Source organism: Pristiophorus japonicus, chromosome 20 (genome assembly GCF_044704955.1).
Source record: "Pristiophorus japonicus isolate sPriJap1 chromosome 20, sPriJap1.hap1, whole genome shotgun sequence".
NCBI classification, from domain to species: Eukaryota; Metazoa; Chordata; class Chondrichthyes; family Pristiophoridae; genus Pristiophorus; species Pristiophorus japonicus.
In genome coordinates this window covers 44,972,875-45,044,963 of record NC_091996.1, presented here as the reverse complement: position 1 = coordinate 45,044,963, position 72,089 = coordinate 44,972,875, and the positions used below count along the sequence as shown (strand labels likewise).

Genomic DNA, 72,089 nt, shown 5'->3' with positions numbered 1-72,089 from the left:
TTCTCCCGGGGGAGAAATTGGCCTCATTTGCGTCTCTTGTTAGCGCCTGCAGGGGTTGTGATGGGGCGCTAAGGGGTTACCGACCGGGCACGGCGAAATCACCAATTTCCATGAAATCCTCTGACGGTTTTGCTCTGGTGCTAACACTTAATGCCTCGCTCTCTTGTGCCCCATAGTTCATGACATCATCTGGTGCGCAGCACCCCATTATTGCCCCGGATGTAATATTCGCTCCAGCCCCCTGCAGCATCGCCGGGCATCAACAACAGCAGCTGCAGGAGGCGTTGTCACCTCGGCTGGCCGCTTGGGGAGTGATATTTAAAGGCAGTGGTGGTAGGGCAAAATTTATTTATCTCCCCATTCTGCTGCCCCCTGATTTCTTTTGCTCCCATGATTGCTTAGCCCTGCGCACTCTCAGAGTGCTTGGGGCTGCTATGCACGTAGCTCAGGTGCCGAGGCCCAACACAGACAACATGAAGATTCATTCAATCCATCTCTATAAGCGAGGGGAAAAGCCTGTAGATATGGTAGTGCTGCACTGAACATTGCTCAGCACTCTGCTGATACCGCCCCTCTCACTTCCTTTAACGCTCTGAGGGAAGTGGTTAGCGTTTGATTTAGTGCTCCACTTCCCTCTTGGAGCGCTAAAGCAGAAGTTCCCAGCAGCAGCAAATCTTTCTCGCCTGACAATACTTTCTCTCTGCCTGAAAAGTTACCGCCCCAAACGGGATGTTACGAAATTTCTAGCCCCTTATCTCCAGACCAAGTAAGAGAATCTTTAGCTGTCATTGCAAGAAAAAAGAATGGAAATGGACAACACAGATTGTCGTTAATGTAACTGTCATGTATGTAATCTTTGTGTAACAATACTGTATATACGTAAGAAATGCACACCTTGACCACAGGGGGTGAACTTGTGGGAGACACTCCTCACCTGGTCACCAAGGTATATAAAGGGAGGTCCCATGCAGGGTCATCACTTCTGGGTCCTGTGAATAAAGGTTCAGGTCATGGAGTGACCTTATCCATAGAATGTGCCTCATATGGATTTGTGGTATTATGTAAGGAATTTACATTGGCGACGAGAAACGGGAATCAACGACCCACGAGAATGGCCACCGGCAGCACAGATGAACGGATGTACTGTGTTGGTGAGAACTGGGACGATTTCATTGAGAGACTCCAGCAGAGTTTTGTCATGAAGGACTGGCTGGGAGACAGCCGACAAGCGAAGGACTCATCTGCTGACCAGCTGTGGAGCTCAGACTTATGCACTCATGAAAGACCTGTTAGCATCCGAGAAGCCGGCGGACAAAACCTTCGAAGAGCTCAGCAAACTAATCGGTGAGCACCTCAAACCGGCGAGCAGCGTACACATGGCCCAACACAGATTCTATACACACTGACATCGGGAAGGACAGAGCATACCGGATTTCGTTGCGGACCTCCCTCGCTTGGCCAGTCTCTAAGTTCACAGATGCCTACAGGGGGGAGATGCAAAGAGATTTCTTTATTGAAGACATCGGTCATGTTGGGACTTTCAGAAAGCTAATTGAAACCAAGGACTTGACCTTGGAAATGGCGGCGTTGATGGCTCAGACTTTTATGGCAGGGGAGGAGGAAACCAAGATAATATACGGCGCAATTCTGCCTCCAACGTGGCGATGGATCAGGGAGTCAATATCATAAATGCGACACAGAGCCCCGCAGGCAGGCAAGGGCAGTTCGAGACACCCCAGGCAGCAATAGACCCAAGAGTAAGTCTCCAACAGACATTTACGCCCCCCCACTGGACAATGTGGCCTGGGATGGAGCCATTGACACCCACTAACAAGGTGCTCAAGAGCAGTCAAAGGGACAATCAGCGAGGAATACCTTGCAACAGCTCTTTTGTTCACAACAATGGGAATCTCAGTTCATGCTGGAGGTGTGGGGGCAGACATGTTGCCAGGACTTGCAGGTTTCAACAGTTCGTCTGCAGAAATTGTAACCTCAGTGGCCATTTAGCTAGAATGTGCAGAAAGCCTGTAACCAGGCTAATATACGAGGCGGATGAACCAAATGAGGGGTCTGCGAGGAAGGATGACGCTTGGGGCAAATCAATGGACGCTGAAGTTCAGCGGGTTCATGTGGCAAACATTCACAGCTCATATACCAAAACACCACCTATGATGATGAAAGTCCTATTAAACGGCATCCCTGTACACATGGAGCTGAACATGGGGGCCAGCCAGTCACTCATGAGTGTTCAACAATTCGAAAAGCTGTGGCCACTCAAAGCCAGCAGAGCCAAACTAGAACGCATTGAGACGCAATTACAGACTTACACTAAAGAAATCATTCCAGTGCTAGGCAGTGCAATGTTAGCAGTCACACACAATGGATCGGTGAACTGGCTGCCGCTCTGGATTGTCCCGGGCAATGGTCCCGCACTGTTGGGGAGGAGCTGGTTAGCTGAGATGAACTGGAAATGGGGGGATGTGCACGCCATGTCACCTGTGGAGCCAAGTTCATGCTCACAGGTCCTACAGCAATTTGAGTCACTATTTCAACCTGGCATCGGGACGTTTAAAGGTACCAAAGTAGTGATACGCATCACCCCGGACGCCAGACCAGTGCACCACAAAGCGAGAGCTGTGCCGCATATGATGCGGGAGAAAATTGAGAGCGAGTTGGACCGGTTGCTGAGAGAGGGCACCATCTTGCCCATTGAATTCAGCGACTGGGCAAGCCCCATCGTTCCCATCCTAAAAGCGGATGGCTCGGTCAGGATCTGTGGCAACGACAAGGCCACTATCAACCGGGTGTCCCTACAAGACCAATACCCATTCCCGAAAGCAGAGGATCTTTTTGCCACGCTGGCAGGCGGCAAGCAGTTCACCAAGTTGGACCTCTCTTCAGCCTACATGACCCAAGAACTGGCCGACGAATCTAAACTACTGACCACCAGCCCCACACACAAGGGATTGTTTGTCTACAACAGGTGTCCGTTTGGCATTCGATCAGCGGCCGCGATTTTTCAAAGAAACATGGAAAGCCTGCTCAAATCTATTCCTGGAACAATCATATTTCAGGACGACATCCTCATCACGAGTCATGACACCGAGGAACACCTCCACAACCTGGAGGAGGTGCTACGCCGACTGGACCGGGTAGGCCTGCGACTCAAGAAGTCTAAGTGTGTGCTTTTAGCTCCCGAGGTTGAGTTTCTGGGCAGGAGGGTTGCTGCAGATGGGATTCGGCCCACCGAATCCAAAACGGAGGCAATTCGACGAGCGCCCAGGCCCTGCAACACATCGGAGTTGCATTCATTTCTGGGACTCTTGAACTATTTCGGGAACTTTCTGCCAAACATAAGCACATTGTTAGAGCTGCTACACGTGCTCCTGCATAAGGGTTGTGATTGGTTTTGGGGGGACTGTCAGGAACAGGCTTTCAATCGGGCGCAGAACCTACTTCGTTCAAATAAGTTGTTGACCTTGTACAACCCCTGTAAGAAATTGGTTCTGACATGTGATGCATCGTCCTATGGGGTTGGGTGCGTGTTGCAGCAGTGTAACACAGGGCCAACTACAACCTGTGGCTTATGCCTCCAGGTCGCTCTCTCAAGCTGAACGGGGATATGGAATGGTTGAGAAGGAAGCACTCGCATGTGTTTATGAGGTGAAAAAGATACATCAGTACCTTTTTGGCAAGAGCTTCGAATTAGAAATGGACCACAAGCCATTAACATCCCTGCTGTCAGACAGCAAGGCTGTCAATGCCAATGCGTCAGCTCGCATACAGCGATGGGCTCTCACGCTCGCTGCGTATGACTACACCATCCGGCACCGGCCCGGCACCGGCCCGGCACCGGCCCAGCACCGAAAATTGCGCTAACGCACTCAGCAGGCTACCACCGAGCGGGCAGCGGAGCAAAGCGCTGAGATGGTCATGGCTGTCGATGCCTTTGACAGCGGAGGCTCCCCCATCACAGCCCGCCAGATCAAAATCTGGACCATTATAGAGATCCCCTCCTACCCTTGATTAAGAAATGTGTCCTGACTAGGGATTGGGCGCCCGCACACGGAGCATGCCCTGAGGAGGTCAGACCATTTCACAGACAGATGGATGAGCTCTCCATCCAAGCCGACTGCCTACTATGGGGCAGCCGGGTAGTCATGCCCCAGAGGGGCAGGGAAGCATTCATCAGGGAACTCCACAACGAACACCCAGGCATTATGCTGATGAAGGCCATTGCCCGGTCATATGTGTGGTGGCCGGGAATTGATTCACACCTGGAACACTGTGTTCGCAGGTGCACGACGTGTGCCCAGCTAGGTAATGCCCCCAGGGAGGCCCCGCTCAGCCCGTGGCCCTGGCCCACCAGGCCATGGTCACGTATTCACGTAGACTACGCAGGACCGTTCATGGGAAAAATGTTTCTCATTATGGTTGATGCGTAATCGAAATGGATCGAGTGCATCATTTTAAATTCGTGCACGACATCCACCACCGTGGAGAGTCTGCACGCAGTCTTTGCGACCCACGGCTTGCCGGACATCCTTGTTAGCGATAATGGCCCATGTTTCACAAGCTACGAATTCCGGGAGCTCATATCGGGTTAAGGCATTAACCATGTTAGGACAGCACCGTTCAAGCCGGTCTCCAATGGCCAGGCGGAACGTGCGGTCCAAATAATAAAGCAAGGCATGCTCCGGATTCAAGGACCCTCCCATCAATGCTGCCTATTGCGCCTCCTGCTGGCCTATAGGTCCCGACCGCACTCGCTCACGGGGGTCCCGCCTGTGGAGCTACTCATGAAACGAACACTCAAAACTCGGCTGTCCCTCATTCATCCAGTCCTGTCCGACATTGTTGAGGGCAAGCTTCAGTCTCAAAACGAGTGCCATGACCGAAATTCAAGGGGGAGATGTATAGAAATTGATGACCCCATATTTGTTCTCAATCATGCTTTGGGGCCCAAATGGCTTGAGGGTATTGTAATCGACAAAGTGGGGAATAGGGTCATAGTGGTTAAACTTAACAATGGGCAGATATGCCGCAAGCATCTGGACCAAGTAAAAATAAGATTCAGCATAGACACTGAGGAACCTGAAGAAGATCATGAGATGATATTCACACCACCGCCAGTGAACGAGCAACAAGAACATTCAGCAGCAATGCACAGTCCCTGCGGTCAGGCCGGAATCACCACAGGTAACAGACAAGCAAAGCAAGGCTCAACAACCAGAGCCCCAACTGCGGCGCTCCACGAGAGAGCGCAGACCACCCGAGAGACTTAACCTATGATCCCAATAAGATGTTGAGGGGAGGTAATGTCATGTATGTAACCTTTATGTAACAACACTGCAATACTGTATATACGTAAGAAATGCACACCTTGACCACAGGGGGTGAACTTGTGGGAGACACTCCTCACCTGGTCATCCAGGTATATAAAGGGAGGTCCCATGCAGAGTCATCACTTTTGAGTCCTGTGAGTAAAGGTTCAGGTCATGGAGTGACCTTGTCCATCGAATGTGCCTCATGTGGATTTGTGGTATTGTGTAAGGACTTTACAGTAACAAAATGACACAAAGCGCTGGACAAGAGATGAATAAATATTGGGCAGTGGTAAAAGAACTTGGGTAAAGTGATTCAGAGAGTTAGATTTTGAGGCCTCTTTAGAAGAACAGGGCAGGTGTAGCAAGGGTGAGACAGTTAGGGAGAATTTTCTCAGTGCGTGGGGCTTAGATAGCTTATGATTTAGCAGTTGTAGGTACAATAGAGAGAGGCGATGGAAAGAAGATCAGAAAACATGCTGGCATTTGGAGTTTGAACAGATTGTAGAGATGGCGAGGGGCAAGATAGGGATTAAATTAGTGGACAAGGATTAATTGAGTTAGGGGATGGGGAGCCCACAGAGATTGGTGAGGATCGGTGTGGTGAAAAGCGTATGGGTTACGATGTAAGTAACAAAGTTGCAGTTTATGGCGAGGTGGAGCTTGAGAAATCAGTGATGAACAAAGCGGAGGTGACAAAAGGGTGGATGAGGGTTTCAGCAGCAGTGAAATAGGCAGGCGAGTTGGAGAGATGGAAATAGGCAGTCATGATCATGCTTAGAATGTGGGGTTGGAGCTCAGCTCGGGGCATACAGGAAATGAAGGTTCTGCACTGTTGATTTCAAGCTGCATGAACAGTTGACGATCAAGACCGAATCTGGTTTAAAAAAAACAGAAAAGGTCAAAGTGAAAAGAGTAAGCTATACAAAATAGGAACAAGAGAAAGAGATAGGAAGCATAATATTTATTCTGTAAAACTTGCTTTTTCTTGTCTCCAAACCTATGTAACAACAAGGAGGAAACCACAATTCATTTTTAAACATAGATTTTAAACTGTCTAACTTTGTGCCTTCGTCAAATGATCATCCGAGTGTTAGCTTGTTGGGCTAATGTAATTCCATGTGTCGAGTGCAGAAACATCTGCCATGAATTAGCCCCACAGTGTCCTGGGGTGTTACAGAGGCTGTGAAAAGTGGCAGTGAAAGCAAGTGTTTATATGATAATGCTTCCCAGGTGATGTCACGCATAGTCAACGTGAAAGGAAATTCTGTCACATAGTGATGCCGCGCTTTGTAACTTTAAGGACAGTCAAACAATCTTCTGTCCAGGCAAGAGACCGTTTCTTTAAGATTGTAACTGTCCTAAAGGTGACCTTTCACATTCCTCATTTTAGAAAAAGAAACTAGGATGGCTACCAATAAAAAATGTGTATCCTGTGTTTTTTACCCAGTCTTCTACCGCAGATAGAGAAGAAAGTACTTCTCTTGGACAGATAAGTCACTGTAATTATCTATGCATAACTGTAATTATGTGCATTATATGCATATGAATAAAATACAGGTTGTCTAGCCTGAAAAAACTCTTGTTCAGTTGCCAAGGCCCGTCACTCTGGAATTTCATCTCTAATCACCTCTGCCTCTCCACCTATTACTTCTCCTTTAAGACCTTCCTTAAAACCTACCTCATTGACCAAACTTTTGATCATTCCTCCTAATAACTCCTTCTTTGGCTCAGCGTCATTTTTTTTGGATTACACCTCTGTGAAGCACCTTGGGACACTTTTCTACATTAAAGGCACTGTGTAAATGCCAGTGTTGTGGTGTTAAGATTGCTCCATTTGTGCTACAATGGAAGGTTGTTGACCGAAAACCTTTTTTACAGATGCTGGAAAGCAGCAATACCTTGTTGAGCAACCACAATTTGCACAATGTGCATTAATTCTTGCAAGCATATGCAAGTTATTATCGTTATAGTAATACAGGGCAATGATTATGATCAATTATTGAATTTTCATCCATCCCACACAATGGTATAACATGTTATGATTTAGTATAGCATTGGAGATATATTTTTGTCCTGATTTTTCTCCTCTTATCCCTTTTCATCTGAAAGTGGTGACTTGTGCTGGGGTAGTATGATTCCATGGGACCAAATGATTCTTCAGTACCTTACCAAAGTAACTGATCTACATGTATAATTCTAGAGAATGAGTTTACATAGGATTACATAGGATATACTGCACAGTAACAGGCCACTTGGCACAACCAGTCCATGCCGGCATTTATACTCCACTCGAGCCTCCGCCTCATCTAAATCTATCTGCATTATCCCTCTATTCCCGTCTCCCTCACATGCTTGTCTAGCCTCCCCTTAAATGCATCTATACTATTCACCTCAACCACTCCCTGTGGTAGCGAGTTCGACATTCTCACCACTCTCTGGGTAAAGAAGTTTCTTTGGAATTCCCTCGTGGATTTCTTGATGACTATCCTATATTGATGGCCTCTAGTTATGCTCTTCCCCACAAGTGGAAACATTCTCTCTGTATCCACTCTATCAAAACCTTTGATAATTTTAAATACCTCTATCAAGTCACCCCTCAGCCTTCTTTTTTCGAGAGAAAAGAGACCCAGCCTGTTTATCCTTTCCTGATATGTACACCCTCGCATTTCTAGTATCATCCCTGTAAATCTTCTCCAGTGCCTCTATATAATGTTTATAATCTGGTGACCAGAACAGTGCACAGTACTCTAAATGTGGTCTAATCAAGGTTCAATACAGGTTTAGCATAACTTCTCTACTTTTCAGTTTAGTTTAAGTGAGTTATTGGACTGAAGGAAGAGACTGGATCAGAATCTTGTCCTCATCTGATATCTATTTAAATTAGATGATCATTGGGAGGTGGAGCACAGACCTTTTTGAAGTTCGAAAAATCAACAACAAATGCTTGCATCTACATAGGATCTTGAACACAGTAAAATGCCTCTGGGTGCTTCATAGAGGCTGGAACAGATACGAAGCAATCGAAGCTTTAAGTGGAGGTGACTTGAGTCGAAGAGGTAGGCTTTGGGGAGGGTGAAAAATGAATAGGATGTGGAAGATTTGAGTGAGTGAGTTTCAGAGTGTGGGCCCAAAAGAGCTCAGTCAAATTTTGAGCAGATGGAGGGGAAATTCAAAAGTGGCCATAATTGAAAGAGCTAAAGAAATAGGCTGGAGTTTATAACTGAACGAGATTTGAGAGGTACTGGAGTGTAAATGAAAGTATTCTTTTGAATTCGATCTATTGGGACAGGGAGCTAATGGACCTTGGATCACACATGGGGCATTCTTGGTCTGTATAGCTCAGTATGGCACCAAATTGGAGCTTTTACCCAGTAAGCCATTGGAGGAACTTCACTGGCAGAATTTTATTTCCAAGTGGATACAGCTGTGAGTCTCGTCCAATGATTCTGTAACTTTATCCACTGAGTAATTAAACCCCACAGTTCAGAGATTCAGTCCCAGACGTATGCCTCAATTGTGGCTGTCTGTGTCCCTCAGAGCGACAACCAGTACTGGATGAGCAGAAATTTTCTCCAATTAAATATTGGGAAGATCGAAGCCATTATCTTTGGTCCATGCCACAAAGTGCGTTCCCTAACGGCTGACTCCATCCCTCTCCCTAGCATCAATCTGAGGGTGAACAAGACTGTTCACAACCTAGGTGTCATAATAATAATGATCTCAGCCCGGAAGGCGGTAGGGTACTAGAATTGACTTTCACATCTCTGGATACGACAAGGACAAATTGGCCATGGTTTCTGCTCTAGACCCCTGCTGGAAGTGTGCCAATGTGGAATCTGTCTGAGAATGGGATTGGGCTCAGGTTTGATGGTTTCGACCAATAGCTTGTCAATGCACCCAGTCAAGGTCCATGAATGAATATGGCCACTTTGAGGTAACAGTGGGCCCAAGGCTCGGGTGGAGTTGCTCCTATTTTTTTGGAACAACTAGTTTAGTTTGGAGTATCTTAGAAATCGCAATTCTCGGCATTTAGTTTGCTCCAGTTCTAGTGAGTTTGTTTAGTTTTGTTTTAGTTCAGTTTTTTTTCCAAAAGGGGGCGTTACCAGCCATTTATGCCTGTTTTGCAAGTTTAGGCACCGAAATGTTACTCCAAACGAACTTAGAATGGAGTAAGTGTCGACTTTCGTACGCTCATAAAAACCTTGCGTACACTTTAGAATTAGGCGCAGGTAGCCAGAGATGGGGGGGTGCAGGGGGAGGTGAAGGGAAGTTAGGGGATTTTCCAAAGCATTAAATGCTTCACTTTTAAAAATAAAGAACCATCATCAATAATAAATGATAAATAAATCGATAAATAAAAAATAAAAAATAAAAAAAATAAAAAATAAAAAAAATCATTCAATAAATCAATAAATAAAAAAATAGTTCCTACCTCACCTATCCATTCGGGAGCCCAGCCTGGGCTAGGGGCTGTGTGCTGCAGGCTGGAAATCGGCACTCTGCCCGCTTCAGGAGCCCATTCGGCCAGGGCTAGAGGCTGCGTGCTGCAGGTTGGAAATCGGCACTCTGGCCACGATGAGGGAGTCCATTCGGCCAATGACTTCCTCCTCCACTGTGAAACCCCTCCAATATTTCTTGCCTTGGGGAGATATCCAGTCAGCCTTACTTGCAGCGGGGAGCCCATTCAGCCAGGGCTCGGGTCAGCATGCTTCGGGCCCCTCCCACACAGCCAGCAGAACACTCACACAGAATCTGAGGGCCAGGAGCTATTGCGCACGTGCGCAGACTCCACTGCGCATGAGTGCAGCTGCCGGCACTCTTTTTGGCCTGGGCTGTAGCTCCGTCCCTCCTGCTGTTGTGCTGCGTCACACTGACTGCTGAACAGGCCTGCTGCACTCGGAGAATCGCGAGGTAAGTTTTTGGCACGCTTTTCATTCTACAAACTGAGCGGACCTCTCGGAGGGGCGCCGTTCTAGTGAATATCAGAAACTTGGGCCCAGTGAGTAGTGCCCGATACTCGTGGAACCATTTCCAATGGGCCATTAACACGATCAGCAGAAGAATAAATAAAAAAAGGTTGAGGGCATTAAAAATAATAGTTATGTAGAACCACTAGTGCATTATTATGTAATATTATCAATTTTTTTTACACACACCAAATTGCTTATCTTTGCATATACCACATTGACCCCCATGGGTACATATAGGTTCATTTGGACTACACCGTAAGCCTTCGTTCACTCAGCTTCTTTGCCTGTAAGTCATTTAAAATGTTTCTTTAGGCACTACAATATTTCATTCTAGAATCAGATGAAAGTCACTCAAACGTAGCAGCAAATTTTTACACCACAGTAATGATGCTGGGAAAGACATAATGTTCCAATTGTTGGGATATTTCTCCTATGTGTCATTAATGACTCGTTTAATCATCTACAAAACCAGTAAGAATAATAACTAGGCCATGGCAGTCTCTTTAGTAAGGTGATAGTTCTGTTCTTGATAAATTTTTACTATATTTGACCCTTGTACAAGAAAGAACTTTATCTGGTCTAGATTTCACACCAGGTGGTATTCCTTTATCCTTAAATTAATATAAATATGTATTTTTTTTAATGTTGAACCCAAGGTATCAACATTTCTATATGACAAATTAAAATTATTGTCTAAATGGGAAAGGGGTAAGAAATGAATTGCACCATTGTAGCCTGATCAGAATAGTTTTATGAAATAGCCGCTTTTAATCTGTTGTCATTTTTTCTCCCCCTAGTTCCTTTGGCGGGAAAAGTGAATTGATGTTTTCAAGTTTAAAGAAATGTGTATCTTGGGATTGTGCCGTGTATGAATAGCCCCATTCAAGCTTTATGCGCTTAGTCTGTGACTTTCAAGTCAAGTGAGGTAGCTGAATTTACTTCATGCGGTTCACGGTTTTCCTCCTCAGGCACTTGCATCTCTGAATATTAAGGAACCTCAAGCAGTTCCGCATGGACTATTGTCAAAATAAAGACCTGATTGGGAAAATCTTATTGTACATGGTATCTGCAGGTAAAAAAAAATATTTACTGCTGGCTGGATGATTATGAAATCTGCAGGGTAATTATTTAAATATAATAAATTTTGCAGTATGCATTCATTATATTAACTATATCCAATGTTTTCCTTTAAATCTCATTTGTATATCACCCATTCTCTTGATTCAGCTATCTGTATGGTAAAAGATACCTTAAATCTATTTTTTTTGCTTTTGTATGGCGGTGTCGCAGTGTTAGATAGTGGGAGGAAAATCTAGTAGAGCAAGCTCCTGCCTTCACTTGTAGTAACCTTGCTTGCTCGTGTGCCTTTTAAGTGACAATATTCATGTTAGTAACAAACGCGTTGAAATAGAATGACTGTGTTCATTAGTCGAATGAAGGCATAAGTTCAAAACATTATCGTGTTTGATACAAATATTGCATAGCATAAGTTCAAACCCGTTGTCTGCAGGTGCAGAGACATATCTGTTACACTTCAAGAAAATAAGGGATAAACTAATCCAAAACAATAAAGAAACTGTAAATGAAACCTGTCATCATTTTTCAGTGAGAGTAAAAAATGAACTTTGATCCTCCTCCATTTACTGTAATTGGAAATTATCCAGCTGATTTGGTTTATAAAAAAACAAATAAAATGTCCACCCTTATTTGCTCAGTAGTTCTCTACTCCTTGTTGAGTAATTTAAAACCAAAAGTTTAGATTTCCCCAGCATACATACACTGTAAAGGTCTCACCTTAATTTCAATAGTGAATTGCTCTATTTTTTTTTAATGTTCGAATGGAGAAACCCACTATTGAAAAGTCATTACTGCTTTAAAGAAAAGATTTTTGTTCGCCAGCTTTGCAAGTGTTTCCGGGAATGGTTTTACAGATGTTTATTACTATGACCACTATATTGTTGTAAAAAGAAAGACTGGAACAGTTTGTTTTGTTTCTCTTTTTCTAAGAAGCCATCACTGTTTATGCTTTCTTAAATGCTTTACATTAAACCTATTTGGATTTTTTGATACGTCTTGCCAAGTTTTATATGGTCTTTTACTGAATTGTAAAAAAAAAATTTCAAGTGGAATATGCTTCAAAAGATAAGGATATCTTCTCACATTTTGTATTATGTAATGTTGACTGATTTAGTACATTCATTACAAAAAAAAACTCGTCACACTAGTCCTGTTGTATGAAGCACTAAGTGCTATAGATTTTGTGATGAGATCATTTTCATTGAAGAAGCCCAGTTGGAAATGATATTCAAGTTTGTAACTGAGAAAAAAAAATACTTCACCAAATAAGTTAAGTGATTTTCTGATTGTTGTTTCAAATATTTAAAACAACATTTCACGTTTTTTTAAATATGCTTCATTTTCACTTGACTTTACCTTCCTAAAGCCAGTTCAGTTTGTCTGTTGCTTGAATGCTTTTATAGTAACTATTGCCACAATATTTAAAAAAAAAGGTCATTATCACAATTATTATAGTTTGCATAAAATAATGGCCCAAATACAGAGTTTCTATGGACCCGGGAAGGCATCGGAAAAGCCGTTTTTCAGCGCACAATGTGCATGCACTGAAAGCCGACTTTTCCGATCTGTCAAGCTGGAGCTTGACAGATCCTCCGCATCTCGGGAGCGAGGACATTTGCAAGGGCAAGATTGCGGGATTTACCCATATCTTGCTCAGCAATTGTCCTCAAATCTCTTGCGCCTGATAAAAGCAGGCACATAGCTTACTTTTACAGGCGTAAGTGTTTTAAAACACTCAAAATCATTGTAAAATAACATTTTTAAAACACATTTTATTGTTAAAAACCCTCCCCACTACGGTAAGTTTGTTTTAAACCATAATTTAAAAAACTTTTTTAAAAATCGGAAAAATAAATATTTTTTTAAATACATAAATAACTTTAATTTAAATTAATAAAAATATGTTGTGCATTTTTTCTATCTTTTATTATTGGTTATGTGTGTTTTGGGGACTGTTTCTCATTCATAATAATGGGAACTCCAACTTACGGAGTTCCCATTATTATGAATGAGAATCATCATCATCATAGGCAATCCCTCAAAAAGAGGATGACTTGCTTCCACGCCAAAAAAGGATAAGTTCACAAGTGTTCCTATGAAGGACCTAAAATTCCAGGTCCTGAATTACATCCTGAAGAGTGGAAGATGCCTGTGCGTGGATTTTTTTAACGTGTGGTGGCCGTTCCACACCAGCTACCTCACGGGCTTGACAGAACTAGGTCTTGGTCCAGTGGCAAATATTAGCCAAGATGACTGGAGACCTGCTCTGCTGCACGGACCTAGTGCGCACACATATCACAGTGTGGGCTGGCCCGTGCTGCCCCTAGGCCCTGGTCCAGAACTCACGCCTCTCCTGGGCCCCGATCTCATCCCTCCACAGTCTCTCGCCGCTCCTGCTGTGTCTGCCCATGCTCCAATCACCGACCTGGATCTTGATGATGTCATTCTTAGCTGAGAATACACTATATCTGATTGGCTGCACAGAGTCATGTGATTCCAGCTCCGGGCCTGCACACGTCCCGACGTGCACGCGCTGCGACGCACAGTCAGGGGAGGCTTCAGAACCGGGATCTCATGTGGATGCAGCAGCTTCAGGTAGGTGCGCTTCTTTTTTCTAGAATCCAGTCGAAAGCACACGGGAAGGAGAAACCGGGATTTCTGGTTCATTCGCATCCCCATTCACAAATTAGAAGAAATGAGAAGTGGACACTTTACAGCCTTCTGGACTCAACATCATGTTCAAAAATTAGACAGCCTAACCGCTGCCAATCTTATGCTCCATTCCCACACACCCTCACCCCCCACCCCCTCCCCCGAGCCTGTTTCTTTTTTCTTTCTTGGCTCTAATAGCAGTTGGTCATAATCCCACCATTCACACCTTATCTCGACTAATGTTTTTCCACCTCCTGGCATTAGCATTTGAATTTGGGCCATCATCCCTTTTGTCTCTCCTATCTCTCCTGCCTTTCCAACCTATCACAGACCTTCCCTTTTGTTCCTTCTTCCCCTCCCCCTGTCAGTGCTTGTTAAGACTCTGTTCTTTTCGAACACTCTCCAGTTCTGACGAAGGGTCATCAACTGAAACGTTAACTCTGCTACCTCTCCACAGATGCTGCCTGACCTGCTGAGATTTCCAGCATTTTCTGTTTTTATTCCAGCTTCCAGCACCTGATTATTTTGCGTTTGATGAAATGATTAGTGTATATGAGGATTCTATCCTAATTTGGGTACTGTATCATCTAAGCACTGCATAAACCCCTACCCCCACCCTTATTCCCCACCCTTATTCCCATTATAAAAAAACAGTTGGGTATCTTGTTTCGGCCTCAGTTTTCTTCCAACCCTTTGTTGCGAGATCATGTTGGCTCCACACAGCTGACTGCATTCCATTCCCTCACCCTAGTTGGCACCTTTTACTTGCTAGAGTAGACAGTAAGTGTTGACTGGCTATTCAGTCGTAAACAGCATGACTTCTCAGCTCGATTCCTCCTAGCTTGCAACTTCTACTCAAGCATGCCTTGCAACAGGACAGCAATCAAGAATTATATGACTATCTGATTTTACCCCCTCTCTAGCCCAGGGTACCTGCATCCTACTGTTGTATCCCTACAGCCGCCAACTGAGAATGGCTGACGTGGCACAGTCCAGAGAACACATCTGGGGTCTTCCGATTCCGTATGGCTAGGTTCCACACTGCACAGCGCTTGACCAACTGAAGCACTTGGGAAAGCTTCTGGTTTATGTTGTAATGTGCATATATGGGCAAATTTAGCAAGTCTACACTCCTCGAACACAACCTCGCTAGATGGCAGTACAAGTTGGAGTTAAGAAAGAACAAACTTGCATTTAATATAACACCTTTTCTGACCTTGGGATGCAAAGTCCTACAAACAGCAATGAGATACATGATTGGATAATCTGTTTTAGTGATATTGGTTGAAGGATAAACATTGACCAGGAGAACTCGCCTGCTCCCCTTAGAATAGTGCTATGGAATCTTTTACATCTACCCGAGAGGAAAGCCAGGGCCTCGATTTAACACCTCCGGTGCAAGATGGCACCTCTGGTAGTGCAGCACTCCCTCCGTAGTGTCAGCCTGGATTATTTGCTCAAGTCTTTAGAGTCGGGCATTGATGCACGATCTTCTGACTCTGAGGCGTGAACACAACAACTGAGCCAAGGCTGACAACACCAAGGAGTTAGAGCTGTAGCGCCAATTCTCCCAGCTAGCCCAACAACCTCACTCAAATTGCCTTATACTCTGGTGTCCATTTTTAACTCTTCCCACCCTGTGGGCAGGCAATTAAAAACAATGCCGTGATTTACCCGCCAGTGTCCTGTCTGGATTCCAGTGCTTTCTGTTTAAACCTGCTCTTCTCAGGAAGCGAAAAAGGCATCCACTTGAAGCCAGCGGGGTCCTCCTTTATCTATGCAGACTAGGGTCCAATGGCACCGACCATTCAAGGTAAATTTTTAACTTTCATATTTGGTGTCTGGAGGAGCAGAATTGCTTCTTTGGGCTCCACAAGGAAAGTTTAGGCCTCCGCTGCCTGGGAATTATCTCACCCCCTTTCCAAAGCCCCTTTGTGCTGACGGGTGACGAAGGACCACCCAAGTTTCTAACGGCTGGCAGCTGCTTCACGTCACCTTCTCCGCCACCCCAATTCCCATCTATTCTGGCTGGGAAGTTAGCTGGTGGCATGTAAATGAGGCCCGATGCTTAAAATCAACGCAGCCTCATTCTGCCATAGATGGATAGAAATTTTTATTTGTAATTAATCCTATGTCAAAAAATATGCAGTCATTAAAAAGTGATTTAGGACATGATCTTCACCTTTGCACAGTTATTCATCACACCCAGAATAGCTGTTGCCGGTTAGCAACGTAAGAACATAAGAAATAGGAGCAGGAGTAGGCCATTTGGCCCCTCAAGCTTGCTCCGCCATTCAATAAGATCATGGCTGATCTGATCTTAGCCTCAACTCCACTTCCCCGCCCGCTCCCCATAACTCTTGACTCCCTTATTGTTCAAATTAGGAATGCCAAAACGCATTTTGAAAAATTGCTAATCTAAGTGTGCAAAAGTAGAATTATATGAACGGGCAAAATTTGCTAAAAGTGGATCTGAAAAGTTTGCACTGCCTTTTTAGGCCACAATCTTAAAATATTCAGATTTTTTTTTAATGGATTCTAGCCCCGGTTCAGACAGGAATTGGCCAATTGTCAGAGATGACTTGTTTTGAAACATTAGGAAGATTTTTCCAGTTGAAATGGAGAGGAAAGGCATCTTATTGTGATGTGCACTCTCTGCTCGTTTTCCTTCTTTGTGCAGGCAATGCCAGAGCACACAAGTACCCATACTCTTTAAAATCTGTTTGACAATAGCGAAATGTTTGCGCACAGGAAGGACCTAGAGTTGTGACGACATTTAGACAACGTGGACATAACTTTTCTGTAGATTTGTTGAGCCAGCGCAACCATCCTTGTAGGAAAATTGAATCCTAATCAAAATTTTAAATATGTTTAATAGCTTTTGCTATCATGTTAGTAATGCAATCTGTGCCAAACTCTCGCAGTGCTTACTGGGCTCAAAAATTGCTCCTGAATCTCAAATATGTCTTTGTGCCTCCTATGGAACCATGCATGCAGTTCAGTAACTTGCATGGAGTTAATCTCAAGGCTACAATTGGCATAGGCTCTGCAGTTGATTGACACGTTTCCCAGTGAATTCATTAATGCCGGGTGGGCTGCTTAAATGATGTGCTAATATTCTTTGTGCGCTCATTCTCCCACGTTGCAGCATAGGAACGCGGCTGTTTTGTTGGTATGAGATGGACATTGAACCTCTGATTGCATATGGGGATCTTAACTCCAGCCAAGAATGCAGAGAGTGAACTTCATAGGTTGTGGTGGGGGGGTGGGGGGGGTATTGTGAGAGAGACACATTATTCGAGGCTCCTTCAGTAGACATCTCACTAATGATTCCAAGCACGCTGCTTGGCACATTTTCATTCTGATGCTAAATACAATGTGGAAAACAAGATGACGCAATCTGCCATTTTTCAGCCAGTCGGGCAAATGAAACAAAAGGCCAGTAGAGTTTTTGTCTGAAGGCTGCACAGCATACTTACTGTTCCAGTTTAAGCTTTTGTAGAACTGTGTTCTTTCTCAGTTTCAGGGTAGTTGGAGAAAGAAGAATAATCTTGGATTTATATAGCACCTTGCACATGCTCGGGACACTCCAAAGCCTTTCACGACCAATGAATGACCTTTGAAACGCAGTCACTGGTGTGGCGTAAGAAAAATAGTTACTGGAAAGTGGACCAAGCACTCTAGAATCTACAAGTGCTAGCATTTTGATAATCTGCCCTTAGCAGAGGCATATACTCCATGATTAGCAAAGATCCTATTTGTAGTAACATGCTGGTTTGATTTAACGTAGCCTTGCACTAAATTATCGCTTCATTTTGGAATGGTAGGCAACAGACCAGCTTTACAGACTGTTGAAACCAACATTTGTTACAATTAAATGGTTATAAAGCATAAGAAAATAGTCACAGCCTTGAATTACAATATATGTACCCAATAAGAAAAGCCCATAGTAGGTCAGTTACCCTTCAGAAGAAATTCTCTGCTCAAACAATACCTAAGGGCAAAATGTTCTGCCTGGGCCTTGCACACAATCAATCGGCAGCTTATCGGAAAATCGCACTTGCGCTACCACAATTTTCCAGTCATTGATTTCAAAGTGGATGTGTGTGTGCCTGTGCCAGAGCCTGGATTCAGTTATAATTCATTTCACATGAGTATTTGCTACTGGGCCATTGTCTGCTGATTCAAAGCTGCCTCAAGGTCAACAGCAAGCAGCAAATAAAAATACGTGATGGTGTGACGAACTCGTCTTCAGTTTATCTAACCTCGCTTAATGCAAATCACTTCCAATGTATGTCTTTTCAGTATTGAGCACAGCTCATTTTTAGCACTTATTTGAAATTTTCTGTAATAACCGGAAACGCAGTTTCTTTCCTGACACCCATTAATTTCTTGTGTGGATGCACTGCATTGCCTTCTGTCAAACACCATATTTATATCCCACCCCATTGACACTCATTTATCTCATAAGAAAGAAAGGCATGCGTTTATATAGCGCCTTTCATGACCACCAGGCATCTCAAAGTGCTTTACAGCCAATGAAGTACTTTTGGGATGTAGTCACTGTTGGAATGTGGGAAACTCAGCAGCCAATTTGTGCACAGCAAGCTCTGACAAACAGCAATGTGATAATGACCAGATAATTTGTTTTTGTTATATTGATTGAGGGATAAATATTGGCCAGGACACCGGGGATAATTCCCCTGCTCTTCTTCAAAATAGTGCTGTGGGATCTTTTAAATCCATCTGAGAGAGAAAACAGTGTTTTCGTTTAATGTCTCATCTGAAAGACAGCACCTCCAACAGTGCAGTCCTTCCTCAGCACTGCACTGGAGTATCAGCCTAGATTTTTTTTTAAATATGCTCAAGTTCCTGACATGGGTCTTGAACCTACAACCTTCTGACTCAGAGGTGAGTGTGCTACCCACTGAGCCACAGCTGACAATAATACATTGATCTATTCTAGAAGCTTGGGAGAGGTTACGAGAAATGGCAGGAAGCAACATATAAGAAATGAAATCATTCTTTTTTTTTGACAAATTTGGTCGAACATTTCTTAACCGCGGAGGAATCAGCAATTATGCATGAGTGGGCAGGGAAATGGTTTGCTTTTTAGTCAAAACTTCATTAATCCTACTATGACTCAGTGCTCCTTAAAGGTGGATTCTATCCTATTTAACAAATTTTAAGTTTAGTCTTTTTGGTGAGAAGTGGGTCTCTGTTGCATCATCATTGACCACACCAGATTGGATGTGGTGTTGGAGAAATGCTTTTTGCAAGATTTTCTCCATATTGACAGAAACATTACTCCTTCCTGCTATGTCAGGAGGGAACATTGAAGTTCATACCCTTCTTCAAAGTAACAGCTGGGAATTTCTTTCTCTGCACTTTCAAAACCATAATTTTCAGCATCAGATTTCCGGACATGATCAATGTACTGTGCCAGCTTGTATGCACTGTTGGCCAAAAAGAAAAAAGAAATACTTGCATCTATATAGCGCCTTTCACGATCACCGGACATTTCAAAGCGCTTTACAGCCAATGAAGAACTTTTGGAGTGTAGTCACTGTTGGAACAGGAGTAGGCCATTCAGTCCCTTCAGCTTGCCCCATCATTCAATTAGATCATGGCTGATTTGTAACTCAATTCCATTTACCTGCCTTGGTTCCATATCCCTTGATAGCCTTTTCAAACATAAACCTTTGATCTCAGTCTTGATAGCTCCAATAGTCCCAGCATCCACTGCCTTTTGATGCAGAGAGTTGCAGATTTCAGCTACCCTTTGTACGAAACCGTTCGTTCTGATTTCCCTCCTAAATGGCCTGACTCTAACTTAAAGCTTCTGCTCCCTAATTCTCGATTCCCCCACCAGAGGAAATACTTTCTCTATATTTACCTTATCGAATCCTTTTAATATTTTATACACCTCGATTGGATTACCCCTCAATAAGAAGGGATACGGAATGCTTGTCTTTATTAGCCGAGGCATAGAATACAAGAGCAGGGGGTTATGCTTGAACTGTATTAAACACTGGTTAGGCCACAGCTGAAGTACTGCGTGCAGTTCTGGTCACCGTATTAAAGGAAGGACGTGATTGCACTGGAGAGGGTACAGAGGAGATTTACAAGGATGTTACCAGGAGTGGAGAATCTGAGCTATGAGGACAGATTGGATAGTTTGGATTTGTTTTCATTGGAACAGAGGAGGCTGAGGGGAGACCTCATTGAGGTATATAAAATTATGAAGGGCCTAGATATATTGGGTAGAAAGGGCCTATTTCTCTTAGCAGAGGGGTCAACAACCAAGGGGCATAAATTTAAAGTAATTGGTAGAAGGTTTAGAGGGGATATTTCTTCACACAGAGGGTTGTGGGGGTCTGGAACTCACTGCCTGAAAGGGTGGTAGAGGCAGGAACCCTCACCACATTTGAAAAGTATTTGGATGTGCACCTGAAGTGCCGTAATCTGCAGGGTTACGGACCTAGAGCTGGAAAGTGGGATTAGGCTGGATAGCCTCTTGGTGGCCGGCATGGATACAAAGGGCTGAAATGGCCTCCTTCCGTGCTGTATACTTCTATGATTCTATGATTCAAGCTTCTATAGTCAAGATAATAAAAGCCAAGTTTACATAACCCATCCTCATGTTTGAACCCTCTATCATTCTGGTGAATCTGTGCTGCACCTCTTCCAAGGTTAATATATCCTTCCTGAAGTGAGGTGCCTGAAACTGAACACAGTATTTAAGATGGGGTCTGACCAAGGCTCTATACAACTGGAGCATAACATTCTCCCCTCTGCAATCTGGCCCCCTTGTGATAAAGGCCAACATTCCATTGACCTTTTCGATTTGCTCAGTTAGAGGATAAACACCAACTCTGCCTGTGTGTCTGTGTTGAGATTTTTCTGTAATTCTGTGTGTGCCCACGACTGACTGACCTTACGAGGAGCAAATTTGATGTCGGCAAACTAAAGGAAGCAGTGGAACGAGGTTGTTCGTCCGACATCTTTGGGATCAGCGTTGGAGAAAAAGGAGTGAGTTTGCTCTTAATACAAGCCGGTAATTGTACCATCAGAACTGAGAAGAGAAGAGGATTCACCAAAGTTATGAGAGAGCGCTTTGCAAAGAAACCAGAAGCAGCTGCTCAGTAGGCAGGAAGACAGCAGTCGATGCTTTCTCTTTAGCAGCTGTAATTGTGGATTTACAAAAATAATGAAAGGGATAAAATTGGCTCAGATGCCTCCAACTAATCAAAGCGCCAGGTGCGATACACCGCATTCTTTGAGAGACAACAGAACTACAGGCTTAATTGGACCAAGATGTCATGCCAGATCTGACAGATGGAAAAAAAATTAGATACAAAACCATGCCAACTAGAATAACATCAGCCATTGTACTGATGCAGATAAAAGAGCCAGAAGAGTTAAAGTAGCAGTTTATATTGATTAATGTATTCCTGGATTGACTTTGAAATGATGCTGTGGTATACGAATGTACAAACACAATCATTCGTACAACATTCCTTGCTCTGTTATTAACAGATTTATTTTTAAATGTGCTAAAGACCCCACTAAAATTGCAGAGGAAGGAATTCCAGATGAATGAATTTAACATTTGTACACTGGTATCCTGCAGCATAATCTCAAAACCAATGACTCTTCATTTTTGATCAATGTCAATCTATAAATTCTTTTAAGTCTTGGGCCGAGAAATTCGCCTCTTTGTGCCTCCTGTTAGCGCCTCCGGGGGGGTGGGGGGGGCGGGGGGATTACAGGGCGCTACTGGCTTTGCGACCATGCGTGGCGGGAGTATTGACACCCGCAAAATTCCCATCGAGGTTTGCGGTAACCCCGAGCACCACAATCTCCTGCGCCTGGAGATCATGACATCATTGTGCTGCGCATCACCCCGGTAGCGCCCCAGATCCAAAATTCGGTTCTGCCCCCTGCCGCATTGCTAGGTGACAACACCGACCACTCCAGGAGGCATTGTTAGAGAAGCCAGCCGCTTGGGGTGCGATCTTTAAAGGTAAGGCCACTTATGCCCATAAAAATTGTCTTTTTACCCCTTGGGTTGTGTTTTGAACATCTTGATGTGCCGCAATTGATCAGCCCTGCATTCTGTTAGTGATTGGGGCTGATCGGCACAAATCGCAGCTGCCATTGGCGACGAGAGACATCGTTGAATTGCATAGCCTGCAGCAATGTGCCTTCCCTTTAAGGGAGGGAAGGAGCCTCTGTTCCCGGCAGTGTTGCCCTCAACATTGGGCAGCGCTGCACCACGATCGCCCCTCTTGCCGGCTTTAACGCTCCAAGGGAAGTGATAGCGGCTGATTTAGCGTTCCACTTCCTTCCTGGAGCGCTAAACTGGAAGTTCATGTCAGAGTCCATCACGTAGCGCCCGGTGATACTTTTGCGTGACCGCAAAGGTTATCACCCCAAATAGTGTTTGGGGTGATAACCCCCTTGGTGTTTGAATGTTGCCAATATAGTTCAAAGCGTATTATTATCCTACAGTGCATAGTACTGGCTCATGCAGCAACTTAAATCAATTTTCTGACTGCACAATTTCAACAGTCTGCCTTCTCGCGAAGATAATTCATTTTTGGTCACTGTGGTAAAGTAGTTACACTGAAGGTTAAAGTGAGCAGACATAAGTATGATAACTGCCTTCACCTGTCTTCGTGAAACCAACATTTTGTTTTACAGGCCTTTAACTCTTCAATGCTCAACTTTGTTACAGCCTTTTTGTCCGCTGTAATATTTTGAGCTCCTGTGTGATCTTTGTAGCTGTTTGGATGATGGATGGTTTGAAAGCTTTATTTGCAGCATTGTTTATTTTCTTTTGAGGGTAGTGAAATTTGTGAATGTTGGTGATCATAGGTAAAATAAGTACTAGTCACAGCTGATCTGATGGTGTACAGTCTTACATTCATTGTATTAGAAGGACCAGAATCAAGCAACCAACAGTGGGACTCCAGTGGATAAGTTCTCTGATGGTTAGACATGGTATTTACAGGTTTACATACATAATAACACTCCCCTCCCCCCCCCCCCCACCCTGCCACCCTCAAAGTCAATAGTGTAACTATTTACAATGCTGAGTCGTTTGTTGGGCCCTCGCTGGGCTGCTGTGCAGCTTGCCTTGTTGGGCTGCTGGGGGGGGTGAGTCCTGCTGGGCTGCTGTGGGTGATTGATTCTGCTTCGTGGTCAACCGCTGGGTTGGGTGCCACTTGTGCGTGTGTTGGAGGGTCGAAAAAGGTAGAGTCTATTGTGGTTGTTCTGGATAGTCCGTAAATCTGAGTTTGGTTTGGTCCAAGTGTTTCCTGCAGGTAAGTCCATTTGAGAGTTTGACCACAAACACACTACTCCCTTCTTTGGCCAAAACAGTGCCAGGAAGCCACTTGGGACCTTGTCCATAGTTCAACACTAATACAGGATCATTTATCTCAATTTCGCGTGACACATTTGCGCGATCATGATAAGTATTCTGTTGAAGCAGCCTGCTCTCTACCTGTTCGTGTAGATCAGGGTGGACTAATGAGAGCCTTGTCTTAAGTGCCCTTTTCATGACCAGTTCAGCGGGAGGGACGCCAGTGAGCGAGTGGGGTCTTGTGCGGCAACTAAGCAATACTCGGAATAAGCGAGTCTGCGGTGAGCCTTCAGTTACCCTTCTCAAGTTCTGCTTGATTGTTTGAACTGCTCGTTCTGCCTGACCGTTGGACGCTGGTTTAAACGGGGCAGACATGACATGTTTGATCCCATTGCGAGTCATGAATTCCTTGAACTCGGCACTGGTGAAACATGGCCCATTGTCACTTACAAGGACATCAGGCAGGCCATGCGTGGCAAACATGGCTTTCAATGGTGGCAGCGGACGTGCTTGCCGATATTATTACACATTCAATCCATTTGGAGTACGCATCTACAACCACTAAGAACATTTTTCCCAAGAATGGGCCTGCATAGTCGACATGGACCCTAGACCACGGTTTGGAGGGCCAGGATTGTAAACTTAGTGGCGTCTCCCTGGGTGCATTGCTTAACTGGGAACATGTGTTACATTTGTGCACGCAGTATTCTAAGTCCGCATCGATACCGGGGCACCACACGTGGGATCTGGCTATCGCTTTCATCATTACGATGCCTGGGTGAGTGCTGTGGGGATCACTAATGAAGGTGTCCCTGCCCTTTTTTGGCACCTCTACCCGATTACCCAATAGGAGGCAGTCTGCCTGTATAGACATTTCATCTTTGCGCCGCTGGTACGGCTTTATTTCTTCCTGCATCCCTAACGGGACACTGGACCAACTCCCGTGGAGCACAGTTTTTTTACTAAGGACATTAAGGGGTCCTGGCTCATCCAGGTTCTAATCTGTTGGGCGGTAACAAATGATTGCTCGCTCTCGAATGCTTCCATTACCATGACTAAATCTGTGGGCTGTGCCATCTCCACCCATGTGGTGGGCAATGGCAGCCTACCCTGTAAACACACGCTATCGTACTGTAGGCCCTCTCAGCCTTAGACAGACTTCTGGATGCAGAAGCAACCGCTTGCAATTTCCCAAATTCATTAGCTTGTTGCAATACACACCCGTATGACGACGCATCACATGCTAGTACCAAAGGCTTACATGGATCGTTCAACACAAGCAATTTGTTTGAACAGAATAGCTTCCTAGCTTTCTCAAATGCATTTTCTTAGCTCTTACCCCATACCCATTCATCTCCTTTATGCAGTAAAGAGTGCAGGGGTTCTAACAATGTGCTAAGACTCGGTAAGAAGTTACCAAAATAGTTCAGGAGTCCTAGAAACGACCGCAGCTCTGTCATGTTCTGTGGTCTCGGTGCGTTCTTTATTGCCTCCGTCTTTGAATCAGTGGGCCTGATACCGTCCACCGTGATTCTTCTCCCCAGGAAATCCACTTCAGGCGCCAGGAAAACGCACTTCAAGCATTTTGGCCTGAGCCCCACGATTAAGCCAACTAAGAACCTTTTCTAGATTCTGCAGGTGCTCAACGGTGTCCCGACCTGTGACCAAGATGTCGTCCTGGAAGGTGCGGGACCGACTTCAGCAAGCTTTCTATGTTCCTCTGGAATATCGCCGTGGCCGATCGAATCCCAAATAGGCATCTGTTGTAAATGAAGAGATCTTTGTGTGTGTTGATGCAGGTGAGGCCTTTCGATGATTCCTCCAGCTCTTGCATCATGTAGGTCGAGGTCAAGTCCAGCTTCGCGAACGTTTTCCCCCCCCCTCAGCGTTGCAAATAGATCGTCCTCCTTTGGTAGCGGGTATTGATCCTGCAGTGAGAAACGATTGATAGTTACTTTGTAATCACCACAAATTCTGACGGTGCCATCTCCCTTGAGGACTGGAACAATCTCATTAAATTAGATCGGCGAAATGATGCCCTCTCGTTGCAGCCTGTCCAGCTCAATCTCCACCCTCTCTCTCATCATGTAATGTACCGCTCTCGCCTTGTGATGGATGGGTCGAGCCCCCGGAATCAAATGGATCTGCACTTTTGCTCCTTGGAACTTCCCGATGCCTGATTTGAACAGCGAGGGGAACTTGCTTAGGACCTGGGCACATGAGGTGTCGTCGACGGATGAAAGCACTCAGACGTCGTCCCAGTTCCAGCGTATCTTTCCCAGCCAGCTCCTGCTGAACAGCTTGGGACCATTGTCCGATACCACCCAGAGTGGTAACTCATGCACTGCTCCATCGTAGGAGACCTTTACGATAGCACTGCCGATTACGGGAATCAGTTCCTTTGTATACATTTAGTACGAATGGGAGTCAGGACTGGCCTTGAAGGCTTACTGCACCACAATTTATCGAATGTCTTTTTGCTCATTATGGACTGGCTTGCGCCCGTGTCCAGCTCCATGGGCACCGGGAGTCCATTTAATTCAACCTTCACATTATCGGGGACACTTTGTGGTAAATGTGTGCACCCCATATACCTCTGCCTCCTCGGTCTGAAGCCCTGGTTTGTCGTGATCCACCATGGATCTGTCCTCCTCTGCAACATAGTGGTTTGCAGGATTAGCAGGGTTTGCAGCTCGCCTGCACATACGTTGGAGGTGTCCCATTGTTCTACAGCCCTTGCAAATGTATCCTTTGAAGCGGCATGACTGGAAATGATGATCACCCCCACAGTGCCAACAAGGTGTTAATGGCCTTGTATTCACTACCCTTGATGGTGGACTCTGAGTCATCTGCAGATGTGCAGGTGCAGGGGTGTTAGTCTTGCCCTGTACATTTCGATTCGAAAGCAATGTTACTTTGTTCACACTACTTGCAGCAGCCCTAATATGCTGAGAAATTTGTTTGGTATTGTCACTGGTGGTGATAAACACCTGGGCTATTGCTATGGCTTTACTCAATGTTGGGGTCTCTACAGTCAGAAGTTTACGAAGTGTTACTTCGTGGCCAATGCCAAGTACAAAGAAGTCCCTGAGCATGTGCTCCAAGTGTCCTTCAAATTCGCAATTTCCTGCAAGGCGCCTTAGCTCGGCGACATAGCTCACCACTTCCTGGCCTTCAGATCTCTTGTACGTGTAGAACCGATACCTCACCATGAGAACGCTTTCCTTCGAGTTTAGATGCCCCCGGACCAGTGTGCAAAACTCATCGTACGACTCGTCTGTGGGTTTCGCTGAAGCAAGCAGGTTTTTCATGAGGCCATACAATGGTGCCCCGCAAACGGTGAGGAGGATCGCCCTTCGTTTGGCAGCGTTCGCTTCTCCTTCCAGCTCGTTGGCCACGAAGTATTGGTCAAGTCGCTCCACGAAGGTTTCCCAATCATCTCCCTCCGAAAATGTTTCCAAGATGCCCACGGTTCTCTGCATTGTTGCGGTGGGATTCGTCATCTGTATGTCATCGCCGATTGTTAGGTCTTGAATAAAGAATCAGACTAGATATTGCAAGCTCAAAGTAAGGTGTGACCGTAGTCCTTTATTACAGATCTCAGAGTGCCTCTCCAGTCTGTGAGGCCTCCCAAGGGATTGTGGGATCCCTTGGGACTCCAATGGATAAGCCCGCTTGTGGTCAGACATGGAATTTCCAGGTTTACATATATAACAATGGTCATCAGATTAGTATTTGGGGCTGAATTTGATCAAGGCCTCCGCCCGCCCAAGTGCCGCCGAGGTACCGGACGGTACTTTCGGCAGGGTTTTCACCGCCGAGGTCTCTCGAAGGTTGGCGGGTGGCAAATGGATGACGTTCGCTGCCAATCTGGGCGGCAGAGTGCGGGAGATCTCATTCTCGGCGACAGAGGCGCTTGCCGCCCAAGTGCCGCCAAGGATGGAGCCGGGCCCATGGAGGGTTGAACAGCTGAAAATAAAAATCATCAGGAAAAAATGTTTTAAACTATCGGAAGACCTGAAGGGGACCCCATCCAGGTAAGTCACTGTGGGGGGAAAAAATGTTGACCAACCTTTTTTTCAGGATCTTCATACTTACTGTCGGGGACAGACCAGCCTCCAACCAGCGGTCCACCCCCCGTTCTGGTGCCGACGCCCGCCTATAGGAATATGGGAGCTCGGCGAGCAGGAGGTCAGTTGCGCCACTCAGCCGTCCGCTGACGTCAGCGGGTGGTTCCCAGCAGCTCTCCCCTCCCGCCCGCTCCAGCCCACCTAAAAGAGGCACTGGGCAGATCTTGCAGAGGAATGTCAGCGGCAGTGGGCGGCAGTCGGCGGTAAGTTGATTACTTTTGGCCCGTTTAAGTTTATCACCAGAATAACAGTGCTGCTTTGCAATGGTAATTGGTCTGTCTGGGGTCGATCACCGTTGGACACCTCACTAAGCCCAGAACTGGACCTATACCTCAATCCTCAAAATGGCTCGACAAGTTCTGAGCGAGTGTGTGTATATGTATGTGTGTATGTATATCCATACATACACACACACTATGTGCATAGTGAAAATCATATCGGAGTTGTACATAATAGGAAGGCTTACTGGTTAAAACCTCAAAAGGCAAGAATGGGGAGATCCAATGTCATTTCCCAGCTTTTTCATGCAAGTACATTATTATTATAGATTTTTTTCAAATTCAAGTTGAAAGTAATTAACAATGAAAATAACTGCATTTGAGGTTGGTCCAAAAATTCTTAGATACTGTGAAGTATTTAAGAGAATGGTTTGCTCTATAATTATAACAAGCCTCACAGCGTGCTCTTTTGCTGAAGAAAGGGTTTAACGTAAATTTTCTCTCCAGTCTTTTGCGAGCAAAAAAATTGAGAGATCACGACATTAAACAGACATGCACTTTAGGATTTCAGTGACTTCACTTTAGCTGAGATTAAGTGATTAATATTCACTTTCCTCAGCTGAGGTAATGGCACCAGACATGTAGAGTTCAAGAATCCTATGAGTTTTAAGCGGATGTTAATATTCTCCAGTTGTGGGAGACCCAGCACTTCACATCGAAGTGCCTGCATGATAGATGAGGCCCCGACTGGAGAGGACAGGCCCTCACCAGGGGTTAAGCACAGGTCATAAAGTCAGGCACGTAGCAGTGAACACTTGATTCTCAGCATGTTGCATTTGGCGGCAAGGAGATATGTCAGCCAAAGGGAGGCTGCGAAGCTGGCCAGAACAGCCTCATTGTGAAGCAACAATTATCATTGCGTTTCCATGGTGAATATTCACATTCGTCTGGTCAGCTGTGCCCTGGCACCCGCCGCACCTACAAAAAATGGGCGCGTGACTAATCTACTTCCCTGACCTGCTGAAGTTGGATTCATACAGCTGAGTTTCAGTTCTAAAAACTGTTTTTAAACTTGTGTTTGTTGTTTAGAAAAAGCATTGATATGTATTTTGCTCACTGCAGTAGCTTCTTGTGCTGCAGAACGTGCCTTTTTAGTATATTTACATTGTTCGGGTCCAAAATTCCTCGTTGCTGTTTTTTTTGGCATTATTTCAGATTAACGGCCGGTTTTTAGTCCGAAATAATGCCAAAAGAAAAGTCCGAAGTTTCGCCAAAATTATTTTTCATTTTGGCGCAGCGCAGAAACACCTGGTTTTGAGGGTGGAGCTAATTGTTTGCGCCGAAAAATTGAGGCCCGTTCTGCGCATGCCCAAGCATTTAGGTTTCCAGGGTAACGCGAGGCACAATAGGAGGGAAGGAGCTGTCTTCCTCTGGTTCCCAGGCATGGGAGGAAGGAAATGTGGGCTGAGGGCTGCTTTTATATAATTGTGTCGAGGGGGCTTTACTCTGTAGCTAACCCGTGCTGTACCTGCCATGGGAGTGTTTTGAAGCTGAAACGTGAACTCCCCGTCCGAGCCACCAGACTCTGCCAATGGCACGCAAATGGCCGGCCACAGGCTGCACCTCTCCCTGGCCAAATGGCCCGCCGAGTGTTTTATCACAGTAAATATTAAGTCCTAAAAATAAAATAACTTTCTTTTATAATGAAGTAATTCAAAGATAATATTGCATCACTACATTCAATAGGAACATAATAAATACAGATCAACACAACAAATCAATCCTAAGCCCCCGTTAATGCTGATTTCGATCAGACTCCAACTTGGTAATGTAAGGTTTTCAAAATTGGTCCTTAGCGCTGTCCTTATTGGTGAAACTCGCAAAAACGGGCAAAAATGGCATTATGGTTGGGTTTGACCCCGAGTGATGTCAGAAAAATTGTCCTTGAAAAAGATGGCCATTACCTGTTAAGGACGGCGTTATACCATTGGTGAAACTTGCAAAATTAAATTAGCTCCAAGAAACACAGTTAGCTCCGGAGCTAACTAGTGCCGAATTTTGGGCCCATTTCCGAATGTTACTGCGGTAATGTCGCTTCACGTCGCAAATGAACTTGCAACAAAGAAAGTGCAGAGGATGGCAATTAATTTGGGGATTCCTATTATACTCCATGATTTGGAGGAGACGGACAAGATCAGGAGGGGACAGCAAATGCAGGTGCAATGACACCTGAGGTGTTTTGTCTGACCCAGTTACTGAAAGAAAAAAGAAAAAAGACTTGGATTTATATAGCATCTTTCATGACCACAGGACATCTCACAATGCTTTACAGCCAATGAAGTACTTTTGAAGTGCAGTCACTGTTGTAATGTAGGAAACGCGGCAGCCGATTTGCGCACAAGCGAAATCCCACAAACAGCAATGTGCTGATGATCAGATAATCTGTTTTTGTTATGTTGATTCAGGGATAAATATTGGACAGGACACCGGAGATAACTCCCCAGTAACTCACATTTACAGACCCAAACAGTCCTATCTCGGCATGTCAGAGAACACCAGACTACACCTCTTCTGAAAGGCTGTTATTGAGCTGTGCTATCTACTCCAGGCTGATCTGCAGACAGCTTCTCGAAAAGGGGCAACCCTTTACATAGCTATGAAAGTTAGGGCAGTATTAACCCTTTATGCTATTGGATCTTTTGAATGCACCACAGGAGACATCTGCCAGATAAGTCACTCTGGAGTCCAAGTGACAAGTACAATGTTTGCAAAAACAACATCAACTGATCTTTCACTGGGAATTCCTCAAACGTACAGCGCATAGCAGATGGAATCCATGTAGGGATTAAGGTTCCTCGTATAAACTTCATAGCCTACACCAACCGAAAAAGCTTTCACAATAATTGCGTGGTGTCTGGCCACAGAAACATCAGAATGTAAGTCAGTACTCACTAAACAAGACACACTTGTGATGCTTTCATTACACCAGTCTATGCTGCCCTCATTCTACAAAAGCTCACTAAGTTTGAAAGGATAGCTTCTTGCAAACTAGAGCTATCCTTGACAACTACTCTGAGAACTCCTCCACCCACCCGCCCCTCCTTAAAAAAAACAGCAGCATAATATAAATGCAGTGAGACACAAGCCACAACCAGAGTTACTGTAGAGGACATCACTGGGTCATTGTCATTTGGACCACTAGGCAGGGTACAGGTATAGAATTTCTTTACTCTCTTGTTCGGAATAAAAAAGGCCAAGGATTAAGCGAGACTCCATAGTTATTTTCTAGCTTTAAAGAATTTTATTTGACATACAACAGTTTTTTTTTTACCAGAAAGGAAGTAATAGCTTCTTGTATGTAAGAGGGAAAATTTGGCTTTAGGGGAATATACGAAATGTTTTAAGTTAGTTATCCAGAGAAGTGGTATGGCTGAAATCCCATTTCCAGTACTCAATAAACCTCACTGTGTTTATGGGCACATTGGAATGTTACCTTATCTCTCTTGTTTGACCAGATGGGGTTTTCCATTGTCACTTTTGACCCTTGCCCTGTTTACCTGCCGCTCTGGGTTTCCTGTGATGGGACCTCCTGTAATTAATCACTCAGATATGTTATTTCCTTTATAGACCCTTATAAAGTGGACCACTACAAAGGCCGAGGTTAGCTCATTTAAATTCCGAGGTGAGGTCCAGTCCTAACCATATAATTATAACAAAGTTCGATAGCCCCAATAACCAGAAGGCCACCAGGTCAGCACATTCTAGCAAGATGAGGTCACCCTGAACCTGGTCTATTAATCCAAGGCATTACTGATAAGGTAACCAATCAGGAGTTGTGGGGGGTTGTATTGGGGAAGCAAATGGTCTTTTGAACAGTGTATAAAAGATGGTTGATTTTGCTGTTCAGGGAGCATTTCCACTCACAGGAGGCTGTGTTGAGAAATTGCTTCCGGACGGTTCGTGATTAAAAGATTGTTGAATCTTGCCTTCCATCTCTGTTATTAACTTTGAGGGTTGCTACACGGATTAGGACGATTGTCGACCTCTTATATCAGGGGGTCCGCTTGTGGAAAGAGAAGCCTTTCTGCTATTCCCTTATATCGTACAAGCTTTTTTCTAGTGAGTACAACTAAAGATGGAAGGATAGATGAAGTTCTTTTGTTTTGGGAGAATAAGAAGGTTCCTCTCCTATGCTGTCTTGTTCTGATGTCATATGTGGTTCTCCTGAAAACTGTTGTAGAATGGGCGGTCTTCAAAATCATGCTATTGATTATCATGCTATATATGGGTTTTTGAACTCTAACACTAAAGAACTTCTTATCAGCTTGCAGGCCATGCTTCTTATCTCTGCAACTGTAGACATTGTTTCTTATTAGTTCCTCAGGCCTTATTTGCAAGTCCTGGCCTTGCAGCTTCTAGTCTTGGTGACACATACCAATATTGTAGAAAACACGTCCATGATCCCTTGCAGAACATTCCTTGCAAGAAATCGCTTGCTTAATTTCCCAGCATTCTGATTTTGGTCAAGCTGAGAGTTCTGTGGTTCATTTACCAAATAATTGAGGGTTTCAAATACATTCTTTTAATCTTCTTTAAAAACAAGTATTAAAAGTCCATATTGAAAAGTCCAAAATCCTTCACTGGCAAAGGTGTGCAAGATAATTATGGTTTGCTACATCTTGCATTACTTCGCTAGAGGACTAAGTTTATGACAGAAGAAAGAAGAAGCCCATACTGCAGCAATATGCAGGCAGGAGGAGACAATAGCTCGGCTTCGCAGAATCAGGAAGATGCTTATCAAAGGTCCTTTGTAATCCGTCCAGGTTTTTGGCCGAAAGAAAACACCAACTACTGTTGCCTACTGCAAAAGAGGAAATGGCCTTATCAAAGTAAATGGAAGGCCTCTGGACAAATTGAGCCAAGAATGTTACAGTACAAATTGTTGGAACCAGTTCTCCTCTTGGGCAAAGAAAAATTTGCTGGAGTCGACATCAGAGTTCGTGTGAAGGGCAGTGGTCATGTAGCTCAAATCTATGCTATCTGTCAATCCATCTCTAAAGCATTGGCGGCATATTACCAGAAATATGTAGATGAAGCCTCCAAGAAGGAGATCAAGGACATCCTCATATAGTATGACAGGACCTTGTTGGTTGCTGATCCTCGTTGTTGAGGCCAAGAATTTGGTGGACCTGGTGCCCGTGCACGTTACCAGAAATCTTATCGTTAAATTTTGTTTTTGATTGCAGCAAATAAATATGTAATTGTCAACAAAAAAGGAGGAAACAATAAAGGAAACAACGTTGCAGTCTGGAAGACTGGGGTAGCCATCACTCGGTGATAACTGCCAGTAAACCCGGATGCAGCCCCTGCACAAGTACAGCAGATGAAAGGAATACCACACGCTGTACCCAGAAACAATACGGCACATTTAGCATATTTTTAGTGAGCCCTGTCTATTAGGAACTCATATTGGAAAATAGCATGGACACTAGCTCACCATTCGCCATCCATTTTCTTTTACTATATTGGAAGTTAACTAAATTTAACAACTACTGTAAAAATACACATTGTATTCCTGGTGCTATTTGCTTGTTGTATCGCTGTTTAAAGCCCCATTCTAGTGTACTGTTTTTACTTCTGAACTTGAGATGCCACAGAATACAACTGTCATGTATTCAACTATCATTGTAACCCATGTATAAGCTGACCTAAGTTGTACACCTTGAGGACATTGACCACAAGGAGATGAACTTGTGGGAGACACTCCTAATCTGGACTTTCAGGTATAAAAGGGGAAGCTCCACCCACCTTTCATCACTTGAGGTCTTGGTAATAAAGGTAACTGGTCACAGAGTGACCTTCTCTCAAGTATGGGCCTCGTGTGCATTTATTCTGTATAGTAAGGACATATCATTGGCGACGAGAAACTTGGATTTAAACCACCCGAGCATGACCACTCGCAGCACAGAAGAGAGGTACTGTGTTGGTGATGATTGGGATGACTTTATTGAGAGACTACAGCAAAGTTTTGTCACAAAGGAATGGTTGGGACAGGATTCGGCCGGCTCATCTCCTGACGGTTTGTGGATCCAGAACATACTCCCTGATGAAGGACCTTCTAGCGCCAGAGAAGCCGGCGGACAAGACGTTCGAAGAGCTCAGTAAGTTGATCGGGGAACACCTTAAACCGGCGAGCAGCATGCATATGGCGAGACACTGGTTTTACACGCACCGGCGGCGAGAAGGACAAAGCGTTCCAGACTTCGTGGCAGATCTCCGGCGACTGGCGAGCCTATGTAAGTTCCCAGATGCATGCAGAGCGGAGATTCTGCGAGACTTTTTTATTGAGGGCATCGGGCACGCTGGGGTTTTCAGGAAACTGAGACCAAAGACTTGACCTTGGAAGCGGCGGCTCTGATAGCCCAGACATTTATCTCTGGGGAGGAAGAGACCAGAATGATGTATGACAAAAATCTTGGCTCAAATGCGGCAAACGACTAGGGAGTCAACATTGTTAATGCGGCACACAGTTCTCTAGGCAGACAAAGGCAATCGGACATGCCCGAGCATGTAGTCGAACCCAAAGGGGGAATTCAACAGAAACAATGGCAAGCTGAACGGCGATTCATGCCATCGCAATGGACAATGTGGCCAGTAATGGGGCCATCAACACCTGTTAATGGTGCACTTAAGGACAGTTACAGAGACAGTCAGAGACGATCGACTGGTAATGGACCTTTTGTTTCCAACAACGTGGCCTCCAGCTCATGCTGGAGGTGTGGAGGCAAACACCCAGCCAGCAATATACCTGCAGAAACTGCAATGTCAGCGGTCACTTGGCACGTATGTGCAGGAAGCCTGCAGCCAGGTTGATGTACGAGGAGGAAGGGCCCAATGTAAGCCCTCCCTACGAGGCCAAATGAATACTGGGGGTAATCGCTGGAAGCTGAAGTTCAGCAAGTTCATGTGGAGCACATATACAGTTCATATACCTGGACGCCACCGATAATGATGAAAGTGCTCCTCAATGGCATCCCAGTATTAATGGAGCTAGACACGGGGGCCAGCCAGTCCCTGATGGGTATCAAACAGTTCGAAAGGTTGTGGGTGTCCAAGGCCAGGAGGCCAAAATTATTGCCGATTGACGCACAGCTACGGCCATATACAAAGGAGATCATTCCGGTGCTAGGCAGCACCACAGTAGTCGTCGCCCACAAAGATTCGGAGAACAGGTTGCCACTCTGGACTGTCCCGGGGGATGGTCTCGCACTATTGGGGAGGAGTTGGCTTGCTGTCATGAACTGGAAATGGGGCGATGTCAATGCAATTTCTTCTGTGGAGCGACTATCATACTCACAGGTCCTGGACAAATTTGACTCATTATTTCAACCCGGCATCGGCACTTTCATGGGGGCCAAGGTAGTGATTGACATAAACCCGGACGCCAGGCCAATACATCACAAGGCCAGAGTGGTGCCATACGTGATGTGGGAAAAGATAGAATGCGAATTGGACTGCCTGCTGAGGGAAGGCATCATCTCGCCAGTCGAATTCAGTGACTGGGCGAGCCCAATCATGCCGGTGCTCAAGGCGGATGGGTCGGTCAGGATATGTGGTGATTACAAGGCCACCATCAATCGGGTGTCACTCCAAGACCAGTACCCGCTACTGAGAGCGGAGGACCTCTTTGCGACGCTATCCGGTGGCAAACTTTTTTCAAAATTGGACCTGACCTCAGCTTACATGACCCAGGAGCTGGTGAGTGAGTCAAAGAAGCTGACCACCATCACGACACACAAGGGGTTGTTTGAGTATAACAGATGTCCATTCGGGATTCGTTTGGCCGCCGCAATCTTTCAGCGAAATATGGAAAGCCTCCTCAAGTCGATTCCAAGGACAGTGGTTTTTCAAGACGACATCTTCATCACGGGTCGCGAAACTGAAGAACACCTCCACAACTTGGAGGAGAGGCTACGCAGACTGGACCGGGTAGGGCTGCGACTGAAAAAGGCGAAGTGCATCTTCTTAGCTCCAGAGGTAGAATTCCTGGGGAGGAGGGTAGCAGCAGACGGGATCAGACCCACTGCGTCCAAAACGGAAGTGATCCAGAGAGCACCCAGACCCCATAACACGATGGAGCTGCGTTCGTTTCTGGGGCTCCTGAACTATTTTGGTAACTTTCTTCCCAAATTGAGCACGCTGTTAGAGCCACTACACGTGCCCCTACGCAAAGGTCGCGATTGGGTCGGGCCGGACAGCCAGGAAAGGGCTTTTAATAGAGCACGCAACTTGTTATGCTCCAACAAACTGTTGACGTTATATGACCCGTGTAAGAAACTTGTTCTAACGTGCGATGCGTCGTCCTATGGGGTCGGGTGTTGCAGCATGTGAATGCCAATGGTCAGTTACAGCCGGTAGCTTATGCCTCCAGAAGTCTGTCCCAGGCAGAAGGGGGCTACGGGATGGTAGAAAAGGAAGCGCTAGCATGTGTATATGCAGTAAAAAAAAATGCACCAGTACCTGTTTGGCAGGAAATTTGAGCTGGAGACCGATCACAAACCCCTAACATCCCTTTTGGCCGACAACAAGGCCATAAATGCAAATGCATCGGCCCGCATACAGAGATGGGCACTTACAGTAGCCGTCTATGACTACACAATTCGGCACGGAAAACTGCGCCGATGCACTCAGCAGGCTCCCACTCGCCACCACTGAGGGGGCAACTGAGCATGATGCTGAGATGGTCATGGCTGTTGAAGCTTTCGAAAGCGAAGGCTCACCTGTGACAGCCCGTCAGATTAAAGTCTGGACAAATAAAGACCCGCTACTGTCTTTAGTTAAGAAATGTGTCCTGAATGGAGACTGGGCAGCCACGTACGGGGCATGCCCTGAGGAATTTAAACCATTTCATAGACGCAACGATGAACTCTCGATTCAAGCTGATTGCCTACTGTGGGGAAACTGAGTAGCCATGCCCCAGAGGGGCAGAGAGGTGTTTATCAGAGAGCTTCACAATGAGCACCCGGGCATAGTCATGATGAAGGCAATTGCCAGGTCACACGTTTGGTGGCCAGAGATAGATGCAGACCTGGAACTTTGTGTTCGCAGGTGCAACATGTGTGCTCAGCTTGGCAATGCACCGAAGGAAGCTCCCCTTAGCCCCTGGTCCTGGCCCGCCAAGCCATGGTCACGCATTCATGTGGACTACGCAGGTCCTTTCATGGGAAAAATGTTTTTGGTTTTAGTAGACGCCTACTCCAAATGGATTGAGTGTGCCATTTTAAATTCAAGCACATCCTCTGCCATGGTAGAAAGTCTATGGGGAATGTTTGCCGCCCATGGTCTACCGGTTGTCTTGGTCAGCGACAATGGCCCGTGCTTCACAAGCACTGAATTCCAGGACTTCATGGCAGGCAATGATATCAACCATGTCAGAACGGCACCATTCAAGCCGGCCTCAAATGGCCAGGCGGAATGAGCAGTGCAGATAATCAAACAGGGGATGCTCAGAATCCAAGGGGGTTCCCTACAAAGCTGCTTATCATGTCTCCTGTTGGCCAATAGATCCCGACCACACTCGCTCACAGGGGTTCCTCCCGCAGAGCTGCTAATGAAAAGGACGCTCAAAACCAGGTTATCCCTTATACACCCTACTATGAAAGAAATTGTTGAGAACAGACGTCAGTCACAATGTAACGACCATGACAGGAATGCGAAGGCGCGATGTATTGATGTCAATAACCCTGTTTTTGTCCTTAATTACGCTGCAGTGTCCAAATGACTTGCAGGCACTGCGATTGCCAAAGAGGGGAATCGGGTTTTGGTCGTTAAACTTACCAATGGACAAATCTGCTGCAAACACGTGGATCAAACTAAAAGGAGGTTCAGCAACCCCATAGAAGAAACAGAGGAAGAACACGATGTAGAGTTTACTCCACCACATGTGACCGAACTCCGGAACCAAGTGGAGGAGAGCCCAGTCACTGTGGGCAGTCCCGACAGGTCTGAGACACCACAAACAGCAGACACTCAGGCCAGCGCCCAACAACCGGAGCCCCAACTCAGGCGCTCTACAAGGGAGCGTAAACCACCAGAGAGACTTAACCTGTGATCCCAATAAGACTTTGCGGGGGGAGGTGATGTCATGTATTCAACTATTATTGTAACCTATGTATAAGCTGACCTAAGTTGTACACCTTGAGAACATTGACCACAAGTGGGTGAACTTGTGGGAGACACTCCTAACCTGGACTTTCAGGTGTGAAAGGGGAAGTTCCACCCACCTTCATCACGTGAGGTCTTGGTAATAAAAGTAACTGGTCACAGAATGACCTTAGTGAGGCCTCACCTGGAATATTGTGTTCCGTTTTGGTCACCTAATCTGAGGAAGGATGGTTTTGCTATTGAGGGAGTGCAGCGAAGATTCACCAGACTGATTCCAGGGACAGCTGGACTGTCATATGAGGAGAGACTGGATCAACTGGGCCTTTATTCACTGGAGTTTAGAAGGATGAGAGGGGAACTCGTAGAAACGTATAAGATTCTGACAGGACTGGACAGGTTAGATGCGGGAACAATGTTCCCGATGTTTGGGAAGTCCAGAACCAGGGGACATAGTCTTAGGACAAGGGGTAGGCCACTTAGGACAAGGGGTAGGTCATTTAGGACTGAGATGAGGAGAAACTTCTTCACTCAGAGAGTTGTTAACCTATGGAATTCCCTGCCACAGAGAGTTGTTGATGCCAGTTCATTGGATATATTCAAGAGGGAGTTAGATATGGCCCTTACGGCTAACGGGATCAAGGGGTATGGAGAGAAAGCAGGAAAGGGATACTGAGGGAATGATCAACCGTGATATTGAATGGCGGTGCAGGCTCAAAAGGCCAAATGGCCTACTCCTGCATCTGTTTTCTATGTTTCTATGCTTCTCTCAAGTATGGGCCTCGTGTGCATTTAAAATGTCTAGTAAGGACATATCATTGTATACTAAGGACATATCAACAATCAGCAGCTAAAATAATCAGGAAAAGGCTCCTCTGTTTCTTCATCAGATGATCTATGAATTTACCTGGCGATTGAGGCAGGTGAAGATCTCCAGAAGATCTCTGGGGCTTGCCTATGAGAGTAGCCTGAAAAGTATCTAAATACCTAAAATATCTTGGGTAAAAAAAGGTGAAAGAAACGCAGTTTGTCACTTAAAGTTTTCCTCCAGATTCAAATTTGTGACTTCCTTCTTTGTGAAAGGAAAGGTTAATCTGAATTTGATATCTGATTAACCAGCACACATCTTTCAGGTGGAATTCTACCATCTAATAAGCATCCTCAAAAATATACTAGTTCAGTAATTCTTCTGATACAAAATTGCTTCCTGCCAACTTTATTCCCTCCGTCTTCTCTTCTGAAGGCAATGACTCCTTGCAGGTGTACAATACTTTCTACCTAGCCCAAGAGGTTATTCATTGTCACTTGACACTAATTGTTTAGGAGATGACATCACAGCTGAATCCGATACTGTCCTTCCCCCTGCTTGCACATTTCCAGCAAGGGTCACTGGATAGAGATCAGGATCTGAGACAATTTTGCCCTCTCTGACCATCAGATTCTGAGGCAAATTGCAATGGTCCTACCACCTTCCCCCTCCACCCACAGATGGACTGAGGTTGGCTAACTCAGCCCAGGTGAGGGATCAAACCTGGGATCTTCCTGGCCTGTGTGGCTCAGCCGATGACTGAATAAGCTTGCTGTGCCATTGGTAAATCCCTGCTCCAATCGTTTAAGGGATTAGTTATTCCATAGGTTATAATTCCAGTACCTGTCAGTGTAGCATGGAGCTGGTAGACCTGAGAAACACTTCCAGCTACCATATCCCCCTCTGGCCAGCAATAATAGAGCTCTGTGCAGGTGATTCTGAATGTGAGTTAAAAAAATAATGCTCGGAAAGAGCTGATGAAAACAACAGGTCTCTGCTACCATTAAATAATTATTAAGTTTAAAAGTTTCCAGGTTGAATTTAGAAAACTTGCCTTGACATGATACTGGAGTTGACGCCACACCTCATGCCTTTACATAGGCTTACAGTCGGATTGTAGCCTGACTTCTTAGTTGGACAACAACAACTTGCATTTATATAGAACCTTGAACACAGTAAAATATTCCACGGCATATCACAGGACCATTATCAGACAAAATGAAGCAGTTTCAGATGAACACCAACTCAGAGATGGTAGTATAACTGGCCCATAAAAATGATAGAGGAACTACAAGGGCAGCAGAGAAATCGAGACAACAGTAACTATTTCCAATAGGTTGGTAAGGTAGGAAAGGGAAGGAAAAGACTTGCATTTATATAGCGTCTTTCTCGACCATCGGATGTCTCAAAGCACTTTACAGCCAATGAAGTACTTTTGGAGTGTAGTCACTGTTGTAATGTAGGAAAACAACTTCACCAATCCATACTTCCAAGTGGGGTTCTGAAGCACAGATTGAAGAATTGGACCGACAGCATTTTTACCATCTGCTCTGCATTATCTTTGAGCGGGTTGTACCCTCATTAATTTTGTTAAACTAGGTTGTTAGAATGTTATTTAAAAAGCCTCTACCTGACACATTTTTAGGTCAATTAAGTGAGCAACTTACGACAATCCAGCCGCCCAATTGACGACTGAAAGGGCGCAGGTTGTTTTTTAGCAAGACGGAGTAGTCTAGGGACCTGTTTCAAATTCAAACAGCAATGTGTGCATTCCATTGGCTGCAGTGCCCGAACACACTAGTTCCGTGGTGGAAAAGGGGACTTTGTGTTGATAAGGCATTTGATTTAATCAGCTTTCCGTCCCCCATGTCAGCACCGGATTTGCACATTCAGACACTATAGGTATAGTTCAGTTCCATTTTGAATGGCTTCATTTATCATGGATAAGTTGATAAACCCAAGTCTGGACGCCACATAGAACTTGCATACAAATGGCAATTTTAAAAGGCATCCAGCTCTGCAAAGCTATTCAATGAAGGATTTTTGCAGCTCACACCAAATGATCTATGTGTTTTGTATGACTAAGCTGGCATTGATGTGCACCAAGGAGCCAACGTGGCTTCAGAAACGACAGCTCTGGAGGTTTTTAGCAGCACTGCATTTACAATGCAAACATTATCTTCCAGAGAGAGGGAACATAGGCCAAATCAAGCAGACTTTTCAATGAAATCCACAGTGAGGGGATTGTTTCCTTTTGTCGTTAAAGTTGTACTTTTCAGTCTGTATATTTTCCCATGAATATTCTAAAGAAATATAAAAAAAGAAATGTCGACTAAGTTCCATTGGTGCAGTGTCAGCTGAATTACCTGAAAGTAATGCGATCTTCCAAAATATCACATAACTAACCAGTTCTTTGTCTTAAAAATTGTGTAATGGAAGTTGTTTATCTTCAATTTAAAAAAATGCTAAAACCTGTTTTGTTTTAAAAGACCATTCCCATGTAGTCTTTTTTTGTCACGACTGTGGTCGGTTTTATTTTTTGATCTGTGTAATAGGATACAGCGATAGCGTGTGAACATTTATTCAGAAAAGAAATTCTTTGTTTCTTCATTTCTCCAGATTGTTACATGTCTGATCTGCCTCCATTCATAGATAGTGCTTCTTAATTGAACCGAAACCCCCCTCAGTAAATAGTCGGCCAGTGGATTATGAGTTCCCTATGGGCGAGTGCTAGCGAGGTGCGACTCTTGACTTGTTTCCTTTGGCTCTGCTTTAAACTCCATGAATGCTACTGTGTTCTTGCATTCAGAACCAGATGGGAGCATTTTCAGTCTTCTGGGCTTAGTGACAGTTTTAACCATGTCTTTTCAGCAGAAATGTAAATTGCCTTGAGCTGTAAAGCTGCAGGCCTTAGGTGTCCTGTGTGGTTATTCCAGATTTATACGGTCTTGAAATATTTAATAAGCCCACTAGTATCTTCTCACAAAGGTAACATTGTTCACAAAGGGCTCAGAAAGTCCAGGCAAGTCCACAAAATGGTTAGCTTGTGAGTGCCACTTCTCTTCAGGGCTTGGTGCCTGTTTGTTTTTGAACCCCAGGAGTTACTAGGAAATTAGAAAGACAAATTGTATAAAGTTTGGCACAGTGTTTGTCTGTGGAAACCTTTAATTTAATAAATAAGTATCACATCATATGCTCCACCTGTCACCACCTGCATCCAAACTGACCACAAATGGGCATCTTAATCTCACAGTGGAAATTCATTGCATTATCGGGAAAATAATTGATTCTACAAAAGCAAAATACTGCGAATGCTGGAATCTGGAATAAAAACAGAAAATGCTGGAAATCTCAGCGGGTCAGGCAGCATCTGTGGAGAGGAAGCAGAGTTAATGTTTCAGGTCGATGACCCATCGTCAGAACTGGAGAGTGTTCGAAAAGAACAGATTCTTAACAATCACAAAGGGTCCGGGAAAGAAAGAACTAAAGGGAAGGCCTGTGATAGGGTGGAAGACAAGAGAGATCAGCAAGACAAAAGGAAGATGGTCCAAATTCAAATGCTAATGCCAGGAGTTAGAAAAACATTATTCGAGATAAGGTGTGAATGATGGGATTATGACTAGCTGCCATTAGAGACAAGGAGAGAAGAAGAAAGAAACAGGCTCTGTGATGGGTAGGGGGGACGGCACAGGGGAGGAGGAAGGGAGACAAAGATTGGCAGCAGTTACGCTCTGAAATTTTTGAACTCGATGTTGAATCCAGAAGGTTGTAAAGTGCCTAAACGGAAAATGAGGTGCTGTTCCTCGAGCTTGCGTTGAGCTTCATTGGAACAGTGTAGGAGACCGAGGTCAGAGGTCAGAGTGGGAATACAGTGGAGAATTAAAGTGACAGGTGACTGGAAGCTCAGGGTCACACTTGCGGACTGAACGGAAGTGGTCCGCAAAGTCACCCAATCTACGCTTGCTCTCCCCAAGGTAGAGGAGACCATATTCTGAGCAGCGAATAACGTATACTAAATTGAAAGAAGTACAAGTAATGATTCTAATGACCACAGCCGACGTACATGAGGACCCATAAAGCAGATCAGCGTTCAGGCATTAACTGTGATGTATTTATTTAAGCTTGTGTGTACATTTCAGCAAATGACACCAAAGTATTTTCAAAGCTACAGCTGTGTTTCCAATTGCATAAAAATCCAGGGTGATTGAGGATAAGAGCAGCCTGTAAGGAGCTCCAAGAGAAGAGTTCAATCAGTTTACCGTCACCACCTGAAGATTAAAATTGGATTAAATACACTTATTGGTCTTTGTGGTATGTTTTAAAATAAATACATGAAAAAAATCAATGTTTATTTTGCAGGGAGAATTAGTGAGTTCATCAAGGTGTTTGATGTCAGTAATGATGAAAGAACCATTCTCGCAGATTTAAGCATACCCAGCTCAGGTACAGCATGGGATTTGTACAGAAAGTGAGGTCTTCAAATGTGTCCCAATAATGTGCCTCAACCCTAACCTCACATTGTTGGGACACAAAGGACTGCACCATTCTGCTTCCCAATGTCCTCATTAAAATATATAGGATTGTTTGGAGACCAGGAAACCATCCTGTATGGGCTTACCGCCTCTGGGAGGGAGAGAGATACAGCTCAGGTGCAGCCTTTAATGGGCTGCAGCCAGTTAAAGGGAGATGAATGACACTGTGACTGTCCGAACCAGAAAGTTTATGACAAACCGCTTGCTCCAATGCAAGCAAATGGTTGTCCATGTCCTCCACCCGGCAAAGCCATAGTCCCCAAGATAGAAATTAGAGAAAAGTTGGCAAAAATGTACAAAACGACGGCAGACGTCGTGTTTGTCTGTGGCTTCCGGATGCAATTTGGTGGAGGCAAAACGACAGGATTTGCCATGGTCTACGACTCCTTGGATTTTGCCAAGAAGAAGGCACGGCCTGTTGGAGAGGAAGAAGGTTTCCAGGAAACAGCAAAAGGAACGCAAGAACAGAATGAAGAAAGTCCGGGGTACAGCTAAAGCTGACGTTGGTGACAAGAAGTAACATGGGGAAAGACGTGAAGGTTCTTTGAAATGCTACGTTATCCATGGATCACCTCCTATAATTATCTGTCTATGTGCTCAAATAAATTCTATAAAAAATGAAAATAAAAGGGAGATTTTGTATTCATAGTATTCATCGTTCTAGATATTGGCTGAGGGAGCACCAGTCTTGCACTTAGCAGCAGCAAGAAGAACACCAAGGTTTTCGGAGGCATCTTCTGGTAGAAGCCAGGGCAAGGATGGGCTTGTGGGCACTGAGCAGCAAGCCCAACAAAAGGGTGGTGCAGGCTATCTGAAGGGAGGTGGTGGCGGCAGTCATCACAACGTACAGCACCTCAACAACTTCCACACCATGGCAAAAAACATCCAGTGACTTCTGTCATGTATGTAACCACAATTTATCACCACTGTATTACTGTATACACTCAACCTAGATGCACATCTTGACCACAAGGGGTGAACTTGTGGGAGACACTCCTTACCTGATCACACAGGTATAAAAAGGGAGGTCCCACGCAGGGTCATTGTCTTTGGAGTCCTGTGAATAAAGAGTTAAGGTCACGGAGTGGCCTTGTCCCCAGAATGTGCCTCGTGTGGTTTCATACTGGAGAGTAAGGACTTTACATTGGCGACGAGAAACGGGAATTCATGACCCGCGAGAATGGCCACCGGTAGCACAGAGGAACGGTACTGTGTTGGGGAAGACTGGGACGATTTTGTCGAGAGGCTTCAGCAAAGCTTCGTTATGAAAGAAAGGCTGGGGGATGCAGCGGCCGACAAGCGAAGGGCTCATCTTTTGACCAGCTGCGGACCAAAGACTTACGCGCTCATGAAGGACTTACTAGCACCCGAAAAGCCGGCGGACAAAACCTTTGAAGAACTTAGCAAATTGATCGGGGAGCACCTCAAACCGGCGAGTAGCATACATATGGCCCGACACAGATTCTACACCAACCGACGTCGTGAAGGACAGAGCATACCGGACTTTGTAGCAGACCTCTGGCATTTGGCCAGCCTCTGTAAGTTCACAGATGCCTGCAGGGGGGAGATGCTAAGGGACTTCTTTGTCGAGGGCATCGGTCATGCGGGAATTTTCCGCAAATTAATTGAGACCAAGGATTTGACCTTGGAAGCGGCGGCGTTGATAGCTCAAACTTTCATGGCGGTGAGGAAGAGACGAAAATAATATACGCACGCAATTCTGCCTCTAACACAGCGATGGATCAGGGAGTCAACATCATCAATGCGACCCAGAGCCCCACAGGCAGCCAGGGGCAGTCCGAGACTCCCCAGGCAGCAATACACCCCAGAGTAGGACTTCAACAGAGACAATGGCAGGCTGAACAGACATTCACGCCATCACAGTGGACAATGCGGCCCTGGATGGGGCCATTGACACCCACTAATAGAGTACTTAAGTGCAGTCAAAGGGACAGTCAGCGCGGAATGCCTGGCCATAGTCCCTTTGTTCCCAACAATGAAAACTTTAACTCATGTTGGAGGTGTGGGGGAAAACACTCAGCAAGATCTTGCAGATTTCAACAGTTTGTCTGCAGGAACTGCAATCTCAGTGGCCACTTAACTCGAATGTGCAGGAAGTCTGCAACCAGACTAATATATGAGACGGATGGACCAGAAGAGGGTTCTTTGAGGTAGGATGACTTTTGGGGCAAATCGATGGATGCCGAGGTTCAGCGAGTCCATGTGGCGAATATTCACAGTTCATATACCAAAATGCCACCAATGATGATGAGGGTTTTATTAAATGGTATCCCAGTATGCATGGAACTGGACACTGAGGCCAGCCAGTCACTCATGGGCGTTCAGCAATTTGAGAAACTATGGCCACTTAAAGCCAGGAGACCCAAATTAGCACTTATTGAGACACACTTATGGACTTACACTAAAGAAATCATTCTGGTGCTAGACAGTGCAATGTTGGCTGTCACACACAAAGGGTTAGTGAATCGGCTGCCACTCTGGATTGTCCCGGGCAATGATCCCGCACTGTTGAGGAGGAGCTGGTTAGCCGAGATGAACTGGAAATGGGGGGGATGTTCATGCAATGTCATCTGTGGAGCGAAGTTCGTGCTCACTAGTCCTACAACAATTCGATTCACTATTCCAACCTGCCGTCGGGACTTTTAAAGGCACTAAAGTAGTGATACACATCACCCCGGATGCCAGGCCAGTGCACCACAAAGCCAGAGCGGTGCCGTATGTGATGCGGGAAAAGATCGAGAGCGAATTGAACCGGCTGTTGAGAGAGGGCATCATCTTGCCTGTTGAATTCAGCAACTGGGCGAGCCCCATCGTTCCTGTCCTAAAAGCGGATGGCTCTGTCAGGATCTGTGGCGACTACAAGGCCACCATCAATCGGGTGTCCCTACAAGATCAATACCCGCTCCCGAGAGCAGAGGACTTCTTCGCCACACTGGCAGGTGGCAAGCTGTTCACCAAGTTGGACCTCACTTCAGCTTATATGACCCAGGAACTGGCCGACGAAGCTAAACTACTGACCACCATCACCACGCAAGGGACTGTTCGTCTATAACAGGTGCCCGTTTGGCATTCGATCAGCAGCCGCGATTTTTCAATGAAACATGGAAAGCCTGCTTAAATCCATTCCTGGAATGATCGTATTCCAGGACGACATCCTCATCACGGGTCGAGACACCGAGGAACACCTCCACAACCTGGAGGATGTGCTATGCCAACTGGACCGGGTAGGCCTGCGACTCAAGAAGTTTAAATGTATGTTCCTAGCTCCTTAGGTTGAATTTCTGGGCAGGAGGGTTGCTGCAGATGGAATTCGGCCCACCGAATCCAAAACAGAGGCGATTTGACGAGCACCCAGGCCCTGCAACACACTGGAGTTGCGTTCATTCCTGGGTCTGTTGAATTATTTCGGGAACTTTCTGCCAAACTTGAGCACAGCCCGCCAGATCAAAATCTGGACAAACAGAGATCCCCTCTATTCCTGATTAAGAAATGTATCCTGACTGGGGATTGGGCGCCTGCACACGGAGCATGCCCTGAGGGGGTCAGACCATTTCACAGACGGATGGATGAGCTCTCCATCCAAGCCGACTGCCTACTATGGGGCAGCTGGGTAGTTATGCCCCAGAAGGGCAGGGAGGCATTCATCAGGGAACTCCACAGTGAGCACCCAGGCATTGTGCTGATGAAGGCCATTGCCCGGTCACACGTTTGGTGGCCTGGAATTGATTCAGACCTGGAACACTCTGTTCGCAGGTGCACGACATGTGCCCAGCTGGGTAATGCCCCCAGGGAGGTCCCGCTCAGCCCGTGGCCCTGGCCCACGCATTCATTTTGACTACGCGGGCCCATTCATGGGTAAGATGTTCCTTATTGTGGTAGATGCTTACTCGAAATGGATCGAGTGCATCATTCTGAATTTATGCACGTCATCCACCACCGTGGAAAGCCTACGTGCGATCTTTCCAAACCATGGCTTGTCGGACATCCTGGTTAGTGATAATCACCCATGTTTCACAAGCTACGAATTCCGAGAGTTTATGACGGGCAATGGCATCAACCACATCAGGACTGCACCGTTCAAACCGGCCTCCAATGGCCAGGCGGAACGTGCGGTCCAAATCATTAAGCAAGGTATGCTCAGGATTCAAGGACCCTCCCTACAATGCCACTTATCGCGTCTCCTGCTGGCCTATAGATCCTGGCCGCACTCGCTCACGGGGGTCCCGCCCGCAGAGCTACTAATGAAACGGACACTCAAAACTCGGTTGTCCCTCATTCACCCAGTCCTGACTGACATAGTTGAGGGCAAGCGCAAGTCACAAAACGACTACCATGACCGTAATTCGAGGGGAGATGTATAGAAATAAATGATCCTGTATTCATCCTCAATCACGCCATGGGGCCCAAATGGCTTGAGGGCGCTGTAATTGACAAAGAGGGGAATAGGGTCATCGTGGTAAAACTCAACAATGGTCAGATATGCCGTAAGCATCTGGACCAAGTAAAAAAAAAGGTTCAGCATCGACACAGAGGAACCTGAAGAAGACCATGAGATGGAGCTCACAACACTGCCAGTGAACGAGCAACAAGAGCAATCAGAAGAATGCACAGTCCCTGCGGTCAGCCCGGACAGGCCGGAATCACCACAGGTGACAGACACTCACGTCAGTGTTCAACAACCAGAGCCCCAACTGTGGCGCTCCACGAGGGAGCATAGACCACCTGAAAGACTAAACCTATGATCCCAATAAGACTTTGGGGGGGGGGAGAGGTGATGTCATGTATGTAACCACAATTTAACACCACTGTATTACTGTATACACTCAACCTAGATGCACACCTTAATCACAAGGGGTGAACTTGTGGGAGACACTCCTTACCTGGTCACACAGGTATAAAAAGGGAGGTCCCACACAGGGTCATCGTCTTTGGAGTCCTGTGAATAAAGAGTTAAGGTCACAGAGTGACCTTGTCCCCAGAATGTGCCTCGTGTGGTTTCATATTGTAGAGTAAGGACTTTACAACTTCATAAAAAATAATGCATAGACAAATCTATGTGCAGAGCTGAGTACAAGTAACAGCAAAAGTTCTGAGATCCCAAAGTACTTTAAAGAATACTATGCAGGTAAAGAAACATCAAGCATCAATGTGAGCACAAAAACTGGCCTCCTCCAAGCTGCATCCAACTCAGGGTAACCAGCTGCAGCTTCTACTGCCACATTTACAGCAGTGTTCATTATCTGGGGTAGGTTTGGGACGGAAATGAAGGGAATTGGTTTGGAGAAGCTGACCATAGTCTTTTGCATGGGGCAGTAAACTAAAGATGACTAAAAAAATGATTAAGAAAGGGAAGATAGACTATGAAAGTAAACTAGCATGAAATATAAAAACAGATAGCAAGAATTTCTATAGGTGTATAAAAAGGAAAAGAATGGCTAGAGTAAATGTTGGTCCCTTAGAGGACGAGACCAGGGAATTAGTAATGGGGAACATGGAGATGGCAGAAATTCTGAATAAATATTTCGTATCAGTCTTTACGATAGAAGACACGAACAATATTCCAACAGTGGATAGAGTCAAGGGGCTATAGGGGTGGAGGAACTTAACACAATCACAATCACTAAGGAGGTGGTACTCAGTAAGATAATGGGATTAAAGGTGGATAAATCCCCTGTACCTGATGGCTTGCATCCTAGGGTCTTAAGAGAAGTAGCGGCAGGGATAGTGGATGCATCGGTTGTAATTTACCAAAATTTCCTGGATTTTGGGGAGGTCACAGCAGATTGGAAAACTGCAAATGTAACGCCCCTATTTAAAAAAGGAGGCAGATAAAAAACAGGAAACTATAGACCAGTTAGCCTCGCATCTGTGGTTGGGAAGATGTTGGAGTTCATTATTAAAGAAGCAGTAGCAGGTCATTTGGAAAAGCAAAATTCGGTCAGGCAGAGTCAGCATGGATTTATGAAGGGGGAAGTCATGTTTGACAAATTTGCTGGAATTCTTTGAGGATGTAACGAACAGGGTGGATAAAGGGGAACCAGTGGATATGGTGTATTTGAACTTCCAGAAGGCATTTGACAAGGTGCCACAAGATAAAAGATCACGGGGTTGGGGGTAATATATTAGCATGGATAGAGGATTAGCTAACAAACAGAAAACAGAGAATAGAGACAAATGGTTCATTCTCAGGTTGGCAAACAGTAACAAGTGGGATGCCGCAGGGATCTGTGCTGGGACCCCAACTATTTACAATCTATATTAACGACTTGGAGGAAGGGACTGAGTGTAATGTAGCCAAGTTTGCTGACGATACAAAAATGGGAGGAAAAGTAATGTGTAAGGAGAACATAGAAAATCTGCAAAAGGACATAGACAGGCTAAGTGAGTGGGAAAAAATTTGGCAGATGGAGTATAATGTTGGAAAGTGTGAGGTCATGAAGTGTGAGAAAAAAAATCAAACAGCAAGTTATTATTTAAATGGAGAAAGATTGCAAAGTGCTGCAGTACAGCAGGACCTGGGGGTACTTGTGCATGAAACACAAAGGTTAGTATGCAGGTACAGAAAGTGATCAGGAAGGCCAATGGAATCTTGGCCTTTATTGCAAAGGGGATGGAGTATAAAAGCAGGGAAGTCTTGCTACAGTTGTACAGGGTATTGGTGAGGCCACACCTGGAATACTGCGTGCAGTTTTGGTTTCCATATTTACGAAAGGATACACTTGCTTTGGAGGCAGTTCAGAGAAGGTTCACAAGTTTGATTCCGGCGATGAGGGTGTTGACTTATGAGGAAAGGTTGAGTAGGTTGGGCCTCTACTCATTGGAATTCAGAAGAATGAGAGGTGAACTTATCGAAGCGTGTAAGATTATGAGGGGGCTTGACAGGGTGGATGCAGAGAGGATGTTTCCACTGATATGGGAGACTAGAATTGGAGCAGAAAATCTTAGAATAAGGGCTGCCCATTTAAAGCTGAGATGAGGAGAAATTTCTTCTCTCAGAGGGTTGTGGAGCTGCCTCAGAGAGCTGTAGAAGCTGAGACATTTAATACAATAGACAGTTTCTTAAACGATAAAAGAATAAGGGGTTATGGAGAACGGGCAGGGAACTGGATCTGAGTCCATAATCGGATCAGCCCTGATCGTATTAAATGGCTCGAGGGGCCATATGGCCTACTCCTGCTCCTATTTCTTATGTTCTTATATAAATGCTCACATGTCTTAGAGGGGACTTGCAGATTTTTGGGAGGCGAATGTAGGTGCAGTCAGATGGAAATCTCACTCTCTGACTTTTTTGTAATCTTTTTGATTTAAGGTGCTATTTTAGTGGCAATTTGCGAAAAATAATGAGCAGTTTTCATCTGTGGTCTTGTACCCACTAACAACTGGGTTGAGAATACCCAAAGCACTTCACTTAGTATCTAATGAGCACAAACCTATAGTGCAAAACTGTTGTTAATTTGCAAATAATTGATATTCATCTGCACTTTCACTTGGAACGATGTCACGAATCAGTGGTATGAGAAATGGAAAAATGTTTGCTAGCTTCTAAAAATCTACATTGGTGCAGAGTGGGGGAGTGGGGGCATCTGTATCTGGTCATGTGTCCTATTTGACGTACAAGTACTTGATGTTAAAGCTAAATATCAAAAGTTAAATATCAGTGATAAAAATTAAAAATATATGGAGAAGATTGTGCTGCATGTAACAAAATCGTAAACCATTTCTTAATAAACAGGTTTATAATCTTAGTATTATATACATAGCAAATCTAACCAGGCAGGGGTCTGCAGAACAGATGTACTTGCTCAATTTTGTGAATGATTTAGGCTTGAGTGACTATTACATTATTTTGATAGAGTATTATGTAACATGAATAGCAATTTAAGGAATAGAGGATAAGGCCTGAGCTCCAAAACTGCAATTCTTATATGTCCTTTCTTAGAATTATATTGAAAGATGGAGTAACTGTAACTCCTTGGTATGAAGAGACATATATGTTCTGCTACACAAAAGCAAAATACTGCGGATGCTGAAATAAAAACAGAAAATGTTGGAAATCTCACCGGGTCAGGCAGCATCTGTGGCGAGAAGCAGAGTTAACGTTTCAGGTCGATGACCCTTCGTCAGAACTGGCGAATGATCAAAAAGAACAGACCTTAAGGAGCACTGAAAGGGGGAGGGGAAGAAAGAACAAAAGGGAAGGTCCATGATAGGGTGGAAGGCAGGAGAGATTAGAGAGACAAAACGGATGATGGACCGAATTGAAATGGTAATGACAGAAGTTAGAAAAAGGTTAGTCTAGATAGGGTGTGAATGGCAGAAAAATAACCAGCTGCTATTGGAGAAAAAGATTCAAAACATACATAAGATCAGGAGGTGGGGAAGGGGCTGGGAAGGGGGAAAGGGAGCCCAAAGGTTATGTTCTGAAATTGTTGAATTCGGTGTTGAGTCCAGAAGGTAAAGTGCCTAAATGACAGATGAGGTGCTGTTCCTCGAGCTTGCGTTGAGCTTCATTGGAACAGTGTTGGAGACCGAGGACGGAGATGCCGGAGTGGGACTGGAGCAGGGAAATAAACATTCTGCTACATCCTGTTTTGTTTAGGATAAGTGCAATTTATAATTCTTGGTCCTACTTATGATTACTATGGCTCTGAATTTTCTCGTTGTCTTCAGCACTTGCGCTTATCTGCTATTATTGCACTAAAGACATCTTTCCTCAATCTTTTTAACAGTGCAAATCTTATGCCCATCAAAGCCCCTCAGAGCTCATTAGTATGGGTGCACTGAAGTTACCTAGCTTTACACCACTGCTACAACTAGTGTAACTGTATACACTCAAAAACATTGGGCCTGAACTTGGTGGAGGTCCCGCCCACAGCCGCCGAGGTTCTGCCAGAAATGAAGTTTTTTTCAGTGATTCCTCTGGTGCTGCCCATCTGTCGCCCACGTTCCACCCGCCGGTAAATTGGTCCAGCGGTTCTGCCGCCACGCCATCCTGCCGCCCGCCCATGCCGGAGGCTGGAAATCCAGCACTTTCCTCAGCGACGACCAACTAAGATCGCCCTGCCACCCGCCAGAAGGACCACTGGCAAAAAGCAATTCTGAGCTGGCTATGACTCAGGCGGCAGCGAGAATGGCTCAGAGTCCTGCAACGCTGCACTTTCCAGATATCGTTCAGATGCTGCAGCATAAATAGTGAGGTGATGGACCTTAACCAGCACAGATGGAGGTCAGATATGTAACTCCATATGACTCCGTTGAAGAGGAAGCAGCAATGAGTTGCTGAGGATGGTGAAGGCTCAATGGAGATGCCCTGCAAGAGTGTTGAGACCATGTCATGTGGAACCTATTTAATGACTGATTGTGACTGCGCAGATGGTATGAGCTTAGGTCAGAGTTATTAAGGAAAAGTTATAAGATGTAAAGCTATGGCAGATCGCTGCTACTGATTGTGTGAACATAATTACATGAGGTATGGAAGATGGGAAAATACATAAAAGGTTACTGCACAAGATAAAAGTTCACGGGGTTGGGGGTAATATATTAGCATGGATAGAGGATTGGCCAACTAACAGAGAACAGAGAGTCGGGATCAATGGTTCATTCTCTGGTTGGCAACCAGTAACTAGTGGGTGCCGCAGGGATCAGTGCTGGGACCCCAACTATTTACAATCTATATTAACGACTTGGAGGAAGGGACTGAGTGTAACGTAGCCAAGTTTGCTGACGATACAAAGGTGGGAAGAAAAGCAATGTGTGAGGTGGACACAAAAAATCTGCAAAAGGACATAGACAGGCTAAGTGAGTGGGCAAAATTTGGCAGATGGAGTATAATGTTGGAAAGTATGAGGTCGTGCAGAAAAAATCAAACAGCAAGTTATTATTTAAATGGAGAAAGATTGCAAAGTGCTGCTGTACAGTGGGACCTGGGGGTACTTGTGCATGAAACACAAAAGGATAGTATGCAGGTACAGCAAGTGATCAGGAAGGCCAATGGTATCTTGGCCGTTATTGCAAAGGCGATGGAGTATAAAAGCAGGGAAGTCTTGCTACAGCTATATAAGGTATTGGTGAGGCCACAGCTGGAATACTGCGTGCAGTTTTGGTTTCCATATTTACGAAAGGATATACTTGCTTTGGAGGTAGTTCAGAGAAGGTTCACTAGGTTGAATCCGGGGATGAGGGAATTGACTTATGAGGAAAGGTTGAATAGGTTGAGCCTCAACTCATTGGAATTCAGAAGAATGAGAGGCGATCTTATCAAAACGTATACGTTTATGAGGGGGCTTGACAAGGTGGATGCAGAGATGATGGGGAGACTAGAACTAGAGGGCATGATCTTAGAATAAGGAGCCGCCCATTTAAAACAGAGATGAGGAGGAATGTCTTCTGAGGATTGTAAATCTGTGAAATTTTCTGCCTCAGAGAGCTGTGGAAGCTGGGACATTGAATAAATTTAAGACAGAAATAGACAGTTTCTTGAACAATAAGGGGATAAGGGGTTATGGGGAGCGGGCGGGGAAGTGGAGCTGAGTCCATGATCAGATCAGCCATGATCTTATTGAATGGCGGAGCAGGCTCGAGGGGCCATATGGCCTACTTTGTTCCTATTTCTTGTGTTCTTATGTTCTTTTTTAATGGACTGCAATGTAACTGATGAACACATCATCTCTGGGGTCACACTCCGCCATGTTTGGCGTCATAAAAAGTGGCGTGAACTGCAAGCCTTAATGTGTGCCCTGCAAGTAGTTCAAGTGACTCTCATTAAATGGCAACCTTTCTGCATTGGTGACCCTTACTTGTCATGTCGCGATGGCTTGATGACAGGACCCATTGTACAGTGGAATCATATGTGGAGGGCAATATATTCCTAATACAACAGAACACCTGAGGGATAGCTGTGTGTTTCTCACAAGGCACCACCCATTACATGGAAATGAAACACTGAGCAAGAGAGGGTGAACATTGTGACTGTATTTAAAAGTGCATAATTACAAAAGTAACATAACATAATAAAATTTACGGCCATCTCCACCACCAACACCCACCCCTCTACCGGCCACCACCACCTATCCTCTTCTTTGCCCCGCCTTCAAGACGGCATCTCGCACCCCTGCCCCTCACTGCCTCTGTTTGAGCAGGTTGTGAAGGAGGGCAGCCGGATCTCTGGAGAAGTGTCCGTCTTGGCGAGAAGGTAGGGGGCATGACTGAAGGCCCCGGCATCTCCGGCTCTTCGGGATCTGTCTGCCTTGATGGTGTGGGGTCGGGGGTCGCATGACCTGCCCAGAAGCCATCACTTGTCTCAGCGCCGCAACAAACTTGGTGTTGTGCTCCACTGCACTAATGAGCCGGTCCATGCTGTCAGTATGGTGCTGAGCGAGGGTAGCGATGCTGGCAGCTATCCCAGCCATGGTCTGCAGCAGATCGTGACTTAGGTCAATGCTCATCTCATGAATAGCTGTGAGCCGTCCTGCATCTTCAGCAGTTTGTTGGGTCCTTGTGGGTTCATGCGCCTTGGTTGGTTCAACTCCACGGCATCTGTGCCTGGCAGCGCTTGCACGTGTTGCATCCGATTCAAAGCCCATGAATTCATAGCCCAACGCCGAGGTTCTCCAGACAGCTGGCACACATGACAGAAGGCTGATGTCTTCCTCTTGCAGCTCCTCGACCTCAATTGCCTCTACCACGGGTCCTTCTCCCTCCTCTCCCTCCTGGTCTTCGTGACTTTGGGTGGCAGAGTTGTGTGCGGTGGGTGATATGGGGAGGCGGGGGGGGGCCGGATGGAGGACGGATCCGCTGTCTTGGGCTGAGGACAACATCGGGGTGGATGACGTTGGGGTCACACTCCTCCTTTGAGTGCCAGAGGTGGATGGCGTGCATTGATTGGTGCTGTCCAACTCACCATCTGCAAGTAGAAGACAACATTTCAGTCTATAAGAGTAGGTCAAGCTGACGTGAACCATCCCATCTCACATTGTGCCATCAAGGAGTTCCATTTCTACATGGGCACACCAATAATGGTCGACAAACTGTAAGTTAAGATGCATTAGCCTTAACATTGCATGACCTTTCATGCCATGAGCGTTACTCAAACCGGAGATTATTATAACCTTACCGTGCTCTAGCACAGGATCTGCATCACCCTTTGTGGTGGCACAGGGGTGATCACCCACCAATGCCAAGGCACGCTCCTCCAGGCTGCTCAACTCTATCACCTCTGCCGGGCCCCCTCTCGTGGCATTGAGGCTTGCTGCCTTGGACGTATTTTTCTTCTGCAGAAAGAAACATTGCAGCCTTTACCCCTTTGCTCATGCCCCACACACACTCCCACACACACACACATCTGTGACATAACCTTTTGGAGTTGTAAAGGAGGGGTCCAATAAATGGTTACTCACTCTAGCCGATGCCACCAATTCGTTCCATCGTTTCCGACACTGGTCTCCATCCCACTCAATGTTGCCCATTGAGGACACGGCCTCACCAATCTCCCTCCAAATGCATCTGTATGAGGTGGTGGAGGTTTGACACGACCATCCCGGGTGAGGTCTTTATACCTGCGCTTCACCTCTGATACAAGCTCCTCCAGTTCCTCAACATTAAACCAGGGAGCTCTGGGCCTGGTCTTGACTGTCTTCTTTGATGCTTTTTTTCCCCACTCATGTTAAATCACTTAAGGAATGGCTTATGACAAGTTTTCAGCTCTGTATGGCCAACACTCTCCCCTCTGCAACTGGCAGGTGCAAGAGAGTGATCACCATTTAAGAGCATGCACAGATGTCCCAGCAGCCTCAATTGCAGCAAAACTGACGTCAGGTTGAGAATAGAACTACAAAAAAAAACAAATCTTGCGCATGCGTGGTGCATGGCCTGCGACGTTTTCCGATTTGAGAGGAAAGCACCTCCCGTCCACTGATGCCGCCACCCGCTGACGCCCGCTCCAGGCCACCGACTTCCGCTGCCTGCCGCTGCCACCCACACTATCGAGGCGAAAATGGCTCCCGACTGGACCCAGTGGCAGCGGGCGCCAAAAAGGTAGGTGCCGCCGAGAAATAGGCGGCCCTTACAGTTCACTAATTTTGGGGCCAAAAGGTCTAACAGCTCTCCTTAGCACTTCAGATAAGTGTAAGTGAGGAGTTACATAGAAACATTCTGCCCTTCGAGCCTGCACCACCATTCAATATGATCATGGCTGATCATGCAACTTCAGTACCCCATTCCTGCTTTCTCTCCATACCTCTTGATCCTTTTAGCCGTGAGGGCCACATCTAATTCCCTTTTGAATATATCTAATGAACTGGCCCCAACAACTTTCTGTGGTGGAGAATTCCACATGCCCACAACTCTCTGAGTGAAGAAGTTTCTCCTCATCTCAGTCCTAAATGGCTTACCCCTTATCCTTAGACTATGTCCCCTGGTTCTGGACATCCCCAACATCGGGAACATTCTTCCTGCATCTAACCTGTCCAATCCCGTCAGAATTTTATATGTTTCTATGAGATCCCCTCTCATCTAAATTACATTGAATACAAGCCTAGTCGATCCAGTCTTTCTTCATATGTCAGTCCTGTCATCCCGGGAATCGGTTTGGTGAACCTTCGCTGCACTCCCTCAATAGCAAGAATGTCCTTCCTCAGATTAGGAGACCAAAACTGCACGCAATATTCAAGGTGCGGCCTTACCAAAGGCCCTGTACAACTGTAGTAAACCTCCCTGCTCCGATACTCGAATCCTCTCGCTATGAAGGCCAACATGCCATTTGCCGCCTTCACCACCTGCTGCACCTGTATGCCAATCTTCAATGACTGATGTACTATGACACCCAGGTCTCGTTGCACCTTCCCCTTTACCAATCTGAACTGAAGAGGGTACCACATCCACTTATTGATTACAGGCTTCTGAAGAACATTTTTTAACCCTTTCCTTCACATCTTTTAATCACTGACATTTGCAACTTGATGTCACCGCAGTGCTTTCCTCTCTACCTGGAAAATAATTTTAGGACCTGGCAATCTAGATTTCCTTGTTGTCCTGATCTTTGTGCTTAGGGAATTGAGTGTTCCCTGGGAGCAAGTGCCAAGGAAATTGGTCCCATCATGCCCTGTGCTCAGTTCAATGATCGTAAGGGTGGAGGAAAAAGTCAATGGTGAGCAACTGGAGCTTTACTTTGACTTCCCACTCTACGTGAGCTGGTCGCAACTCTGGGCTGACCAGTTGAGAGGGGCAAATATCCACATACTTCTAATCAGGCAATCAAAATGTGAAAATGACATAATCTGCCATTAACCCTTTGAAGACAATTTTTTTTCCCCCTCACCAAAAATACAAGTAGAACAAATTAGTAATGTTTTCAGTTTATTCAAATAAAATTGAGAATGCAGAATTACACTTTTTTATTTAAAAAAAAAAGAAGTTTTATGGTTTTCTACTGTTAATTAAAAAAGAGTTTCGGCCAGAAATTATTAGCGGCAATGGTATTGTATGGTAACTCATTAGTCTTTGAAAATAAACAGAAAAATAATGGAATGAGAAATTTGATATGAATGTGTTGAGTCTTTGTGTGATATCATCACTGAAATAATATCCCAGGTTTACATATCCCAATTTCAGAAAGCTAGCATGGTAATATAAATGTTAAACAAAATAAAAGCTTAGCAACAATCATAGGCGGTCCCTCGAGCGAGGATAACTTGCTTCCAGGAGAGTTCACAGATGTTTCAATAAAGGACCCGATGTTCCAGTCCTGAACTCCAGTTGAGGGGGAGGAAGGTGCCCGTGCGTGAATTTTTTTTACATGTGGTGACCATTGCACATCAGCCACCACATGGGCTTGACAGAGCTAGGCCTTTATCCAGTGGCAAGGATTAACCAGGACAACTGGAGACCTGCTCTGCTGCACGGACCTAGTGCGCACACATATCAAGTGTAGGCAGGTCCATGCTGCCCCTGGGCCCTCAACACTTCTGGGCCCCGTACCACTCTTTCACTGTAAACCTTCCCCAATGGCACCATTATTTTTAAAGTCGAATGTCATCATATTCTCGATTGAAAAGTGTCAACAATACTAACATATTCCAAATCAAAGTATTAACAGTGTACTTGTGCGTCAATAATTCTTCAGCAAAATACTGAGACATTGTTGGAAACAAATTCGTATTTCTTTTCTCATCATCCCTCTGCTCTTTGAAGGCCAGTATCTAATACATCAGCCAGCTGGCCATTCTTCATGTGTGTCCCTGGATGCAACAAAATCCTTGGCAGGGAGGGGGTGGGGGGGAGGAATGAGTTGCAAGGTAAGTAATGCCACCTTGGATTTTAAATTCCACCCATAAACAACCTGAGCTTTACCCTCTGGGTTTATGATATCTCTAAGCCCTCCATGGAATTGGTACTTTGTCTCGCTATATATTAATAGTTATTTTATCTGCCACTTGCAATTTTGAAATTGTATATCAGTGAGATCCTCTGTATGGGCCCAAATTTGCCCAGGAGTAGCTCCATTTTTTTGGAGCAACTGATTTTTCTGGAGTATCTTAAAAATCCCCATTCTGCACATTCAATTTGCACCAGTGTAAGTGAGTTAGTTAGGATTTTTCTTAGTTTCGTTTTTTTTTCAAAAGGGGGCATTACCAGTCACCTATGCCTGTTTTGGCCATTTAAGCCAGTTTGGACAGCTAATAGTTGCTCCAACTTAGGCCAGCGTATGTGGCCACTTGTGGCCTCACAGAAAACCCTTGCGGAGAGTGAAGAAATCAGCGCAGGTAGCCAGAGATTGGGGGGGGGGAGAGGGGGAAGGGAAGCGGAGAGGACCTTGTAAAGCACTAAACACCTTCTCAACAACATTCATGAAGCATAAAAACCATCAATAATAAATAAATAAATAATATGCAACAAAACTTAAGTCCTACCTTCATACTCAGCCCGGAAAGTCAGCGGGCCGGCCGGTACGAAATGCCACTCGGCCGGGGATAGGTGCGGTGGGTGGGAAGCCCGGGCGGGAGAGCAGTGAACTGGCCACACACAAGACACAGCAGGCTGGGCTTGCATAAAGAGGGTGCAGGAGGGAACTTAAAGGGGGACTGGCAGGAGGGAGGGGGGCTGGGAACACACAGGCTGTGGGAGCCTTAATGTGTTTAGTGTAAAAGTCTATTATGTACTTATTGTAAGTTTTGATAGTTGCCATGACACCTCAAAATCAATCATAAATAATGCTGACAAAAAGGTCATGAAACAATCCAAAACATCTGTGCCAGACTAAAATGTACATTTTAAAAATGAAAGCTCATCTGAGACAACTAAATATACTCCCAACAGCATGTACCATTTGTATGCCCTAGCCCCGCCCCCCCGCCGGCTCTCTGTCAGCCGCACGGCCCGAGCTCCGCTCCCCACGGTGATTGCCACGCCACACCAAGCACAAGGACAGTCCACAAAGCGGGGAGAATATGGTGATATATTTTCGGCGCCGTTTTGAGAGCAGAAAGTCGGCGCACCTCACGTAAGTGCGCTGAAAAAACCGGAGGGCCAAATTTGGGCCCTATATGAGCAGAGCTGCAGTCTAATTAATAAGAAAACAAAAGGTCAGGCCTCTAACTGTAAAATTAACACCAGGTCCGGAACCACAATAAAAGATTTGCATATTTAATATAGTAAACAAAATAATAAGTCTTTGTATGTACTTTACGGGGGAATGATTACAAAATAAAGTTAAAACCCTAGTCCAACATAGGTTTGAGTCATGACCTTTTACCTACATTGTGTTATTCGAGTTTATGGATTTATTATCCATCATAACGAGATTGGTGGCCTTGACTTACAGTATTAACAGCTCATTCAGGCCTGAAATTGGACATGTTTACAGTTGTTGATCTTCCCGAATAGGTGCAACAAAGCATGCAGTATTGTAAGTTTCCCCGTTGGATCTCTTCATTTTGGCGTGGCCTAACCCGAGAAGGGTGGAGCCTTGATCTCTCTCTCTCTCTGTCTCTGTCTCTCTCTCTCTGTCTCGACTCAGAATGGAACCGGACTGTGTGTATGAACCGGGGACTCAGAATGGAACTGGACAGCCTTTCTGTGTGTGGGGACCGAGAATGAGACCGGACAGCCTTCGGGCGGAGTTGGAGGTAAGTTGCTGCTATGTGTTTTTCAATTCTTTCCGTGTGTCCGGGCATCTGCTGCACCAATTTCCTTGCCTGCGCCAATTTCCTTAACTCTAGGGAAGGTTTTTCAGGACAGGCCACATATGCTGGCCTAATCAAAACTAGAGTAACTCTCAGCTGGCCAAACTTCCCTAAATGGCCAGAATTGGCGTCATTGGCTGGTTACGCCCCTTTGGCTGAAAAAAAAAACAGACTTAAAAAATTCGTAACTGAGTTGTGCTGGTGCAAATTAATTGGGGAAACTGTGGATTTTTAAGTTAGGCCAGAAAAACCAGCCTGCTCCAAGAAAAATGGCGCAAATACTGGGGAAAATTGAGCCCATTACATTTTGGCTGAAATATTTGTGCTCACGAGTGTGAGGGATGTCCATCCTTGGTGAATTCACTTTTGGTGTCCATTGTCAGCATCAAGCACTTCAAATGAGATATACCAAAGGTGAGATACAGGGTCAAGCTCTCTGTACTGTCTGCTCAGTGTAAATTAAACCCAGCTTTGGTTGAACATTTCAGTGCACTAATTTGACATTTCCATTTTCCCATGAGCCATTATTACAGCCTTTCTGAATGAGACGTAGACATTCCACTGCCAATTCGTACTGAACTATGGACAATTTTGAGCTTTTGCACAGAAAGACTTGGGTGAATAGTGCCCAAACATTCTTTCTTTGGGACATCCATAACTAGCAGAGTGATAGATGTCCCATTAGTCTGGATCAAATTAGCTGATTGACTGAGCCATCCAATCCTCTGTGGCTTTCCTGCTGACAGTTTAAATGTAAGCTTTAAGACTGCTGTCAGTGTGACAGACATTTCCTGCAGTGGCTGTCTGGAAAATCTAGGTTAAGCTTTGATTGCGACTGTATCTAACAGATGGGAGGACCTCACATTTTTAAAAGGCAGTACAGAATTCAAAGCAACACATTTCACGTCAGCTATGCAGCGCTGCAAATGCTGTAATGTACTGTAATGGTGCCACAGCATTTTTGTGTGACCACAGTGAAGGGACACAAAAATCTTTATATTTTCCTTCGACCAATTTTTCTCCATTTTTCCCTGCCTTTCCTGATTCATGCTGGGGTACAGTGCCACTAGTGCTGCCAGTGGGTCAGGTTAAAACCCATCTCTCTCATCTGGAGGGAGAAGAGCATGCCGGGAGATCTTAGAGATGCAGTCATCGTGACCATCTTTAAAAAAGGAGACAAGTCTGACTGCGGCAACTACAGAGGAATCTCCCTGCTATCAGCCACTGGGAAAGCCATCACTAGAGTCCTCCTCAACTGCCTTCTCCACATGGCCGAGAGACTCCTCCCAGAGTCGCAGTGCGGATTTCGTCCCCTCCGGGGCACAACGGACATGATTTTTGCAGCGCGACAGCTGCATGAAAAATGCAAGGAACAGCACCAGCCCTTATACATGGCCGCCTTCAACCTTACAAAGGCCTTTGACACTGTCAATCACGAGGGTCTATGGAGCGTCCTCCTTCGTTTCGGATGCCCCCAAAAATACGTGACCACGACAACATGCAGGCCGTGATCTTTACCACCGGATCCATCACAGACCCCATCCACATCCAGACCGGGGTCGAGCAGGGCTGCGTCATCGCCCCAACCCTCTTCTCAATCTTCCTCGCTGCCATGCTCCACCTCACAGTCGACAAGCTTGTTGCTGGAATGGAACTAAACTACAGAACCTGTGGAAACCTGTTCAAACTGCGGCATCTCCAGGCCAGATCCAAGACCACCCCAAGCTCTGTCATCGAGCTACAGTATGTGGACGACACCTGCGTCTGCACACATACAGAGGCTGAACTCCAGGACATAGTCGACGTATTTACTGAGGCGTACGAAAGCCTAGGCCTTACGCTAAACATCAATAAGACAAAGATCCTCCACCAGCCTGTCCTCGCCGCACAGCACTGACCCCTCAGTCATCAAGATTCACGCCGAGGCCCTGGACAAGGTGGACCACTTCCCTTATCTCGGGAGCCTCCTATTAGCAAGACCAGGCATTGATGACGGGATCCAACACTGCCTCCAGTGCGCTAGTGCAGCCTTCGGCCGCTTGAGAAAAAGAGTGTTTGAAGACCAGGCCCTCAAAACTGTCACCAAGCTCATGGTCTACAGGGCTGTAGTAACTCCTGTATGGCTCAGAAACATGGACCATGTACAGCAGACACCTCAAGTCGCTGGAGAAATACCACCAAAGATGTCTCCACAAGATCCTACAAATCTCCTGGGAGGACAGACGCGCCAACATTAGCGACCTCGTCCAGGCCAACATCCCCAGCATTGAAGCACTGATCACATTTGATCAGCTCCACTGGGCAGGCCACATAGTTCGCATGCTAGACACGAGACACCCAAAGCAAGCGCTCTACTCGGAACTCATCCACGGCAAATGAGCCAAAGGTGGGCAGCGTTACAAGGGCACCCTCAAAGCCTCCCTGATAAAGTGCGACATCCCCACTGACACCTGGGAGTCCCTGGCCAAAGACCGTCCGAAGTGGAGGAAGTGCATCTGGGAGGTCACTGAGCACCTCGAGTCTCAATGCCGAGAGCATGCAGAAATCAAGCGCAGGCAGCGGAAAGAGCGTCCGGCAAAGCAGTCCCACCCACCCCTTCCCTCAACGACTATCTGCCCCACCTGTGACAGAGACTGCGGTTCTCGTATTGGACTGTACAGCCACCTAAGAACTCATGTTAAGAGTGGAAGCAAGTCTTCCTTGATCCCGAGGGACCGCCTATAATGGTGATGGTGATGATGATTAAAATTGCCTCCAATGTATCCTAAACACTGAAAGCATTACTATTTTCTGTTCGGTACACAAATTAAAATGCTGCGCTCCTAAAACAGGAATCCATTATTTGTCAGAAAGATTGGACAAGGCTTGCTTGCAGATGTCACAGATCATCATTGTAGTGTGTTTGCTTCATGAGTTCTTGGCTTAAAAGTTGAAAGTGACACATTTGCTGCAAGAACTAGCTGGTTTATTAGCAAAGTTTAACACTCAAACTGAACACAACCAGTTCATCCACCAGGCTCAGAACGGCACGTTTCATCATAGAGAACCTGAACTCAATTAACTGGGGTTTTGTTGAGTCTTGTGAACATCATGTGACTGGCTAAGCCACTCACAGTGCAACAGTTCCACAAGCTGAAGGGGTCAATGCTGGGTCCACTTTTGTTTTCAATATATATGAATGATTTGGATCGAGTTTAGGGAGCATGATATCCAAATATGCTGCTGACACAAAAATAGGGATTTAAACAAAGAGCAAGAAGCACTGTAAAATACTTCAGGGGGACAGTGACAGGTTAGCGGAAAGTGCAGACATGTGACAGGTGCAATTTAACAGAGAAGTGTGAGGTGATGCATTTAAAATAAAAAGAAGGATGGGAGTGTTGTGTATAGAGAAAGAGTCAGATTGAACACTGTGAGCTCAAAGTAAAGTGTGGCCTTAGTCTTTTATTGCAGGTCTCCAGAATGCTTCTCCAACCTGTGAAGCCGCCTTAAATACCTGTGTTACTCCAGGGGATGAGCCCTCTGGTGGCTGTACAGAGTAAATACAAGTTTACATACATAACAACACTCCCCTCGCTGGGCTGCAGTGCAGCTGGCCTTGCTGGGCTGCCTGGTGTGTTGGGACCTGCTGGGCTGCTGTAGATGATGGGTTCTGCTTCGTGGTCAACCATGGTGGCAGTTGCCACTGGTGTGTATGTTAGGGGATCAAAAAAGGTAGGGTCCAAGATGGGTTGCTCAGGATAGTTAGTGAATCTAAGTTTGATTTGATCCAAGTGTTTCCGGTGAATGAGTCCATTTGAAAGTTTGACCCGAAACACCCTGCTCCCCTCTTTGGCCACGGCAGTGCCGGGAAGCCACTTGGGACCTTGTCCATAATTTAATAAAAATACAGGATCATTGATTTCAATCTCGCGTGACACATTTGCGCTATCATGGTATGCACTTTGTTGAAGCCGCCTGCTCTCTACCTGTTCATGTAGATCAGGGTGAACTAACGAGAGCCTTGTCTTAAGTCATCTTTTCATGAGCAGTTCAGCAGGTAGCATCACAGTGAGTGAGTGGGGTCTCGTGTGGTAGCTAAGCAGGACTCGGCATAGGCAAGTCTGCAGTGAGCCTTCAGTTACCCTCTTCAAGCCTTGCTCGATGGTTTGCACTGCTCTCTCTGCCTGACCATTGGACCATTGGTTTAAATGGGGCAGATATGACATGTTTGATCCTGTTGCGGGTCATGAATTCTTTGAACTCAGCACTGGTAAAATATGGCCATTGTTGCTCACCAGGACCATCGGGTAAGCCGTGAGTGGCAAACATGGCCCACAGGCTTTCAGTAGTGGCAGCGGATGTGCTAGCCGACATTATCTCACATTCGATCCACTTGGAATAGGCATCTACAACCACAAGGAACATTTTACCCAAAAACGGGCCTGCATAGCCGACGTGTACCCTAGACCATGGGTGGAGGGCCAAGACCATAAACGTAGCATCACCTCCCTGGGTACATTGCTTAACTGCGAGCATGTATTACATCTGTGAACGCAGGACTCTAAGTCGGCATCGATACCGGGTCACCACATGTGGGATCTGGCTATCACTTTAATCATTACGATGCCTGGGTGGGTACTGTGGAGGTCATTGATGAAGGTGTCTCTGCCCTTCTTGGGGAGCCCTACTTGATTGCCCCACAGAAGGCAGTGTGCTTGTATAGCCATTTCATCTTTGCATTGCTGGAACGGCTTTATCTCTTCCTGCATTTCCACTGGGACACGAGACCAGCTCCCGTGAAGCACACAGCTTTTGACAAGAGATAATAAGGGATCCTGGCTTGTCCAGGTTTTGATCTGCCGGGCAGTGACGGGGTGATTGCTCACTCTCAAATGCTTTCATAACCATGGCTAGATCTGTGGGCTGCGCCATTTCCACCCCCGTGGTGGGCAATGGCAGCCTACTGAGAGCATCGGTGCAATTTTCTGTGCCTGGCCTGTGGTGGATGGCATAGTTGTATGCGGACAACGTGAGCGCCCATCTCTGGATGTGGGCCGATGCGTTGGTATTTATCCTTTTACTCTCGGAAAACAGGGATATGAGTGGCTTATAGTCAGTTTCCAATTCGAATTTTAGTCCAAACAGGTATTGATGCATTTTCTTTACCCCATAGATACACGCTAACGCTTCTTTCTCAATCATGCTGTAGGCTCTCTCAGCCTTAGCCAGACTCCTGGATGTATAAGCAACTGGTTGCAGTTTCCCGAAATCATTAGCTTGTTGCAATACACACCCGACGCCATATGACGACACATCACATGCTAGTACCAAACACTTACATGGATCATACAACACAAGCAATTTGTTTGAACATAATAATTTTCTCGCTTTTACAAAGGCATTTTCTTGACTTTTGCCCCAAACCCATTCACCCCCTTTTCGTAGTAAGACATGCAGTGGTTCTTGCAGTGTGCTGAGACCCGGTAAGAAGTTACCAAAGTAGTTCAAGAGTCCCAGAAACGAACACAGCTCCGTCACGTTCTGTGGCCTCGGTGCATTCTCGATTGCATCCGTCTTCACGTTGGTGGGCCTGATGCCGTCCGCCGCAATCCTCCTTCCCAAGAACTCCACTTCAGGCACCAGGAAAATGCACTTCGAGCAATTTAACCTGAGCCCCTCGCAGTTGAGTCAACTAAGAACCTCCTCCAGGTTCTGCAGATGCTCGACTGTGTTTCAACCTGTGATCAAGATGTCGTCCTGGAAGACCACAGTGTGCGGGACCGACTTCAGTAAACTTTCCATGTTCCTTTGGAATATTGCTGCCCGCTGATCAGATTCCAAACGGGCATCTGTTATAAACAAAAAGACCTTTGTGCGTGTTGATGCAGGTGAGGGCCCTCGATGATTCCTCCAGTTCCTGCGTCATGTAGACTGAAGTCAGATCCAGCTTCATGAACGTCTTTCCTCCTGCCAGCTTTGCAAGGAGGTCATCGGCCTTTGGTAGTGGGTATTGGTCCTGCAGGGAGAAACGATTGATAGTTACTTTGGAATCGCCACAGATTCTGGTGGTGCTGTCTCCCTTGAGGACTGGGACAATAGTACTGGCCCACTCGCTGAATTCGATCGGTGAAATGATGCCCTCTCTTTGCAGCCAGTTTAGCTCGATCCCTACCCTTTCTCTCATCATATACGGTACTGCTATCGCCTTGTGATGGATGAGTCGCGCCCCCGGAATTAGGTGGATCTGCACTTTTGCTCCTTGGAATTTCCCGATGCCTAGTTCGAACAGCGAGGGAAATTTGTTTAAGACCCGGGCACACGAAGTGTTGTCAGCGGACGATAGCGCTCGGACGTCGGCCCAGTTCCAGCGTATCTTTCCCAGCCAGCTCCTGCCGAGCAGCAGGGACCATCGCCCGGTACCACCCAGAGTGGTAGCTTGTCTCTATAATCGGCAGTGCGACCGTAAAGGTCTCCATCGTTGGAGACCTTTACGGTCGCACTGCCGATTATAGGAATCAGTTCTTTTGTGTAAGTTCTTAGTTTCGTGTGAACTGGAGTTAAGACTGGCCTTGAGGCCTTGTTGCACCACAACCTTTCGAAAGTCTTTCTGCCCATGATGGACTGGCTCGCGCCCATGTCCAGCTCCATTGACACCGGGAGGCCATTTAGTTCAACATTCAGCATTATCGGGGGATAATTTGTGGTGAATGTGTGCATCACATGTACCTTTGCCTTCTCGATCTGAGGCTCTGGTTCGTCATGAACCTCCGTGGATCTGTCCTCTTCTGCAACATGGTGGTTTGCAGGTTTAACAGGCTTTGCAGCTCGCCAGCACACTCGTTGGAGGTGTCCCATTGTTCCACGGCCCTTGCAAACGTATTCTTTGAATCGGCATGAATGGAAACGATGATCACCCCCGCAGCACCAACAAAGTGTTAATGGCCTTGCATTCATCACCCTTGATGATGGTCTCTGAGACATCTGTGGATGTGCAGCTGCAGGCATGTGTGACCTGCCCTGTACGTTACGATTCGAAAACAACATCACTTTGTTCACAGTACTTGTAGCAGCACTTGTGTGTTGAGAGATTTGTTTCATATTGTCACTGGTGGCAATGAATGCCTGGGCTATCGCTATGGCCTTACTCAAGGTTGGGGTCTCTACAGTCAAAAGTTTGCAAAGTATGGTTTCATGACCAATGCCAAGTACGAAAAAGTCTCTGAGCATATGCTCCAAATGTCCTTAAAATTCGCAATTTCCTGCAAGGCATCTTAGCTCGGTGGCGTACCTCACCACTTCCTGGCTTTCAGACCTTGTGTAGGTGTAGAACCAGTACCTTGCCATCAGAACGCTTTCCTTCGGGTTCAAAAGCTCTCGGACCAGTGTGCACAAATTGTCATACGATTTCTCCATGGGTTTCACTGGAGTGAGCAGATTCTTCATGAAGCCATACATTGGTGCCCCACAGACCGTGAGGAGGATCGCCCTTCGTTTGGTCGCGCTCTCTTCCCCATCTAGCTTGTTGGCCACGAAGTATTGGTCGAGTCGCTCCACAAAAGTTTCCCAATCATCTCCCTCCAAGAATTTCTCCAGGATTCCCACTGTTCTCTGCATCTTTGGATTCGCTATCTGTATCTCATCGCCAGTTGTTGTGTATGGAGAAAGAGTCAGACTGAACACTGTGAGCTCAAAGTAAAGTGTGACCTTAGTCTTTTATTACAGGTCTCCAGCGTGCCTCTCCAACCTGTGAAGCCTCCTTAAATACCTGTGCTCCCAAGGGATTATGGGATCCTTTGGGACTCCAGGAGATGAGCCCTCTGGTGGCTGTACAGAGTAAATACAAGTTTACATATATAACAGGGAGTATATATTGAACAGAGAGATGCTGAAGGGTATGGAGGAACAGACAAACCTAGTCAACAAATGCATAACTCCTTGATTGAGAGTGCAGGTGAATAAAACCATAAACCCAATAATATTTCAGGTTTTATTAATAGGTTTTATTAATTTTAGAATGGACATTAAAACCATAGTGTGTATAGCGTAGATTCACCAGGATGGTAGTAGGGATGCAAAACTGTACTTATCAGGAGATCCTTGACATATTCTGACTATTTTCACAGGTGAAGAGAAGCCGGAAAGAAAATTCAATAGGTTTTTCAAAATTATCGAGGGTTTTGTTCGATCAAATAAGGAACGATTATTTCCTCTGGTGGAGGAGCTCATGACAAAAAGTTACCAATTTCAAATCGTTACTGAGACAGTGAGGAAAGAAATGAGGAAAAAATCTCTTTATAGCACAAGTTGTTAGAAGATGGAATGTTTTGCAAGAGGGCGTGGTTGAGGTAGAGACCACTGCATCTATTAAAGGAAGCAGGGGAGATACAAGGCTGTAGAGTCACAGCAAGGCAGTGAAATTAGTTTTGGATTGTTTTAGCAAAGAGTAGGCTCAGCATGATGGGTTGAATGGCTGCTTTCAGGCTATAAACTTCGACAGTACTATGGACCGGGAATTGGAAGGAACTGTTGTCTGGAAATTACCCTCTGTGATATTATCATGCAAATGCTTCATGCATTCATATTCCTTTGTTTGCTATTTTAACAGGGATACTCGCACGCTTAAAATAAATTATTTTTAACCCTACCTTTATGAAAGCATTAAACATTCATAACATAAATTGCACAGAATGGTTTCCAGCCTTATAGTTTAATTATGTGCTTAAAAAGAAAAGTTGAAGAATCCATATTTAATCATTGCAGTTTGTTCCAAACTTTAATCAACTGTCTCTTTGGAAACTAAATTTCCCCTTGATAGAGACTGGTACAGAGTTGAATTGTGGCGAAGTTGCTTTTGCACAACATCTGGTTTGATCAATAAGACAGTCATCAATAGATGTGACAGCCCTGCTTCATCTGGCTCATTATGTACTTTAATGAAAATTACATCAATAAGACAGAAAACAGATCATTGTCACCTTGTACAGTATGGGGCCACCCAAAGGACCGCCTATGGCCACCGAGATACCTGACGGTACTCTGGGCGGGGTTTTTGGCAATAAGGACCTTGAAAGGGCAGCCGTTGGCAAAAGAGGGACTTATGCTGTCAATCTGGGTGGCAGCCGGCAGGAGCTCCCAATCTCAGCGGCAAAGGTACGTGCTGCCCAAGTGCCACCGAGGATGGAGTCGGGCCCACAGAGGGTCAAAGAGCTGCAAATAAAAAGCATTAAAAAAAACATCAGGGGACCCCATCAAGGTAAGTCGCTGTAAAGAAAAAAATTTAAAATTGTTTACTAAACTTTATTTTCAGCTCTTCATACTCACCATTAGGGATAGACCATCCTCCTCACAGCAGTCCACCCCCGTTCTGGCGCCGACTCTCGTTCGCACCAATCTGGCATCTCGGCGGGCGAGAGATCAGTTGCGCCACTCGGCTGTCCATTGACGTCAGCGGGTGTTCCCGACGGTTCTCCCCTCGCGCTCACTCCAGACCAAATCGAAACTGACACTGGACGCAACTCGAGGTGGAATGTCGGCAGCAGTGGGCGATAAGGCCATCAATTTTGGCCCCTAAAAGTGGAGGGTACTGCTGCAAGGTTGCAGTAAAGTACGAACTACATGAGAATATATGTTTCTTTTCAAAAGAGTAAGAAAGCAAAGATATGACCTCATTCTGTTAATGACATTAATAAATAATACCATGACCCTGACATTGTGCCATGGGATATTAGCATCCAAGTGCTAAACACATTGGTCTGAAATTTCTTCCACTGCCATTTTAGTGATGTCGATAACCCATTAATTTTAAATAGGTTAACATCCCTGTTAAAAGAGCAGGGAGAGGACTTTCAAGCATTAATCATTTATATGCTAGTAACTAACGCTGTCATTTTCAGGTCTATATCTTTAGCCAAGTGAAAAGAGTTTGTGGCCATGGAACTGTAGCCCATCTTTGAGGTGTGTCTTGAGGAGAAGAGGAAGAAAGACAAAAACATTTGAGGGATCTGCCCATCACTATCCATCTACTGTGTAGTGGCATCAAATCTTCTGATAGGGACAATTAAAACATGTTACAAGGCTTTTGACACTGGTGCACAGAATTAGTGTCACACATTGGGGTGCTAACAATCAATCAATTTGAGCAGTAAATATAAAAAGAATGATTGATTTAGTTAAACCTGTATCTTCTATTGAGTTGCTGATCAGGTTGTAGAGGGTAACAACCATTTAAATATGTGTTATGATGAAATATAATTCTAACTCTAACCCTCTTGTGAATACACCAAGATGTGTTGCACTGTGTTGTTCACTACCATTAGCAATATATCTTTACAACCATTTTAAGCAATCTCCTTAATGCTTTGTAGTATTAAGTTTTATTCCCCTCAGTGAAAGGTGATATGCTTTATTGTGCCATAAAAATCAAATCTTTCTATACTTTTTTCTGAGAGAAAATATCGAAAGGGGAAAACACTTCTCTGTCTCGCTTTTTAAAGCCCTTTCTCACTTTGAATCCCCACCCTCTCCCCTATTCCTCTATGCTGTCTTCAATGCTCCTATAGTATACGTTCAACCAATAGCTAGACACAGCTTTCCACTCCCAGGCAGCCCTTCTCTCCCTTGGTACCCTTAAATGTTTGAGCTGGAAAGCCTTGCTGTGTGGCAGAGGCTCGATTTTTGGAGTGCAAGAAACTCCAGCACGAATGCAGCTGAAGACCTGTGGTACTTAAGCAGGAGCACAGAGCAAAGCCTCTTTCACTCCTCCAACCTCCTCAGAAGCAGTAAGAGCTACTGCCCAGCTGCACTGGGAACTGTCTCCACTTTCTAAGGGATGTTGTTGTTACTTCAGAACCACTAAAGGTAAGTGGCTTCTTGTTCTTTTATTCCATGAATTCGCAGGAAGTATTTTTTGATATGCATCCTGCTGCAGATGTTTGTCAACATATTTGTACTCTTTTTCTTCACAGAATAATCCAACTGTTGATCAGCAGCTAGCTTGACAGACCTTAAAGTTGCTCGTGATTAAAGTCAGCTGTGAACTTAAAACTTTTCAGTTTACAAACCCTTTTCTGGCTTTCAACTGTAGCACAATCTGGTGCTGGACACATTATTGTTTTCCCCAAAGAACATTATTTCCTTAAGCACTTTATCAATCTTTAACTCCAATTGCATTTATCTCACACTCTTTTCCCGATCTTGGCAAAGCGTTAGAGAACAGGTAGTGGGGAATGTCAGCACTCCAGACAGAAGTGACGGTGCAGGCTTGATTGTATTTCCATGTGCTGTCTTTGGTTCTTTTAAAGCCACGTACAGACGTTTTGGGTGTATGCTCCCATTTCTAATAAAATGCAGGGACTCGTAAATATACATCTGTGCTACAAATTGTCTGGCAGTTGGAGAAATATATGCAGAACAAAGCATAAAAGTGTGTTTGATTTATATGTAATAAAAATTATATTCCATGGAAATAGTGCTGTGTTTAGAATGCTGTCATATTTTGCTAATTCATTCTAAATGAAACGGTTGGCGTAGGATCCATTGGAATTCAAATTGTTTTCCATACAGGCAAAATTGTATAGTGATAAATTTTAAAAATAGCTTAGAGGACAGTAAGGGAGCATTCATATAATCATACAGCACAGAAGGAAGCCATTTAGCCCATCGTGT

General features: G+C 45.4%; 2 pseudogenes; both read left to right on the top strand.

Annotated features, from left to right (window-relative positions):
• The first annotated feature begins 32,531 nt into the window (after positions 1 to 32,531).
• LOC139232926 (small ribosomal subunit protein uS9-like) lies at positions 32,532 to 32,971 on the top strand (annotated as a pseudogene).
• A 10,428-nt stretch (positions 32,972 to 43,399) lies between these two features.
• LOC139232925 (small ribosomal subunit protein eS24-like) lies at positions 43,400 to 43,765 on the top strand (annotated as a pseudogene).
• The last annotated feature ends 28,324 nt before the right edge of the window (positions 43,766 to 72,089 follow it).